Source organism: Nipponia nippon, unplaced genomic scaffold, assembly GCF_047370975.1.
Source record: "Nipponia nippon isolate SJK-2023a ecotype South Korea unplaced genomic scaffold, ASM4737097v1 scaffold_94, whole genome shotgun sequence".
Classification (NCBI taxonomy): Eukaryota; Metazoa; Chordata; class Aves; order Pelecaniformes; family Threskiornithidae; genus Nipponia; species Nipponia nippon.
This window is the reverse complement of record NW_028262418.1, coordinates 2,890-71,941: the sequence shown is the minus strand read 5'-3', so window position 1 is coordinate 71,941 and position 69,052 is coordinate 2,890. Positions and strand designations below refer to the sequence as shown.

Here is a 69,052-nt window from a genome sequence, read left to right as displayed (position 1 = left end):
GCACCGCCCCAGCACCAGCATCACTGCCGGCCAGCTGGATCCGGCCCTGGCAAGGAGCCGCGGCCGCCCCAGGGGGCCAGGCAGAGACAGCCTGAGCGCGCAAAACGCAGCTCGCCCCGTGGCCGGCCAGCGGCCGTCGCCTGCCAAGGCTCGCGTGCCGAGATCCCGCAGCTGCCGCTGCAACGCCTGCACGGCTCGCTCGGACCCCCTCTATGGCCTCGTCCGGCGCTGCCCGGACCTCATCCACCAAAAACCCCTGCCCACACGCCAGCCCTCAGCCGCTCTCACCAGCAACTCGCAAACGGCCCGTGCTGACCGAGGCCAGAGGCTAGGACGCAAAGGGTCCAAATACAGGGGCCAAGATTCTTTCACGCACGTGCCGGGTCCCAGCCCAACTGGGGCAGCCCCAGTGTGCCTTTACACAGGGTTCTTGGACCCTTCAGTCGGTCAGGGACCAGACCACTTGACTGATCACTCCCACCCACGCTACCCACTCCTCATCACAGGCCAACTTTGCAAAGCAGCTCTAGTTTTGCAGCATTCTTGCTGCTTGTCTACCGAGCCGCATCTCCCCGTACTCCGTCTCGCTACAGTTCCTCATCTCTGAGGCCGGACGACGCCGGCAGGGTTTCAAAGACGTGGCAGAGGGGCTAGGATGCTGCCGTTATCTTGCTGGGCCCGGGGGATCCTTTCTCCGTCACGGACAGCTCTAAGCTTCCCGGAAGCAACGTCCTTCTTTCCAGGGCCGGGCTCTGCTGTCCTTTCTTTTCCTTCAGCGTGAGCAATACCACAGCCTCCAGGAAAACTCCACTACCTCATCACATTGCAGGGGATCACGTGAACTCCGCGTCTCTCTCTCTCTCTCTCTCTCTCCCCCCCCCTCTCTCCACAAACCAACCTAATACACTTTCATCCTCTAAAGGCTGGTTGATGAAATGGTTAAGGACGGGACTCTTGGTAACGTGCCCTGAGGGTCCCAGCAGCCAGGGCCCCAAAAAGCCAGGGACAGGCTGACGGAGAGCCAGCAACCGCTGGGCTAGGACACCATCCCGGGGCTGGGAAAGCACCCTTGGGATGGGAAGCCATCATGCGGATGGCAAACCACCGTTGGGATGAAAAACCCTTGTGGGGGTGGGAACCCATCCTTCGGGACAGGAAAGCATGGGCAGGATGGGCAATCCTTGAGATGGGCAGCTGTTGCAGTAGGAAAAATCAACCCAGCGCAAGGCTGGCTGCAGCAGGTGCTGGCGGAATGAGCGCCGTGGAGACGAGGGCTGCTTGCCCCCAACAAACCCCACCCGGACCAAGCGCCATGGCAGGTACAGCAGCAGGCTCCCGCTCCTCCCGCTGCTCCTGCCCTCCAGGTAGCCCCCCAGCCGCCTCTGCCCGCCAAGCTCTCACCCCATTGCTCCTCTCTGCTTCCCCCAACAGACAGGTTCCCTCTCCGGCTGCCGACGGCATCGCAGGTGCCCAGCGGGAGCTCCAGCGCCCTGGCCATGCCGCCACCGGGCACTGCCAGCGTGCTGCCCTCCTCTGGCCCAGGGCTGCCGCTGTCCCGCGCGCCTGCTCGGCTGCACGCTGTCACCTCCCAGCCGGCCCAGGCCACTGTCTGGCAGGGGGTGCCGGGGCCCCTGGGGGCCCCGGGCCAGCTGGTGCAGCTCCCTGGCGTGGTGCCGCTTCCCCCCGTGGTGCAGCTCCTCCCGATGGCGCCGCTCCCCCGTCTCGTGCAGCTCCCCCACCAGGTGCAGCTCCCTCCCGTGGTGCAGCTCCCCCACGGGGCGCAGCTCCCCACCAGGCCTGCTCCCTGTCCCCCTGCCTATGGCTGGGGACAGCAGGTGCTGACGGGGACGCTGCTGCCCCACCAGCCCATGGGCCTGGGGCCGTGGGCCGTGCTCCAGGGGGAGCCCCTCTACCCCACAGGCTCCTGCCTGCTGCATGTCCCCGCCCGCCCCGGCCCCCGCCACCGCGCCGCCCCGCGCCTCAGCACTGCCTGCAGGGCCCCCCTGTGCTCCACACCCTGCCCCGCACTGCCCACAAGCCGCCAGGGGCCTTCAAGAAGGATGCGGTGGCCAGCCAGGACAGCCACCCTGCTGCCAGCCCCCACCAGCCTGCCCTGGCTCCGCCGACCGGCACAACCACCACCAAGCCCAAAGGTGAGCAGCTGCGGGTGGCAGAGCCCGCGGGCGCGCGGCCCGCGCCCAGGAAACCTTGCATCGCCACGGGCTTGGCTTGGCTTGGTTTGCTTTTTCAGCAGCGGTGACCACCCTGGCGGCCCTGCAGAAGCCCGCGCACCTGTCCCAGCAGGGGCCACACACCTTCGCCGAGGCCTTTCCTCAGCAGCCAGGTGACACCAACATCAACGAGACGCTCGCCTGCCTCCAAACCGCGCACGGCACCGAGGCCGTCCCTGACATCTCCGACAGCCCCAGCTTCACCGCCTTGCTCCACCAGCTCCCTGACCTCTCCCAGTACGTGCCGAAGGGCGGCTGCCCCAAGGAGCGAGCGGTGGTGGCGGGGATGGGGGACAGCGAGGACACCGTCCCCGATGGCCCCGACGGCCCCGACTTGACCACCTCCCTCATCAACCTCCCTCACCTCTCCGAGTACAGGGCAGGCGGCGGCGGCACCAAGGAGCCAGCGGCAGCGCCCATGCTGGGGGACTGCGAGGCCACCGCCCCCGATGTCCCCGACGACCCCCATGTCCCCGGCGGCCCCGACAGCACCGCCTTCCTCAACCGGCTCCCCAGCTTCCCGCAGGACAGGGCGCAGGGCGACTGCCCCCAGCACCAAGCGGCGGCAGCCATGCTAGGGGACGCCGACCCCTCCTGGGCGGGGCTGCCGACATCCCCCTCGCTGGACCCCAAGAGGAAGCCCCACCAAGAGGTGCAGGAGGCGCTGCGGAGGCAGCCCCGCGTGCTTTTGACCTGCTTGCCGCTGCCGCCGGGCGTCACCTCCTGCCGGGTGGTGCCCAGATCGGGCAAGGCGGGCGGCAAGCAGGCCAAGCGCCCCGCGCCGGCCGGCACCCCCAAGACGCAAGACACCTCCCCGCGGGACAACATGCCGCCCAAGAAGAAGAAGGTGGTGGTGTGCCGGGTGGCAAAACACTCCAAAACCCCGCGGGAGGGGAAGCCGGACAGGGACGGCGAGGCGGCGGGTGGCAGCGGGCAGCAGGTGGGCAGCGGCGCGCACCAAGCGGGCGGCACCAAGCGCAGGGCATCTGAGGACACCAATGGGCCCGCCTCGGTGCTCCAGCCACCCAGAAGCCCTGGGGACGCCGGGGAGCAAAGCGCCCCGCCCCCGCCGCCCACCCGCCCACCCCGCCCGCTGCTGCTCGAGAAGGCGCGCAGCACGCATCCCCGCGCCATGCGACCCCACGACAGGCTGCTGCGCAAAAGCTCCAGGCCAAAACACTGCGGGGGCCGAGGACGCCCCGCTCCGACCTGAGGGCCCACCTGCTGGCCTCCATCCAAAGCTTCCACCCGCTGGGGCAAAGGGTGAAGGCGGTGGGGCCCGTGCGCCAACCGCCCCAGCCGGAGCCCCAGGCCGGCCCCAGCGTGCCCCCCAAGGTCCCCAGGCCCCTGCCCCCTGCCCCGACAGCCGGCGAGGGGCCCGCTGCCTCCGAGGCCCCAGCTGACGGCCAGAAGGAGACGGCACCGGCGGCGCCATCGAGCAGCAAGGCGCGCACCGGGGCTGCCGCCAAACCCAAGCGGCCCAGCTGGCTGCGCCTGTCGCCCACGGGGGGCCAAACCCCGCGGGAGGGGCTGCCGCAGCAGCTGCACATGCCGCCGCGCCTGCCGCGCCCTCCCGCCGACTCCGCGCTGCCGCCTGACTCCCGCTGGCCCCGGGCTAGGCCCACCCCGCTGGAGGAGCAGGAGGAGTCCGTGCCCATCACGCCTGAGCAGCGGCCCGAGCGGGAGCGCCTCAAGAAGCTGGCCCAGGAGGAGCGGCAGCGGGCGGCCCTGCAGATGACACTGGGGCAGCTGCAGTTTTTTGTGCAGAGGGAGATCGACATGCAGATAGCCGACGCCTACGGCTACCCATAAGCCACCGCTCCAGCACCGTCCCCCGTACCACCCACGCACAGAGCAGATGCGCAGGCAGGGACCTGCACCCACCCGCTCCATCCCCAGCCCTCTCCCACATCCCCCCGCTTCTTCTTTCCGTCATTAAAAGGCTTGCCTGTTCGCTTTGCAGCGCCTCTCTCTGCCTGCGGCCATTTGCTCAGCGGGGGTGGGGTGGGGTTTAACGCAGCCTCTGCCCACCCCGCGGGTGGCTGAGCTGGGCTGGGGATGGCCACCCAGACGATGGGTAGACGGGGCATCGCTCCGGGTGGCAGGCGCCCGTGGGAGAAACCACACTGATTCGCACCAACGCCGGGAGGACGCAGGCCTCCAGCACTGCCCCACTACCGGCATCACCGCCCCGGTACCGCCATCACCAGCACCGCCCCAGCACCAGCATCACTGCCGGCCAGCTGGATCCGGCCCTGGCAAGGAGCCGCGGCCGCCCCAGGGGGCCAGGCAGAGACAGCCTGAGCGCGCAAAACGCAGCTCGCCCCGTGGCCGGCCAGCGGCCGTCGCCTGCCAAGGCTCGCGTGCCGAGATCCCGCAGCTGCCGCTGCAACGGCTGCACGGCTCGCTCGGACCCCCTCTATGGCCTCGTCCGGCGCTGCCCGCACCTCATCCACCAAAAACCCCTGCCCACACGCCAGCCCTCAGCCGCTCTCACCAGCAACTCGCAAACGGCCCGTGCCGACCGAGGCCAGAGGCTAGGACGCAAAGGGTCCAAATACAGGGGCCAAGATTCTTTCACGCACGTGCCGGGTCCCAGCCCAACTGGGGCAGCCCCAGTGTGCCTTTACACAGGGTTCTTGGACCCTTCAGTCGGTCAGGGACCAGACCACTTGACTGATCACTCCCACCCACGCTACCCACTCCTCATCACAGGCCAACTTTGCAAAGCAGCTCTAGTTTTGCAGCATTCTTGCTGCTTGTCTACCGAGCCGCATCTCCCCGTACTCCGTCTCGCTACAGTTCCTCATCTCTGAGGCCGGACGACGCCGGCAGGGTTTCAAAGACGTGGCAGAGGGGCTAGGATGCTGCCGTTATCTTGCTGGGCCCGGGGGATCCTTTCTCCGTCACGGACAGCTCTAAGCTTCCCGGAAGCAACGTCCTTCTTTCCAGGGCCGGGCTGTGCTGTCCTTTCTTTTCCTTCAGCGTGAGCAATACCACAGCCTCCAGGAAAACTCCACTACCTCATCACATTGCAGGGGATCACGTGAACTCCGCGTCTCTCTCTCTCTCTCTCTCCCCCCTGCCCCCTCTCTCCACAAACCAACCTAATACACTTTCATCCTCTAAAGGCTGGTTGATGAAATGGTTAAGGACGGGACTCTTGGTAACGTGCCCTGAGGGTCCCAGCAGCCAGGGCCCCAAAAAGCCAGGGACAGGCTGACGGAGAGCCAGCAACCGCTGGGCTAGGACACCATCCCGGGGCTGGGAAAGCACCCTTGGGATGGGAAGCCATCATGCGGATGGCAAACCACCGTTGGGATGAAAAACCCTTGTGGGGGTGGGAACCCATCCTTCGGGACAGGAAAGCCTGGGCAGGATGGGCAATCCTTGAGATGGGCAGCTGTTGCAGTAGGAAAAATCAACCCAGCGCAAGGCTGGCTGCAGCAGGTGCTGGCGGAATGAGCGCCGTGGAGACGAGGGCTGCTTGCCCCCAACAAACCCCACCCGGACCAAGCGCCATGGCAGGTACAGCAGCAGGCTCCCGCTCCTCCCGCTGCTCCTGCCCTCCAGGTAGCCCCCCAGCCGCCTCTGCCCGCCAAGCTCTCACCCCATTGCTCCTCTCTGCTTCCCCCAACAGACAGGTTCCCTCTCCGGCTGCCGACGGCATCGCAGGTGCCTAGCGTGAGCTCCAGCGCCCCGGCCATGCCGCCACCGGTCACTGCCAGCGTGCTGCCCTCCTCTGGCCCAGGGCTGCCGCTGTCCCGCGCGCCTGCTCGGGTGCACGCTGTCACCTCCCAGCCGGCCCAGGCCACTGTCTGGCAGGGGGTGCCGGGGCCCCTGGGGGCCCCGGGCCAGCTCGTGCAGCTCCCTGGCGTGGTGCCGCTTCCCCCCGTGGTGCAGCTCCTCCCGATGGCGCCGCTCCCCCGTCTCCTGCAGCTCCCCCACCAGGTGCAGCTCCCTCCCGTGGTGCAGCTCCCCCACGGGGCGCAGCTCCCCACCAGGCCTGCTCCCTGTCCCCCTGCCTATGGCTGGGGACAGCAGGTGCTGACGGGGACGCTGCTGCCCCACCAGCCCATGGGCCTGGGGCCGTGGGCCGTGCTCCAGGGGGAGCCCCTCTACCCCACAGGCTCCTGCCTGCTGCATGTCCCCGCCCGCCCCGGCCCCCCGCCACCGCGCCGCCCCGCGCCTCAGCACTGCCTGCAGGGCCCCCCTGTGCTCCACACCCTGCCCCGCACTGCCCACAAGCCGCCAGGGGCCTTCAAGAAGGATGCGGTGGCCAGCCAGGACAGCCACCCTGCTGCCAGCCCCCACCAGCCTGCCCTGCCTCCGCCGACCGGCACAACCACCACCAAGCCCAAAGGTGAGCAGCTGCGGGTGGCAGAGCCCGCGGGCGCGCAGCCCGCGCCCAGGAAACCTTGCATCGCCACGGGCTTGCCTTGGCTTGGTTTGCTTTTTCAGCAGCGGTGACCACCCTGGCGGCCCTGCAGAAGCCCGTGCACCTGTCCCAGCAGGGGCCACACACCTTCGCCGAGGCCTTTCCTCAGCAGCCAGGTGACACCAACATCAACGAGACGCTCGCCTGCCTCCAAACCGCGCACGGCACCGAGGCCGTCCCTGACATCTCCGACAGCCCCAGCTTCACCGCCTTGCTCCACCAGCTCCCTGACCTCTCCCAGTACGTGCCGAAGGGCGGCTGCCCCAAGGAGCGAGCGGTGGTGGCGCGGATGGGGGACAGCGAGGACACCGTCCCCGATGGCCCCGACGGCCCCGACTTGACCACCTCCCTCATCAACCTCCCTCACCTCTCCGAGTACAGGGCAGGGGGCGGCGGCACCAAGGAGCCAGCGGCAGCGCCCATGCTGGGGGACAGCGAGGCCACCGCCCCCGATGTCCCCGACGACCCCCATGTCCCCGGCGGCCCCGACAGCACCGCCTTCCTCAACCGGCTCCCCAGCTTCCCGCAGGACAGGGCGCAGGGCGACTGCCCCCAGCACCAAGCGGCGGCAGCCATGCTAGGGGACGCCGACCCCTCCTGGGCGGGGCTGCCGACATCCCCCTCGCTGGACCCCAAGAGGAAGCCCCACCAAGAGGTGCAGGAGGCGCTGCGGAGGCAGCCCCGCGTGCTTTTGACCTGCTTGCCGCTGCCGCCGGGCGTCACCTCCTGCCGGGTGGTGCCCAGATCGGGCAAGGCGGGCGGCAAGCAGGCCAAGCGCCCCGCGCCGGCCGGCACCCCCAAGACGCAAGACACCTCCCCGCGGGACAACATGCCGCCCAAGAAGAAGAAGGTGGTGGTGTGCCGCGTGGCAAAACACTCCAAAACCCCGCGGGAGGGGAAGCCGGACAGGGACGGCGAGGCGGCGGGTGGCAGCGGGCAGCAGGTGGGCAGCGGCGCGCACCAAGCGGGCGGCACCAAGCGCAGGGCATCTGAGGACACCAATGGGCCCGCCTCGGTGCTCCAGCCACCCAGAAGCCCTGGGGACGCCGGGGAGCAAAGCGCCCCGCCCCCGCCGCCCACCCGCCCACCCCGCCCGCTGCTGGTCGAGAAGGCGCGCAGCACGCATCCCCGCGCCATGTGACCCCACGACAGGCTGCTGCGCAAAAAGGTCCAGGCCAAAACACTGCGGGGGCCGAGGACGCCCCGCTCCGACCTGAGGGCCCACCTGCTGGCCTCCATCCAAAGCTTCCACCCGCTGGGGCAAAGGGTGAAGGCGGTGGGGCCCGTGCGCCAACCGCCCCAGCCGGAGCCCCAGGCCGGCCCCAGCGTGCCCCCCAAGGTCCCCAGGCCCCTGCCCCCTGCCCCGACAGCCGGCGAGGGGCCCGCTGCCTCCGAGGCCCCAGCTGACGGCCAGAAGGAGACGGCACCGGCGGCGCCATCGAGCAGCAAGGCGCGCACCGGGGCTGCCGCCAAACCCAAGCGGCCCAGCTGGCTGCGCCTCTCGCCCACGGGGGGCCAAACCCCGCGGGAGGGGCTGCCGCAGCAGCTGCACATGCCGCCGCGCCTGCCGCGCCCTCCCGCCGACTCCGCGCTGCCGCCTGACTCCCGCTGGCCCCGGGCTAGGCCCACCCCGCTGGAGGAGCAGGAGGAGTCCGTGCCCATCACGCCTGAGCAGCGGCCCGAGCGGGAGCGCCTCAAGAAGCTGGCCCAGGAGGAGCGGCAGCGGGCGGCCCTGCAGATGACACTGGGGCAGCTGCAGTTTTTTGTGCAGAGGGAGATCGACATGCAGATAGCCGACGCCTACGGCTACCCATAAGCCACCGCTCCAGCACCGTCCCCCCTACCACCCACGCACAGAGCAGATGCGCAGGCAGGGACCTGCACCCACCCGCTCCATCCCCAGCCCTCTCCCACATCCCCCCGGTTCTTCTTTCCGTCATTAAAAGGCTTGCCTGTTCGCTTTGCAGCGCCTCTCTCTGCCTGCGGCCATTTGCTCAGCGGGGGTGGGGGGGGTTTAACGCAGCCTCTGCCCACCCCGCGGGTGGCTGAGCTGGGCTGGGGATGGCCACCCAGACGATGGGTAGACGGGGCATCGCTCCGGGTGGCAGGCGCCCGTGGGAGAAACCACACTGATTCGCACCAACGCCGGGAGGACGCAGGCCTCCAGCACTGCCCCACTACCGGCATCACCGCCCCGGTACCGCCATCACCAGCACCGCCCCAGCACCAGCATCACTGCCGGCCAGCTGGATCCGGCCCTGGCAAGGAGCCGCGGCCGCCCCAGGGGGCCAGGCAGAGACAGCCTGAGCGCGCAAAACGCAGCTCGCCCCGTGGCCGGCCAGCGGCCGTCGCCTGCCAAGGCTCGCGTGCCGAGATCCCGCAGCTGCCGCTGCAACGGCTGCACGGCTCGCTCGGACCCCCTCTATGGCCTCGTCCGGCGCTGCCCGGACGTCATCCACCAAAAACCCCTGCCCACACGCCAGCCCTCAGCCGCTCTCACCAGCAACTCGCAAACGGCCCGTGCCGACCGAGGCCAGAGGCTAGGACGCAAAGGGTCCAAATACAGGGGCCAAGATTCTTTCACGCACGTGCCGGGTCCCAGCCCAACTGGGGCAGCCCCAGTGTGCCTTTACACAGGGTTCTTGGACCCTTCAGTCGGTCAGGGACCAGACCACTTGACTGATCACTCCCACCCACGCTACCCACTCCTCATCACAGGCCAACTTTGCAAAGCAGCTCTAGTTTTGCAGCAGTCTTGCTGCTTGTCTACCGAGCCGCATCTCCCCGTACTCCGTCTCGCTACAGTTCCTCATCTCTGAGGCCGGACGACGCCGGCAGGGTTTCAAAGACGTGGCAGAGGGGCTAGGATGCTGCCGTTATCTTGCTGGGCCCGGGGGATCCTTTCTCCGTCATGGACAGCTCTAAGCTTCCCGGAAGCAACGTCCTTCTTTCCAGGGCCGGGCTGTGCTGTCCTTTCTTTTCCTTCAGCGTGAGCAATACCACAGCCTCCAGGAAAACTCCACTACCTCATCACGTTGCAGGGGATCACGTGAACTCCGCGTCTCTCTCTCTCTCTCTCTCTCTCCCCCGCCCCCTCTCTCCACAAACCAACCTAATACACTTTCATCCTCTAAAGGCTGGTTGATGAAATGGTTAAGGACGGGACTCTTGGTAACGTGCCCTGAGGGTCCCAGCAGCCAGGGCCCCATAAAGCCAGGGACAGGCTGACGGAGAGCCAGCAACCGCTGGGCTAGGACACCATCCCGGGGCTGGGAAAGCACCCTTGGGATGGGAAGCCATCATGCGGATGGCAAACCACCGTTGGGATGAAAAACCCTTGTGGGGGTGGGAACCCATCCTTCGGGACAGGAAAGCATGGGCAGGATGGGCAATCCTTGAGATGGGCAGCTGTTGCAGTAGGAAAAATCAACCCAGCGCAAGGCTGGCTGCAGCAGGTGCTGGCGGAATGAGCGCCCTGGAGACGAGGGCTGCTTGCCCCCAACAAACCCCACCCGGACCAAGCGCCATGGCAGGTACAGCAGCAGGCTCCCACTCCTCCCGCTGCTCCTGCCCTCCAGGTAGCCCCCCAGCCGCCTCTGCCCGCCAAGCTCTCACCCCATTGCTCCTCTCTGCTTCCCCCAACAGACAGGTTCCCTCTCCGGCTGCCGACGGCATCGGAGGTGCCCAGCGTGAGCTCCAGCGCCCCGGCCATGCCGCCACCGGGCACTGCCAGCGTGCTGCCCTCCTCTGGCCCAGGGCTGCCGCTGTCCCGCGGGCCTGCTCGGGTGCACGCTGTCACCTCCCAGCCGGCCCGGGCCACTGTCTGGCAGGGGGTGCCGGGGCCCCTGGGGGCCCCGGGCCAGCTGGTGCAGCTCCCTGGCGTGGTGCCGCTTCCCCCGTGGTGCAGCTCCTCCCGATGGCGCCGCTCCCCCGTCTCGTGCAGCTCCCCCACCAGGTGCAGCTCCCTCCCGTGGTGCAGCTCCCCCACGGGGCGCAGCTCCCCACCAGGCCTGCTCCCTGTCCCCCTGCCTATGGCTGGGGACAGCAGGTGCTGACGGGGACGCTGCTGCCCCACCAGCCCATGGGCCTGGGGCCGTGGGCCGTGCTCCAGGGGGAGCCCCTCTACCCCACAGGCTCCCGCCTGCTGCATGTCCCCGCCCGCCCCGGCCCCCGCCACCGCGCCGCCCCGCGCCTCAGCACTGCCTGCAGGGCCCCCCTGTGCTCCACACCCTGCCCCGCACTGCCCACAAGCCGCCAGGGGCCTTCAAGAAGGATGCGGTGGCCAGCCAGGACAGCCACCCTGCTGCCAGCCCCCACCAGCCTGCCCTTGGCTCCGCCGACCGGCACAACCACCACCAAGCCCAAAGGTGAGCAGCTGCGGGTGGCAGAGCCCGCGGGCGCGCGGCCCGCGCCCAGGGAACCTTGCATCGCCACGGGCTTGGCTTGGCTTGGTTTGCTTTTTCAGCAGCGGTGACCACCCTGGCGGCCCTGCAGCAGCCCGCGCACCTGTCCCAGCAGGGGCCACACACCTTCGCCGAGGCCTTTCCTCAGCAGCCAGGTGACACCAACGTCAACGAGACGCTCGCCTGCCTCCAAACCGCGCACGGCACCGAGGCCGTCCCTGACATCTCCGACAGCCCCAGCTTCACCGCCTTGCTCCACCAGCTCCCCGACCTCTCCCAGTACGTGCCGAAGGGCGGCTGCCCCAAGGAGCGAGCGGTGGTGGCGGGGATGGGGGACAGCGAGGACACCGTCCCCGATGGCCCCGACGGCCCCGACTTGACCACCTCCCTCATCAACCTCCCTCACCTCTCCGAGTACAGGGCAGGGGGCGGCGGCACCAAGGAGCCAGCGGCAGCGCCCATGCTGGGGGACAGCGAGGCCACCGCCCCCGATGTCCCCGACGACCCCCATGTCCCCGGCGGCCCCGACAGCACCGCCTTCCTCAACCGGCTCCCCAGCTTCCCGCAGGACAGGGCGCAGGGCGACTGCCCCCAGCACCAAGCGGCGGCAGCCATGCTAGGGGACGCCGACCCCTCCTGGGCGGGGCTGCCGACATCCCCCTCGCTGGACCCCAAGAGGAAGCCCCACCAAGAGGTGCAGGAGGCGCTGCGGAGGCAGCCCCGCGTGCTTTTGACCTGCTTGCCGCTGCCGCCGGGCGTCACCTCCTGCCGGGTGGTGCCCAGATCGGGCAAGGCGGGCGGCAAGCAGGCCAAGCGCCCCGCGCCGGCCGGCACCCCCAAGACGCAAGACACCTCCCCGCGGGACAACATGCCGCCCAAGAAGAAGGTGGTGGTGTGCCGCGTGGCAAAACACTCCAAAACCCCGCGGGAGGGGAAGCCGGACAGGGACGGCGAGGCGGCGGGTGGCAGCGGGCAGCAGGTGGGCAGCGGCGCGCACCAAGCGGGCGGCACCAAGCGCAGGGCATCTGAGGACACCAATGGGCCCGCCTCGGTGCTCCAGCCACCCAGAAGCCCTGGGGACGCCGGGGGGCAAAGCGCCCCGCCCCCGCCGCCCACCCGCCCACCCCGCCCGCTGCTGCTCGAGATGGCGCGCAGCACGCATCCCCGCGCCATGCGACCCCACGACAGGCTGCTGCGCAAAAGGTCCAGGCCAAAACACTGCGGGGGCCGAGGACGCCCCGCTCCGACCTGAGGGCCCACCTGCTGGCCTCCATCCAAAGCTTCCACCCGCTGGGGCAAAGGGTGAAGGCGGTGGGGCCCGTGCGCCAACCGCCCCAGCCGGAGCCCCAGGCCGGCCCCAGCGTGCCCCCCAAGGTCCCCAGGCCCCTGCCCCCTGCCCCAACAGCCGCCGAGGGGCCCGCTGCCTCCGAGGCCCCAGCTGACGGCCAGAAGGAGACGGCACCGGCGGCGCCATCGAGCAGCAAGGCGCGCACCGGGGCTGCCGCCAAACCCAAGCGGCCCAGCTGGCTGCGCCTCTCGCCCACGGGGGGCCAAACCCCGCGGGAGGGGCTGCCGCAGCAGCTGCACATGCCGCCGCGCCTGCCGCGCCCTCCCGCCGACTCCGCGCTGCCGCCTGACTCCCGCTGGCCCCGGGCTAGGCCCACCCCGCTGGAGGAGCAGGAGGAGTCCGTGCCCATCACGCCTGAGCAGCGGCCCGAGCGGGAGCGCCTCAAGAAGCTGGCCCAGGAGGAGCGGCAGCGGGCGGCCCTGCAGATGACACTGGGGCAGCTGCAGTTTTTTGTGCAGAGGGAGATCGACATGCAGATAGCCGACGCCTACGGCTACCCATAAGCCACCGCTCCAGCACCGTCCCCCCTACCACCCACGCACAGAGCAGATGCGCAGGCAGGGACCTGCACCCACCCGCTCCATCCCCAGCCCTCTCCCTCATCCCCCGCTTCTTCTTTCCGTCATTAAAAGGCTTGCCTGTTCGCTTTGCAGCCCCTCTCTCTGCCTGCGGCCATTTGCTCAGCGGGGGTGGGGGGGGGTGGGGGGGTTTAACGCAGCCTCTGCCCACCCCGCGGGTGGCTGAGCTGGGCTGGGGATGGCCACCCAGACGATGGGTAGACGGGGCATCGCTCCGGGTGGCAGGCGCCCGTGGGAGAAACCACACTGAATCGCACCAACGCCGGGAGGACGCAGGCCTCCAGCACTGCCCCACTACCGGCATCACCGCCCCGGTACCGCCATCACCAGCACCGCCCCAGCACCAGCATCACTGCCGGCCAGCTGGATCCGGCCCTGGCAAGGAGCCGCGGCCGCCCCAGGGGGCCAGGCAGAGACAGCCTGAGCGCGCAAAACGCAGCTCGCCCCGTGGCCGGCCAGCGGCCGTCGCCTGCCAAGGCTCGCGTGCCGAGATCCCGCAGCTGCCGCTGCAACGCCTGCACGGCTCGCTCGGCCCCCCTCTATGGCCTCGTCCGGCGCTGCCCGGACCTCATCCACCAAAAACCCCTGCCCACACGCCAGCCCTCAGCCGCTCTCACCAGCAACTCGCAAACGGCCCGTGCCGACCGAGGCCAGAGGCTAGGACGCAAAGGGTCCAAATACAGGGGCCAAGATTCTTTCACGCACGTGCCGGGTCCCAGCCCAACTGGGGCAGCCCCAGTGTGCCTTTACACAGGGTTCTTGTACCCTTCAGTCGGTCAGGGACCAGACCACTTGACTGATCACTCCCACCCACGCTACCCACTCCTCATCACAGGCCAACTTTGCAAAGCAGCTCTAGTTTTGCAGCATTCTTGCTGCTTGTCTACCGAGCCGCATCTCCCCGTACTCCGTCTCGCTACAGTTCCTCATCTCTGAGGCCGGACGACGCCGGCAGGGTTTCAAAGACGTGGCAGAGGGGCTAGGATGCTGCCGTTATCTTGCTGGGCCCGGGGGATCCTTTCTCCGTCACGGACAGCTCTAAGCTTCCCGGAAGCAACGTCCTTCTTTCCAGGGCCGGGCTCTGCTGTCCTTTCTTTTCCTTCAGCGTGAGCAATACCACAGCCTCCAGGAAAACTCCACTACCTCCTCACATTGCAGGGGATCACGTGAACTCCGCGTCTCTCTCTCTCTCTCTCTCTCCCCCCCCCCTCTCTCCACAAACCAACCTAATACACTTTTATCCTCTAAAGGCTGGTTGATGAAATGGTTAAGGACGGGACTCTTGGTAACGTGCCCTGAGGGTCCCAGCAGCCAGGGCCCCAAAAAGCCAGGGACAGGCTGACGGAGAGCCAGCAACCGCTGGGCTAGGACACCATCCCGGGGCTGGGAAAGCACCCTTGGGATGGGAAGCCATCATGCGGATGGCAAACCACCGTTGGGATGAAAAACCCTTGTGGGGGTGGGAACCCATCCTTCGGGACAGGAAAGCATGGGCAGGATGGGCAATCCTTGAGATGGGCAGCTGTTGCAGTAGGAAAAATCAACCCAGCGCAAGGCTGGCTGCAGCAGGTGCTGGCGGAATGAGCGCCGTGGAGACGAGGGCTGCTTGCCCCCAACAAACCCCACCCGGACCAAGCGCCATGGCAGGTACAGCAGCAGGCTCCCGCTCCTCCCGCTGCTCCTGCCCTCCAGGTAGCCCCCCAGCCGCCTCTGCCCGCCAAGCTCTCACCCCATTGCTCCTCTGTGCTTCCCCCAACAGACAGGTTCCCTCTCCGGCTGCCGACGGCATCGGAGGTGCCCAGCGTGAGCTCCAGCGCCCCGGCCATGCCGCCACCGGGCACTGCCAGCGTGCTGCCCTCCTCTGGCCCAGGGCTGCCGCTGTCCCGCGCGCCTGCTCGGGTGCACGCTGTCACCTCCCAGCCGGCCCGGGCCACTGTCTGGCAGGGGGTGCCGGGGCCCCTGGGGGCCCCGGGCCAGCTCGTGCAGCTCCCTGGCGTGGTGCCGCTTCCCCCCGTGGTGCAGCTCCTCCCGATGGCGCCGCTCCCCCGTGTCGTGCAGCTCCCCCACCAGGTGCAGCTCCCTCCCGTGGTGCAGCTCCCCCACGGGGCGCAGCTCCCCACCAGGCCTGCTCCCTGTCCCCCTGCCTATGGCTGGGGACAGCAGGTGCTGACGGGGACGCTGCTGCCCCACCAGCCCATGGGCCTGGGGCCGTGGGCCGTGCTCCAGGGGGAGCCCCTCTACCCCACAGGCTCCCGCCTGCTGCATGTCCCCGCCCGCCCCGGCCCCCCGCCACCGCGCCGCCCCGCGCCTCAGCACTGCCTGCAGGGCCCCCCTGTGCTCCACACCCTGCCCCGCACTGCCCACAAGCCGCCAGGGGCCTTCAAGAAGGATGCGGTGGCCAGCCAGGACAGCCACCCTGCTGCCAGCCCCCACCAGCCTGCCCTGGCTCCGCCGACCGGCACAACCACCACCAAGCCCAAAGGTGAGCAGCTGCGGGTGGCAGAGCCCGCGGGCGCGCGGCCCGCGCCCAGGAAACCTTGCATCGCCACGGGCTTGGCTTGGCTTGGTTTGCTTTTTCAGCAGCGGTGACCACCCTGGCGGCCCTGCAGAAGCCCGCGCACCTGTCCGAGCAGGGGCCACACACCTTCGCCGAGGCCTTTCCTCAGCAGCCAGGTGACACCAACGTCAACGAGACGCTCGCCTGCCTCCAAACCGCGCACGGCACCGAGGCCGTCCCTGACATCTCCGACAGCCCCAGCTTCACCGCCTTGCTCCACCAGCTCCCCGACCTCTCCCAGTACGTGCCGAAGGGCGGCTGCCCCAAGGAGCGAGCGGTGGTGGCGGGGATGGGGGACAGCGAGGACACCGTCCCCGATGGCCCCGACGGCCCCGACTTGACCACCTCCCTCATCAACCTCCCTCACCTCTCCGAGTACAGGGCAGGGGGCGGCGGCACCAAGGAGACAGCGGCAGCGCCCATGCTGGGGGACAGCGAGGCCACCGCCCCCGATGTCCCCGACGACCCCCATGGCCCCGGCGGCCCCGACAGCACCGCCTTCCTCAACCGGCTCCCCAGCTTCCCGCAGGACAGGGCGCAGGGCGACTGCCCCCAGCACCAAGCGGCGGCAGCCATGCTAGGGGACGCCGACCCCTCCTGGGCGGGGCTGCCGACATCCCCCTCGCTGGACCCCAAGAGGAAGCCCCACCAAGAGGTGCAGGAGGCGCTGCGGAGGCAGCCCCGCGTGCTTTTGACCTGCTTGCCGCTGCCGCCGGGCGTCACCTCCTGCCGGGTGGTGCCCAGATCGGGCAAGGCGGGCGGCAAGCAGGCCAAGCGCCCCGCGCCGGCCGGCACCCCCAAGACGCAAGACACCTCCCCGCGGGACAACATGCCGCCCAAGAAGAAGAAGGTGGTGGTGTGCCGGGTGGCAAAACACTCCAAAACCCCGCGGGAGGGGAAGCCGGACAGGGACGGCGAGGCGGCGGGTGGCAGCGGGCAGCAGGTGGGCAGCGGCGCGCACCAAGCGGGCGGCACCAAGCGCAGGGCATCTGAGGACACCAATGGGCCCGCCTCGGTGCTCCAGCCACCCAGAAGCCCTGGGGACGCCGGGGGGCAAAGCGCCCCGCCCCCGCCGCCCACCCGCCCACCCCGCCCGCTGCTGCTCGAGAAGGCGCGCAGCACGCATCCCCGCGCCATGCGACCCCACGACAGGCTGCTGCGCAAAAAGCTCCAGGCCAAAACACTGCGGGGGCCGAGGACGCCCCGCTCCGACCTGAGGGCCCACCTGCTGGCCTCCATCCAAAGCTTCCACCCGCTGGGGCAAAGGGTGAAGGCGGTGGGGCCCGTGCGCCAACCGCCCCAGCCGGAGCCCCAGGCCGGCCCCAGCGTGCCCCCCAAGGTCCCCAGGCCCCTGCCCCCTGCCCCGACAGCCGGCGAGGGGCCCGCTGCCTCCGAGGCCCCAGCTGACGGCCAGAAGGAGACGGCACCGGCGGCGCCATCGAGCAGCAAGGCGCGCACCGGGGCTGCCGCCAAACCCAAGCGGCCCAGCTGGCTGCGCCTGTCGCCCACGGGGGGCCAAACCCCGCGGGAGGGGCTGCCGCAGCAGCTGCACATGCCGCCGCGCCTGCCGCGCCCTCCCGCCGACTCCGCGCTGCCGCCTGACTCCCGCTGGCCCCGGGCTAGGCCCACCCCGCTGGAGGAGCAGGAGGAGTCCGTGCCCATCACGCCTGAGCAGCGGCCCGAGCGGGAGCGCCTCAAGAAGCTGGCCCAGGAGGAGCGGCAGCGGGCGGCCCTGCAGATGACACTGGGGCAGCTGCAGTTTTTTGTGCAGAGGGAGATCGACATGCAGATAGCCGACGCCTACGGCTACCCATAAGCCACCGCTCCAGCACCGTCCCCCCTACCACCCACGCACAGAGCAGATGCGCAGGCAGGGACCTGCACCCACCCGCTCCATCCCCAGCCCTCTCCCACATCCCCCCGGTTCTTCTTTCCGTCATTAAAAGGCTTGCCTGTTCGCTTTGCAGCGCCTCTCTCTGCCTGCGGCCATTTGCTCAGCGGGGGTGGGGGGGGTGGGGGGGTTTAACGCAGCCTCTGCCCACCCCGCGGGTGGCTGAGCTGGGCTGGGGATGGCCACCCAGACGATGGGTAGACGGGGCATCGCTCCGGGTGGCAGGCGCCCGTGGGAGAAACCACACTGATTCGCACCAACGCCGGGAGGACGCAGGCCTCCAGCACTGCCCCACTACCGGCATCACCGCCCCGGTACCGCCATCACCAGCACCGCCCCAGCACCAGCATCACTGCCGGCCAGCTGGATCCGGCCCTGGCAAGGAGCCGCGGCCGCCCCAGGGGGCCAGGCAGAGACAGCCTGAGCGCGCAAAACGCAGCTCGCCCCGTGGCCGGCCAGCGGCCGTCGCCTGCCAAGGCTCGCGTGCCGAGATCCCGCAGCTGCCGCTGCAACGCCTGCACGGCTCGCTCGGCCCCCCTCTATGGCCTCGTCCGGCGCTGCCCGGACCTCATCCACCAAAAACCCCTGCCCACACGCCAGCCCTCAGCCGCTCTCACCAGCAACTCGCAAACGGCCCGTGCCGACCGAGGCCAGAGGCTAGGACGCAAAGGGTCCAAATACAGGGGCCAAGATTCTTTCACGCACGTGCCGGGTCCCAGCCCAACTGGGGCAGCCCCAGTGTGCCTTTACACAGGGTTCTTGGACCCTTCAGTCGGTCAGGGACCAGACCACTTGACTGATCACTCCCACCCACGCTACCCACTCCTCATCACAGGCCAACTTTGCAAAGCAGCTCTAGTTTTGCAGCATTCTTGCTGCTTGTCTACTGATCTGCATGTTCCTGGAGTCAGTCTCGCTACAGTTCCTGATCTCTGATGCTGGATGACGCCGGCAGGGTTTCAAAGACTTTCGAACATGGCTACATTGCAGTCCTATGCCCCAGGAACTAAGATTTCTGACCAGCATCTTGAGTGCCTCAGGACTACAGTTCTCAGCTTTTCCCTGAAACAACATGGCCACCTTGCAGCTCTGTGCTCCAGGACTACACCTCCCAGCATGCTGCGGGGTGCTCCTTTCTTCGGTCTCACCCTGCTGGGACATTGCCTCACCGTCCTGGCTGGGCCCGATCCTCCTGCAGGCCCCGGGGTTTCCTCCCTCGGTCTGCCTGTGTCCCAGACCCCGGTGGGGCAGGGAGGAGGAGGAGAGAGGGACAGAGTGGCAGACAGGGGTGGGATAGGGTGTTGGGGTGCCCGGAGAGGGAAAGAAGCAGGACAGAGGGACAGGAGAGAGACAGAGAGAGGAGGAGAATGGGGCAGGGAGCTGGGCAGCGGGTGGAGAAAGGAAACCCCTGGTGAGGAGTGGGCACAGGGACAGGGAGTAGGGCATGGAGGGGAAGGGGGCAGGGGGTGTCCCGGATCATGGTGACGAGCAGCGGGACAGAGAGAGCAGAGGAGGGCAGGAGGGAGGACAGAGGTATGGAGCAACACAGGCAGGCTGAGGGAGAGGAACAGAGGGAAAAGGAGGAGAGGAAAAAGGAAGGGGAGAGAGAAAGGGAGAGGCAGGGACAGAGAGCAGGGCACAGAGAAGCAGAAGATCTGCAAAACAGTCAGTACTGTAAACTGCCTCTTGTCTGAAAAGATGTGAAAACTGGAGTTATCGACCACAGAAGCAGCTGCACAAGCCAGGGGCCTGCTCTCGCCCTATCACCTGCTCAGCAATCAGTGACATCAGAAGAAGTGTCACAAGCAAGGGGACTTCTCATACCCAGAAAGCTACTGAGCAACACGGGACACCACAAGCACCTGCACAAGCCCAGGACGTGCTGTGACGCTAACAGCTACTCAGAGACCGGTGACCTCACAAGCACCCGCGCAGCAGAAGCATCCTCACTTCCAACATCCCAGCTTTTTCCCCTCCATCACCATCCCTGTCTCCCATCTCCCCGTGCTCTCCTCTCTCCCAGGCGCCTTTCTCACCCACTCCACCACCTCCCAGTGGCTGTCTCTGGCTCTCTGTGGCAGATCTTACCTCGGCGGCAGCAGTGTCCCAGCCGGGTCACCTGCATCTCCTTCTCTTCCTCCTCTGCTGTCATCGCAACTGCGCCAGGTGCCTGATGCACTTTTTGACCTCAAAGGGCATTTCGTCCTGCCTCCCTTCTGCTGTGAAATCCTGCTCCTGCAAGAGAAGTGACAGTCAGTCACGGTCACCTCTGTCGCATCTTACCTGCATCTTCCTGAGCTGGACAGCTGCTGGGACCTGTCACCATCAGCCCCGGCTCTGCTTGAAGTCTTCTCCTGGCACAGGCGTAGCTCTGGCTGAGCTTGGGGCGGGCCATGCTTCCTGAAGGAGGACAGCAACACTCACAGTTACTCCTGGGCAGTTTCCAGCTGGGAAAAGCTGATTAGAGGCAGGTTTGCCACAGGTCCGGGTGTGCTCCTTGTCCCCCAGCTCGGCCACAGGTCCCACATTTGGCTCCCTCCAGCAGGAGCTTGGAAAGCCCCTTCCCAGCTGGGAGCGCCAGGCCCAGGGCACGGGGCAGAAACAGCCCCCTCCCCTGAGCACCCCAGCCCCCAGCTGGCCTCTGCCCCCACACTCCTAAAATTCCAAACAGGCTCGCCCCCTAACTTAATTATCTTCAGTTTTAAGAAAAGAAACTGTGTACTGCCAGATTCAGTAGTCCGACTAAGACTGTTAGAGGGCGATTTGGGCTTCAGCTCCAGAACAAAAGGATTTCCAGTACAGAATCTCAGCTGCCAACTCCATGACCATCTTGGCACTGACACACAAACACGCTGTTGTACAAGAACTTACGGCAAATTAAAATTATCCTCCCCTCCCCAAATCTTTGTTCTTCTCATACCCTCAGACTGCCACAGGTAGTATTTAATGTAATAGAATATAATAATATAATCATGTCATTATTCTGCAATTACCACCGATCAGAAACCCCTCCAAAGCATTACTCCCTGACGGGACTGACAGTACTGCTGATAAGGGAGAACCATCACTACCCATGCACCTGCCTGTTAGGCCTTTTGCCTCTGCGACCAAGCACTTCTACATGGACATCTCTGCCTGACAGGAGAAGACCAGGCCCCCCAAAAATATCTTACATTGCCTTGGCTCTAGAGTAAGCCAGGGATCTATGAGAGTGATACAAACAAGTTTAAGAGAAAGCAGGATAGCGGAAAAAGCAGAAAATGTAAGATATCTCACCCCCTCTCATTTCAGAAGAAAGTTTCAAGGGCGTTTTTTTTCTGTTTGGTTTGGTTTTTTTAACCACTGCAGAGCACAAGTTGAAAACACATGCCTATGTTTTAAGGAGAACTGTAAACTACAAGAGTAAAACTATCCAGTCTATGTAATGACACTTCTTTCCAGGATACATCAGTCATTTTTCTTACATTTCACTGGAGAGGTTTATGCTAAAATCACTGAATTCTGATGTGGAAATAGCAAAATGTCATCTGTAAATCTTGGAAAAGAACACCACATTGGAGGAAAACTGTTCATAGAAACTGTAAATGACATGTTTCTGCTGCCAAAGGTTATAATGCTTTTGAGTATCTTTGCCGCCTTCATCTTCTTTGCCTTCACTTTCTTCTGATGACATTATAACTACTGTACCTCAACATAACATTAAACTGTTCAAGCACTCTTGCAAATTACATGAAATCCAAAATGCCTTACTGTACTGGCTTTGGCTGGGAGAGTTAAATTTCTTCAAAGCAGTTTTTATGGGGCTGTGGTTTGGATTTCTGCTGAAAATACTGTCGAGAATGCACCAATGTGTTAGTTACTGCTGAGCTGTACGTACACAGCATCAAGGCCTTTTCTGCTCCTCACGCTGCCCCGCCAGCGAGCAGGGTGGAGGTGCACAGCGAGTTGGGAGGGGCACAGCTGGGACAGCTGACCCCCGCTGACCCAAGGGATATTCCATACCCTATGACGTCGTGCTCGGCAATAAAACTGAGGGGGAGAGTGGCAGTGGGAACCCTGCTCAGGTACCGACTGACTGTCGGTCGGTTGGTGCTGAGCAATTGCTTTCATTTGCATCGCTTGTTTTTCTTGGGCTTTATTTTCCTCTCTCTGTTTGTTTTTTTTTTCTCTTTTCCCTACAATATTTTTTAAAAATTTCTTTTCAATTATTAAACTGGTTTTATCTCAGCCCACGAGTTTCTTTCTCACTTTTACCTTTCTGATTCTCAACCCCATCCAACTGGGTTTTGTTATTACCATCACATCCATGACACACTAGATCCTGCCAAACCTACAACCTGCAAAACCAAAAGACCAACTTATGCAAGACACGTTCCAGAAATTACCATCAGCACAGAGAAGCATACGTATCTATCTTGTTCTGTCCTTGCCGGAACTGCTGGCTGACCTGTCTTCAGCCTCGGTGACTAACAGCAGGCAAGACGCTCTCATCTGCCTTAGCTCAGATGCAGCTCCTAGGAAAACAGCTATTTCAGAAAGTCATGCCTTGTTATTTTGGGAAAGTGTTTCAAGGAAATGTTTTTAACACTCCAGAATGGTAAGACTAAGCACGGTCATCTCACTCCAAGTTCAAGCTCTGCTACAGATTACCTTTTTTTCTTTTCCCCCTCTTTTCCCCAAAAGGGTGGCACTTCTTCCTGAACACAAGATGAGTTACATGGGGTATACAGATAGCCCACGGAAAACTGAGAAATGAGCCTGTGATCCCTTCCATCCCCATTCCTTGGCACTCCAGCACTCCTTTCACACTCCTTTCCTCGCCAGCAGTCAGGCCTTACGCAGGCTGTGCCACACGTACAAGACGCCAACTTCGCCAGATATTGCCCAAATCATTTCCTACTTGAGATCTGATGGGCTCAGCTACTGCCACAACCTTTTCTGTCCTTACATGCAGTCTTGCCCCCTTCTGACCCATCCAGAAAGCTCCTCAAAGGATCACCTCACTCACTGCCTTCATTGCAACTAACAGTCTCCTTAACACCCCAAAGTTGTTTCCCTCCCTTCACACATCGAGTTAATATGGCCTTTCATGACTTAGCTCCCTCCCTCGTTATCTCCCACCAAGTACCACGACGACAGCTCCGAATTACAGGCCCTGAGAGCAGCTTCCACCAACTGCCACCTGCGACACACCAACAGGAACGGCACTGTCTTCTCCCATGCCCGTCTCCATGCTGGGGAGGAGCTGCTCACACACCCCTGGCAGCCGGCCTTGGTGCCTGAAAATCCTTGCTGTCAACCAGAACCCCCAGATCCCTCTCCATGGGGCTGCCCTCCAGCCTCTCCTTCCCCAGGCTGTAGGTACATCCAGGGTTGCCATGTCCCAGGTGCAAAATCCGGCACTTGCCCTTGTTAAACCTCATACGGTTGGTGATTGCCCAGCTCTCTGATTTGTCCAGATCCCTCTGCAGGGCCTCTCTGCCCTCAAGAGTCTCAACGGCTCCTCCCAGTTTTGTGTCATCGGCAAACTTTGATAACAAACCTTCAAGTCCTCCATCCAAGTCATTTATGAAGATATTGAAGAGTGCTGGCCCCAAGATGGAGCCCTGTGGAACCCCGCTAGTGACTGGTCGCCAGCCCCATGTAACCCCATTTACTAGAACCCTTTGAGCCCGACCCATCAGCCAATTGCACACCCACCAGAACTAACCTACACTCCCTCCTTGATTGGCACCTCTTTCTTCATCAGGTCCTTGCATTTCTGCAGTTCCTGGGGAGTACCTATCAAGATTTTCCTGTTCAAAAGAAGCAAGAAACATCAGTCACAACTATGCAGAAAACCTGCCCTTCACATACACGCTGCCCACCCAGGAGCATTATCAAGGCCCTGCATATATGCAAAAGATTACATTAATGCACCGGGGAGGAGAGAGCAGGAACAGCACTCCGGCGCCCATGATGAGCAACAAGAATTTCTGCTCTGAACTGGGGCTTAGTAAATGTGCAAGTACACTACTGATCCAGACACGAAACTAAGCCTGTCACTTCACCCCAGGTGCCACCCACACTGCCCGTTCTTCCATCGCCTCCTGCCGATGAACTGTTTTCCAGGCTCTTCCATCTCATCGCAGCTTCCATACCTGCACTCTGGCTCCGGGCTGACTGGGGGAACTTCTCAGCGCTTTAACTTTGCTTCGGGCTTGCTACGAGCACGAGGCTTCATCCCTTTGGCTTCGCCCCCAGCAGAAGCTGGGCAAGTGGCAGGTTTGCAAGTGCCTTGATGGAACGGAGCTTGGACACCTACCAGGCATTAAAAACCAACCAAAGAAAAAGCCAGAGAAACTGCGTTAGAGAGCAGCAGAAAGAAACAACGGGGCTCAGCACTCTTTCACACACGGGGTTTGGAATTTGGGAGACTGGAGCTCCCAACAGACTCGCCTCTTGCAATGGAAACATCCTGTAGCTTTTGAGCCTGACAGAAATATGACAGACTGCCCCCATCCCTACGCTGCAGCTGCCCCAAGCGTTTGCTTGTCCATGTCCAGCTCTCTTCCATGCTGACAAGGGATGTTTAATCTGCAAAAGAGGCAGTCCTACAAACCGTCAGCCAAATGCCTCTTCTCTCTCAGATGTGAAAACTGCAGTGAAAGACAACACAGGTACAGGACAAGGCTTCTGCTCTGGCTTACGTTTTCAAAAGCAAGGTCTTCCCAATCTCTCTTTTCCAGCTGCTGCCAACACCTGCAGAAAGGGTCTGCTTTTGATCAGCTGGATGATGAGTGCTAACTACCAAATCCCAGCACAGGACGTTACACCGCAGGCTGCAGATTTCCAGCCCAACCCCAAGGACTGAATAACCTCCCTCCTGCCATTGGGCTGACGGCAGTATTGTACATCCCCTGGCTTCTCCAGCTCCTCCTTCTGCAGACCTCTCGGCTGTTAACACGCCAAACTTCCCAGCCCCCTGCGTTTTGAGAAGGCTGCTTTTGGCTTGGACTAGAGTAGCAGTTAACACCTGCACTGCTGAACCCTCGTAGACCTGAGCGTGCTCCTCACAGCTCCGTACCGCTCTGCCCTGGGGGAAGTGAGGCTCAGGGGGAGCCGTGCTGCACAGATATGTGCTGGAAGGCAGCGCAATGGGAATACAGATACGAGACTGGTGGGGGAAAGGTCGAGTATCGACCCTGGGAAGCGTGATGCCAGATCAGTGTCTGCAGCAGGATCCAGGCAGCCACAGAGCTGAGCAGCGACTCTCTTTGGAGACCATGACGCAACGGGTACCCTCACTCCCACAACCCGCTCTAGATGACATCCCACCTCTTGCATCCTTACCCTCCCTTTCCCCTCCAGCTTTCCAGACTGTGGCACTCGTCCTCTGAGGGTACGACAAGAGAAAGTGCCCCTTGCTGAACCACCACCATTGCCTCCACTGGAACCAGCCTGGCTCTGCACGCAAGGACATACGGCAGTGGCAGCAGGTCACTCCCGTTCTGCTCCCTACAGACCCCTTTGGTGACTTGAAGGAAGGCTGCTCCCGGCATCTTCCTCGTGCCCACACCAGCCTCCCTCAACAAGTCGACTGCAGGCCACTTCTGCTTGCGCAGGAGCTTAGGCAGCGTGACAAGATCCTGGGGTGCACAAAGAAGGGGGTGCTGCCCTTCCCCCAGGGCCATTGGCTCTCTGCTGGTGAGCACTGGGAAAGCTGGGAAAACACCCTGAGAGCACCCTTACCCAGTCGCCGTGCCAGGAGGTGTGACACTATCAGGGGTCAAGCAGCGCAGCTCTACGGATCTGTTCTCATCTCTCCAGCCTTCCTTTTCTCCTGACGGTTTCCGTCAGCAGGGTTTGCTCCTGAGTTCTTGCAGATGCCAACAGAAACCCTGCCGTTATGGCTGAGGAACTAACTCACCCAGGAGCTATTTTTCCAGAAAGGGCTACGGTTACTTGTCCGACAGAAGCCACGCCCAAACAGAGTTTCTGAGGCACCTCCTGAGCACAGGCGTGCAAACAAGGGATTGCTAAGACTCAGAGTAACTCGCATCATTTAAGAACCCACAACAGGCAACTGAATGTGAAAAGGAGCACAAAGAAAGGGGTCTTTTCAGAATCGCTATCTCTTTCTTTTTCATGCCCGTATTTTCCTCACCACGGGGAGCAAACACAGACTCTGCAGCCCCTGCAGGCACAGACGGTTCTGTGGGACAGAGGGGAGAAGAAAGTAGAGAGACCTGCACACGGAATTTTCAAACCTGGGAAGAACCAAGTCGAAACACCTGCAAAGTGTACTTACAGAAATTTAAACCCGATGCAGCCGACTCGTAGAAGCGAGGATTACAGAGAACTAGAGGGGAGCACTGCAATCCAAGGGGGAAGCAACACAGGCAGCTCTAACCGCACATTTTCCCCTGATTGCCTTACACACAACAGGCCTGGGATCCCCACTGCTCACCTCACCCTGGAATAGTCCCATTCCTCCTCTGAAAGCTGCTGTGTGCCTGGCTGAGGACAGGCACAGGCCACACAGAGAGCAACCAGAGCTAAACGCTGCGCTTTCCTGGGTGAAGTTTCCTCAGAAAAAATACATTGACAAAAACAAATAACCTGCTACTGCAAGCACCAGGAAAAAAAAAGTCCCTGACAGGTTACCGGACCTTCCCGGCTGTGGTAAAACCATCCGCCCTCGGTACCCCCGTTTCCCAGAAGCCCGCAGCACAGCTTGGGTGGGGGGACAGGCAGGTATCCCACCTTGGGGCCCAGAGAGGGGCACAAGCGTTACCTGTGGGATTCAGAAAAGGAGTTCATTACCAAGGCCTGCTTCAAAACGTTCATCATCAAGGCCTGCTTAGAAGAAGCTGGTCACCAACAACTGACAGCTCCCAAGGACAGAGTAGAGCTAGGAAGGAAGTGAATCAGCATGCCCGCAGAAAGCAAGGACAGAGGAGAGGCCTGTAAGGTAAGAAGGAATCTCTGAATCAAAGAGTGAGCTCAGCACAAAGATCATGGGCAGTCTGAACAGAAACCAAGAAACTCCCTGAACACTGGCGAGTGTCAGCTGTCTTCTTAACAAAAGGAAACCGCCAAATCAGCATGCTGAGGTGGAAAAAACCAACGAGGTCAAAAAGCGGACAGCTGGAACTTGAGGAGAACGACCACCAAGGGCCCCCAAAAGAAGCCCCAGAATCAAACAGCGCATGCTCCGGTGGGAGGGGAAATATGGTCATGATTTCTGGGAAATAACTGCAATATCAGTGACTTTCCTTGGAAAATTAAGGAATCTGTACGTTTTAAGTGTGTCACACTTTGCTGGCGTGACCTACGGCATGCACACTGGGCTGAGGTATCCCCCGTGCACCCAGCGCTGTGTGTCACACTTTGCTGTGTGTCACACTTTGCTGGCGTGACCTACGGCATGCACACTGGGCTGAGGTATCCCCCGTGCACCCAGCGCTGCAATAAAGAAGGCCTGCTTTCTGAATGCCAATTTGGCGTTAGAAAGTTTTTGGGCCGGTTGGCGGTTGCCCAAGCATCTGCCAAGGGAGCTGCCTCCAACCAGGAGCGCTCCCCACCGGCTGCTCTGCCAACAACGCCCCGGCGCGTGCTCCCACCAGGAGGCAGAAACAGCTCCGTGTCTGGAAATCCCCATTTCTCAAAGGCTGTCGGCAGAGGCGGGGCTGTCCATCAGCACCAGACCCACAGGAGGGGACAGCAAAGGCCCCTGGCCTGTCCCCACCACAGCATGCCTGCCCCAAAGCCCGGAGCCGCCTGCAGAGAGGAGGCCACTCTGCCTTCCCCTGCCCTGCGGACATCCAACACCCACCTCCAGCTGGCAGGGCTGGGGCTGGCGACCCTGGGGGCAGCAGCAGGAACCGCTCCCACCCTGCTGCTGGGGCTGGCCCTGGGGCTGAGCCCTCGGGCCCAGGGCTGGGGACTGGGCCGTGGCGGGGCCCGTGGGCGGTGAGGCCTCCAGGCCCCTGCCCCAGGCCCATCCCCACTGGCACATACCTGCTCCTGCAGCTCCCCTGGCCCTGTGGCCTGGCCCTGGCCCTGGCCCTGGCCCTGGCCCTGGCCTGGCCCTGCTCCCCCCGGGCCCCGGCTGCCCCCGGCCCGGCTCCCGCCCCTTTCTCCTCAGGCCCCTGGGCCTCGGCCCCCTCCGGCCCCGCCCCACCCGGCTCTGACTGACAGCCCGCCTCCGGCTCCGCCGATTGGCTCCGCCGTGGCCAATGGCGCGGCTGGGGGGGCTGGGCCTGCGCAGGGCGGGAGGGGAGGGAAGGGCGAGGGGCAGGGCCGGGGGCAGGGCCGGGGGGGAGCTGCCCGGGCTTTGCTGGGCACCGGCACGGCTTTCCCAAAGGGTGGCTCTGGCTGTGCTCCAGCCACCGCCCTGGGCAGGAGGAGCTGCGTGCCGGGAGCCGCTGGCAGCGGCCAGGCTGAGCCCGGCACCCAGGGCCTCCCTCAGGCCTCGCTGCCCCCGGGCGCTGAGGAGGAGAGACGGCCTGTGCTGGCGCGGCCCAGGGCGTCCTCCTGCGGCCAGAAGGGGGGACAGAGCCCTGTCCCTCTCCCCACGGGGGCTGACCGCTGTCCTTGGCTTCTGTCCCCGGGGGTCCCCGGTGCTGGCAGGCCCCGCGGGGCCTCGGGGCCAAGCAAATGCCGGGGCGCCAGGGGCTGCTGGGGCCCAGGGCGGCTTTGGGCCTCTCCGAAGCCGAGGCACGGCCGCCCCTTTGCTTCTGCAGGTGCAGTTGTTTGCTACCCCCTGGGAGTCTGGGAGGCCTTCGGGGAAACGAGGAGGTCCCAGCACGCACGCAGGGAGGAGGACAGTGAAAAGGAGCCCTGTCAGGGTTTTTCTGCTGGTTCCCATCTGAACGCAGACACCTGCGGGCATCAAAGAGCGAGGGGGGCTGCGCTGGTCTTCGCGATAACTGCGCTCCTTTCTTTTTCAGTTGTGTGCCCACCCTTTTCCTTTTCTCCACCTTTTCTTTCTTTTCCTTCCCCCCCCCCCCCGTTGCATTCTCTCTTAAAGGTAATGAGGATTTGGCTTTCTGGACACATCATCGAGTAAGCAGATACAGGAAATATAGGCTGGTCTGTGCGTCCAGAGCTGTAGGCTATAGACTAGATAGATATGGGCTACGGGTAGAATTACTATTTGCTAATTGTAATTTCTTTTCCATATTCTACACCAGGTAAGCGTGGGGACAGCAGTGTAGTCCTCCTGCTGAGAAGCTGGGCTCAGTGTAGAAGGACAAGAAGCACTGGTGAGGGGGATGTGTCGGGGCAGAGGCCAAAGGGCTGGGAGCCCGGCCTCAGCAGCCCAGAGGAGGTGGGGCAGGGTGCCCCTGAGGGCACAGCTGCTCCCTCTCCACAGGGAAACTTCTCCCCCGGCTCCCAAACAAGGATGTGCAAGCCCAGAGCATGCCAGAGGTGGCCGCGTCTGAACAGCAGGATGAAACCTCCAGGTGTGGCAGTCCAGCAGGGCAGCTGGGGCTTTGCGGCAAGGACGCCCTGCGTCAGCGTGTGCTGTGCTGCCGTGGGCACGCTCAGGGTGCTTCCTGTGTGAAGGACACCATGGCCTCGGACTTGTGCTTCCAGCTTTAATCCAAGAGAGCCATTTTCTTGGAGAGCGCTTCACTTCTGCCCAGCTTTGCAGGGCCAGCAGCAGAGCGCCCACAGGGCCCATCCCCGTTTTGGCTGCTTCCTGGGAGATCTCAGGAGGAGCACGGTCTGAATTGCCAGGGACGAGACCGAGAGTTCGTCATCTTTCTCCAAAAGCTGTAGGGCTGCAAGAGGAGGAAAGAGAACAGAGCTGAAGCCCACCGATCTGCAGAGACCCCCAGGCATCCCCTCCGGACCATGCCAGCCCCACCCATCCCTTTCCCTGGCCAGGAGGAGCAGGTGGGACAAAGGCATCAGCTGGAAGCTGCTGCTCAGGAATGCCCCAAATGCCCCTGAGATGTTCCCCTGCCCTTGAAGCATTTCCCTGCAGCAGGGCAAGGCATGGCAGCACCCTGCCCAGGCTGGGGCCCCTGCCCCACCAGCCCCGCCACACACAGCACTGCCCCTGCTCACCGCTGCAGAGCTCAGCCAGCTCCTCCTCGCTTTGGTCCCTCCGGTGCCGCGCGGCAAGCCCTAGGCACAGAGCTGCGTCAGACCTCCCGCTCCCCAGCGTGCTCCCAGCAGCACAGCTCCCGGCTCTGCCGGTTTGGCTGCACACCCTCCTCCCCCTCAGCAGGGTGACCCCAGGGAAGGACGGGACCCGAGGCGGGGTGGGACTGAGCAGGGCGGCCACCAAGCCCACCTGCGTGGGCAGGGCTGGGAGAGGGAGGCCCAGAGCCCCTGGCTGCCCAGGCCCTGCCCGGGGCAGCCAGGGCTCTGGCAGCCACAGGGCTGCCCCTTGCTGCCAGTGCAGCGGCTGGCACTGGGGCCAGGCTGCCAAAGGAGGGTCTCCAGGGGCTGTGGCTCACCAATGAACCTCACGGCCGCCTCTCGCAAGGGGACCTGAGCATCCTTCAAGTACGGCAGGCTCTGACTCAGATAGTCTTCAAGTCTGCTCCTGTCCTGCACCAGCTGGAGAGAGCACAAGGGCATGGGGCTGGCACAGGCCCTCCCCACTCTCGGCCGGACCGGTCCCTCCTCCCAGCACCCCCAGTCCCCCTCCCACCTCAGGCCCTTCCCATCTCCCAGCCAGGAGCCCTGTGGGGCTGAGGTTCAGAGAGAGCCCCAGGCAGAGGCAGATCTGGAGGTCCTGAGAGCCCTCTGTCCCACTGCCAGGGCCCGGGTGGGCTAGGGTCTCGTTCGACATCTTGAGGGTGGGGAGGGGAGAGGGGCCTGGAGAAGAGCCCTTGGGGGGCTCTGTGCCTGGGGGCAGGGAAGGAGGATGCAGCTCCAGGCTGCGGGCTCTGGGCTGGAGCAGGGCAGGCCAGGCACAGCTGCACAGGGGCACCCCTTGTCCAGCCCGGGCCCTGGGCCTGGGGGTTGTCCTCACCAAGCACTCCCCAATTCTCCAGGTCTGCTGTGTCTGGGCCAGGTGCTTGAGCTGCCTCCACTTCAGCAGCTTTGCAGCGACGAGGAGGGCTTCCTGAGAGGCCTGCAGAGGGGGACAGGGATTGGGGCTCAAAGCCCTGGCCTCCAACACCTGCCAGGGACAGGACTGTGGGGAGCAGGGATGGGAGGGGACCCCACATCTCCATCCTCTGCAGCAGTGGTGGGACTGGGGCAGGGAAGGAGGGCAGCTCTGCCCTGTCCTCAGTGACTCGGGCAGTTGGAGCCTGGGGTGAGACAGACGCCAAGAGGCCAACTGCCAGCAGCCCTTGCCCCTCCCTGATGCCCAGCCCACCCCTGTGCTGGCAGCACGCCCTTCCCCGCATCACTGGTCACGTTTGAAATCTCTACCTTGGCCACGCTCTCGCTCTCGTCACTCATGCGGAAGAAGAGTCGGAGCAGGCTTCTCCGCACGTTCTCCTTCACCTGCCGCTTGTCGTTCCCCACCACCATCTGTAGCACCTCTTTGAAGAGGCAGATGGAGAGCTCTCGCAGCTGGCTGGACTCCTGGCAGGGAGGAGAACAGGAGGACGTCAGCAACAGCCTCTCCCTGAGCAAGGGCGTTAGCGGGGCTGATGTGAGGGGAGATGCTCTGCAGTCAGGTTCTGTACACAGGAGCCGTGGGCCAGATCTGCAGCTGTGGCTGAATGGGCCCAGGCCCACGAAAGGCCACGCATGAGGTTTCCATCAGGCGGTGCCTGTGCAAGCCCCCAGCATTCACCACCAGCCACACCAGCTGCACCAGCGCAGAGCTCCCCAGGGACCAGGCTGGCCCTCGGCAATGCCTCCAGGGCACACATCGCCGCCTCAGCCCCCTGCCACGGCGCCTGGGGACAACGTCTGGTCCTGCCTGGCAGCACAGCTGCGGGCAGCCTCAGGGATCTGTGAGCAGCTCTTGGCCTGCAGGTGCTTTGCACAGGGGCTGGGCTGGGCCCCAGCACAGGGGGCTCAGGTCACCCGGAGGCATCAGCCTGTCAGGGAGAAGCCGTGCTGGGCTGCAGAGCCCAGAAGCCATCCCCACGAGAGCCCAGGGGCGCGAGGAGGGGAACAGCCCTGCCTAAGTGCTGCCACTGGGCTGGGCTGACGGGCAGTTGTCCTTGCTGAGGGCCCAGCAGTGGGGCTCAGGCTCCCACAGCAGCCTTACATCATCAAAGAGCGGCAGGAGCTTCTCCACCAGCTGCAGAGCGGTCAGGCTGGCCTCCTCCCTCGTCATATGACCCATCACATTTCTGAAGACAAGCAGGGCCTTCATCTTGTTGTCAGTGTTGGCATTCTGCTGCGTCTCCATGATGTCCGGCAGCAGGACCAGCATTTTTCTTGCCTGTAGGAAGCACAGAATTTTCTTCTTGTGAAGCGGTGAAAGGCCACCCTGGCAAAAATGCTCTGGCCACTAAGCACCAGCCTCCTCTCCGCCTTCCTGGCAGGTGGCACAGGAATCCCAAACCAAAGGGGCAGAAGGCTTGGTAACCCTCCGGGCCTGGAAAGCTCCCCAGGCAGCCACCACCAGGCCCCTCCATGGCAGCACTCTGCGGACCCCCATGGCTCGTGCACCGCAGGGTGCGGGGAAGGGCAGCCATCTCCAAGCTGGCAATGAGCAGGCGGTGACCCCGTCATGACAGAGGCCCACTGCCCCAGCCCCAGAGTCAGCCCCTAGCATCAGCTGTACCCTGGGCTCTGGCTCATCCCCCTCTCTCAGCAGAACGCTTCTTCTGGGGACAGGGCTCCCTCGACTGAGGCACCTTGGCGCTGGCTGCCTCGGTGCGGAGCAGAAATTCCTGCCTGGCACCACAGGGATGAGCCAGGAGCGAGAGCTGCTGGTGAGGGAGCTTTTCTCCTTGCGCTGCAGCGGCAAGGTCCAAGCCTGAAGGAGCCTGGGGCCCGTAAAGGGGACAGCAGGGGCATTTGGAGCTGTCACCCCACCTCCTGACTCCCAGGGCAGGCCAAGCCACCGCGTTACCCACTTCCCCAGCCCCAGGCTGCCAACATGGCTTCACTTGACCAGGCCCTGCTCACCGTCTCGGGTCTCTGCGACAGCGTGATGAGGCCTCTGAGCACCAGCGAGAGCAGCACCAGGCTTGGACGCCTCAGGTACCTCTGGACTTTGTAGAGGCTAGCAAACTCCTCCGATTCAATGTCGCTGGAGGCCAGCAGCTGAAACAAAGGCGGCAGTGAGAGACTGGCAGAGCCCACTGGGCTCCCTGCTCCGTGTGGCTCCTGCTTCCCACTGGCACCTCAGGGCAAGGGCACCGGGGCCAGACAGCCCGACCCAGGGGCAGCTCTGCCCGTGGAGGGCCGCTTGGCTTCCCCGCGCCCTGCGCCTCGCCGCACACCACATGGTTGCCTGTGCCGGCTCCTCCTGTCCTCTGAGCATCGGCAGCCTCTTGCTCTCACACCTCTGAGGAGCGATGCAACAGCAAGAGCGGGCACAAAGGAGGCACGACACGCGAGTGGTGACGAGTGTCTCCTGCCCCCAACCTTGCAGCCTGCTCAGCCTGTGCAAAGGCCACATCTCTGCCCCTGACCCAGCCCTTGCCCTGCCCCAGGCTTCCAGTCTGCAGAGCAGGGCAGGGGGGTGCAGGCAGGGGAGAAGCAGAGAGCTGCCTGGGCAGGCAGGGGCTGCCTGGGCTTCGTGTTTGTGCACCGGGGCCCAAGCAGCGTGGGGTGGCCCTGCATGGCTGGCGCAGGGGAACCTGCTGCTGGGCGGGTCCCTGCTGGCCCTAAGGGGCTGTGTCCCTATGTCCTGGAGAAGGCGACTGTTTGGGGCAGATGGGAGGGGAGAGGGCCGTGCCTGTTTGCCTGAAGAGGCAGGCACAGCCCCGAGGGTGAGCAAGGACTGCTCTGGTCACTCACAGCCAAGTGATGGATGCAGGCGTCCTCTGTGCTGGAGCTGAACACCCTGCGCAGCCGCTGGTCCTGGAGCTGGCTGAGCAGCTCCCTCAAGACCTTCTTCAGGGTGTGGGGCTGGGAAAGCATCACGTCCCACATGGCCAGAGCAGCACTGCAGGCCCAGAGCGCTCTGTCAGCAGGGCTGCCTCGGCCACCACACTGTGCCCGCGCCAGCCCCACAGGACCCAGGCTGTCCTGGCCCTTCCCGACCCCTCGCTTGGAGTGCCCAGGTCCCTGCCTGGGCAAGGAGGAGGGGGCTGAGATAGTCTTCCCCGTGGGGCCCGGAGGAACCTCGTGGCAGGGCTCTGGGCTGCCTTGGCCAGCTTTGGCTACTGCGGGCCTGGCACATCCACCAGGGCTGGAAAGTGGCGTGGGCTGGAGGGCCCTGCTCCTTGGGGGTGTCCTGCGCTTTCCCGTGGCTCCGGCAGCCAGAAAGTCTCCAGGCCCCTCTCCCCACACGGCACAAGCCCCCGGGGGCTGCTGGGGTCAGTACCTGTCACACGATGGAGAGAGCTTCAGCAGGCTCGCGACCACTCCCCTGGGGCACTGCTCCGTCATCAGGAGAAGCAGCAAGTCCAGTCTGTGCCGGGCGGATGCCGTGCGGATGCATGCCGTGTTTTCATAGATGCACCTCACGATGCTTGGCACCTGGAGGGCACACAGGTGAGGATGGTGCTGCCACTGGAATGCAGCCATTTCCTCAGCTGCCTCTCAAACTGCTGCTCTTCCCATCCTGCTCTGCTGGCTTCAGATGGCTTCAAGGTGCCTGAGGCACCTGCATCAGGGAGGGAGGGAGGGAGGGAGGAACAGTGCCTGAAAGGGCTTCAGGGCAGGGCAGCCACAGGCCGCTTACCTCTGTCAGCCAGGAGGCAGGCTCTCTCCCAGCCACATCCAGGATGCTGCTCGCCTCCTCCTTGTCATAGACGCTGGAGTCTCTCATGGCCTCAATGGCCACGAGGACGACGTCTCTCTTCTCAGAAGGCTGCAGGTATTTTCCAAACGCCTATGGGAGGAAGGAAGGCGGGGAAGACATGGCACACCGAGCGCCCTGATGGTGCTGCTTAGCTGAGCAGTGAGAGCAGCTCTGGCAAGACATGGCCCAGCAGTGCTGGCAGCGGTGCCCGCAGGAAAGCTGGAAGCAGGGGCTGCAGTACTGCGTGGTGGAGGAGGAGAAGAGAGGGCCCTCAGGGTGAGGGAGGAGGGTTGGGGTCGTGAGCCCAGCGTGCCGGCCCTACAGAGAACCAGGGGTTGCTGGTGGCCAGGCGGGCTGGAGCTGATGCTGGGACACTTGGGAGTGCAGCCCCTTCTAGTCCCTGCTCGGGGACAGCAGCAACCCTCTCACCAGGGACAGTGAGGCCATGCCGGCCCCACTGATTCTGGATCTCTGGGCACAAGAGGCCCAGCAAGGGAGGAGCTCATTACCATTGTTATGTTGCTGGTGCTGGGCGAAGAAAGCCAGGTGGTGTTCTCAGCTTTCCATTCCCTTTGACGCCGCGGATGCTCTGGATTATCCTCTGGCAGCATCGTGCCTAAAGAGGAGGGGATCACAGACAAGTGATCAATTAGGTCAAAGCATCTTTGCCAACAAGATTAGCAAATGGTGAAAAGAGCTTTGAACTAGGAATGGCTGAGGAGGGGGGTTCCGACCCACAGTCAGGGGAGGAGGTGGTGGGCAGGGGTATAAAGCAAAGGGTGACGACAGGCGAAGGGAACAAGAGGGACCTCAGGGACGATGGAGAAGGATGAGAGACACCTGCCTCAAGCATATGTGTGCAAACGCTCACGGCCTGGGAAGCTCAAAGGAACTAGAACTCTGCACGCAGTCACACAACTCACACGTTGTTGGAATAACTGAGATGCGAGGGACAGAGAAGCTGGCAGGCTTTCCTGGACAGCCTCCAGCAGGCACAAGAACGGTCCGTTGCAACACTCAGGGAAACAAGCACGCATCTGAGGAGATGCCTGTGTGTGGAGGGACACAGCCCACCACAGCTTCACTTACGTTTTTGCCACAGGATGAACCTGAAGAGGCGATGAAGAGCATCCAAAGCCCCCCAGCTGATCTCCCAGTTCGTGCAAGTGCGGCAAAGGATGAGACGCCCCAGCAGCTGTCCCAGGATGGGGATACGGATCTCTGTCTGGCAGGCACGGCTGTCATCGTCTCCTACAAAGGTGCTCCGGACCTGGGCGAGGGAGGCAGGACAGGTAGAAGGGCTGAGGGGCAGCAGCTGCGACCCAAGAGTCTGCACGGGGAAGGATCCCCGGGGAGTCAGAGCTTTGGAGGGCCCTCCCAAAGCAGCCAGCTGGGGAGAGAAGAGCATGGGAAAAAGAAAGAAAGCAAGACGCTGGCTCCAGGGCAGAGCCTTGCTGAATGCCTCAGTCGCTGCCCAGGCTTGCCTCGCAGGCATCTCTGAGCTGCAGGCTGCTCTGGTGTGCAGGCAAGGGGAGACAGCCTGGCTGGAGGCTGCCTGGCTCCTTACCTCCACTGAGGAAGAGCTGGCCAGCAAATCGCTCAGCCTCCCAATCCTCCCCACAGCCCTCTCACACGCAGCTGCGTTCTGGCAGTTGACGAAGGTCAGCAGCATCTGGGAGGAGAGAAAGTGCTCACGTGCCCTGGGAGCTGGTGCCCGCGCCAGCAGAAGCAGCACTGCTGAAGCCCTGGCTGGACTCACGCAGCCCTTGTGGCCAGGCAGGTGGGCAGATGCCACCCCCAGGGCAGTGCCTGCTCCCTTCCGTGCCCTCCCCCACAACACAGCCCTGTGTCCCCTCTCCAGTGAAGGCTGGGCTCTTGGGCAGGAGCCTGCCTGCAGGGTCTGCAGTGGGGCAATGGGGATACGGCCCCCTGGGAAGCCAGGAGTACAGAGCTTCAGGGCTGGGCTGCCTGTGCAGGACAGGCAGGTCTCAGTGGCTCTCTGCCCCAGTCAGATCTGGGGAGGAAAGCACGAGGGACGGTGAGGCAGGGGAAGAGCAGCACCAGCTGCCACCGCTGAGGTGCCTAAGGAGAGGGGTCAAATGTCTGCCACCGCTTTGGTGCAAGGAAAGCTCTGGGGACGGAGCTGGCCCAGAAGTGCCATGGGCAAGGCTTTGCCGTGACACAGGAGGAGGCTGCAGAGGGGAAGCGACATTGAGTGCAGCCAGGGGACACGGGGCTGCCAGAAGAGCATGGTGGGCCAGCCCTGGCTCCCCCAGGCAGCTGGGCACCCTCCCTGCAATGTGCTCTGTGCGTGGCACTGGGGTGGGGACCATCCACTCGAGAGTGGACACTCCCGTCCCTCCAGCGTCAGGAACAGCCCCTGCGCACCCCACTCTTTGCCAATGCCACACCTGTAAGATTGTCTGCAGCTGCGTGAAGCCAGAGGCAGGAGAGCTGAGCACCAGCGTCCACAGCATGGTATCCATGGTATCCAGGGTCTGCAAGAAGGACAAAGGGTTGTGGCAGTCTTTCTGCAGTCCCTCTCACCCTGGAGATGGATCTGAACTCCCCACGCCAAGGACTGCGGGTGAAGGGAGGAGGGTGGGAAAGCAAAGCCGAGCCCCTGCCCTGCCTTGGATCTCCGGGTGTCTCTCAGCACACGGCGGCCAGGGAGCAGCCCAGAGGGACTAGGGACTCCTGCCGCTCAGCCAGCACTTACGTTAAAGTAGAGAGCAGTGTCCAGGTCCTGCATGTCCGTTTTTGGAGGAAGCAAGAAGACACTCCTGAAGCAGGCCTGTAAGAGGCTTTTCTTTTTGCCCTCCAGCACCATCTCCACTTTGCTGCAAAGAGAGAGAGGGGCCTGTTGGACACTGGTGCTGGGCGCCTCGATGCCTTGGGCAGGTGGCCACGCGCCTCTGGAGCAGGGGTCCCCGAGAGGGATGGAGGGTGTGCAGGGAGCCCTGCCAGGAGGCACCTCCTCCCTCCCCAACATGGCCTCGGCCAAAGGACAGTCCTGGCAGGCAAGCCTCCCGCCTCCTGCCTCCCGCCTCCCGCTTTGGGGAAGAGCCGAGGCATGGCAGGCAGCTGCACGATCCCTCTGGCCTCCCCTACGCCCTCCCAACAAGCCGCGAGCAGGGCAGAGCAGAGTCCCTCTGACGGCACTACTGGACTCTGCCTGGATGGGGGACGGGGAGAGGTGCCAGCCAAACCAGGGGCTGGGCAGCTACCTCAAGGCGGCGATGGCAAGCATGGCTTGCTGCCGCACCGCTGTGTGCAGGTGGTCCCTGGGCTCCTCTTCCAGCAGCACCTGCAAAGCGCAACCGGCATGGCACCTGGCAGCCACCAGCAGCCAGTGCCAGCAGACCCAGCACCAGGCGGTGGGGCTGGTGGAGACCCTCTGCCCCCGCCCCAGCACCAACCCCAGCGTGCCCCCTGCCACTCCCGGTGATGGGGTCTCTGCTGGCAGGGCTTCTCAGCGGCACCCGAGTCCCCTCAGGGCAGCTCCGCGTCCACTCACACTTGTCCCTGCCCTACCCCTGCCCGTGCACTGCCCGCACACTGCCCGCACACTGTGCCGGTGCCCGGGGACCTTGCCCCCGTCCCCAGACCTGCCAGGTGTCCCCTCACCTTGATATTCTCTGCCAACTCAAAGCTGTGGCAGAACGCATTCAGGCCCTGTGACAAGCCCTTGCACCTGGCAGCTTCGCACAGGGTGCAGATGGTCTCTAGGAACTGTATCTTCTGGGCCTCCTCCTGGCAGCCAGGGGACAGAGAGACAAACGGGGAGCGTGAGAAGGCAGACACATGGCCAGCAGCACTGGAGCCCTGGGGCTGCAGTGCTGTGCAGGAGACCTGGGAGGAGCAGCTCTGCCCAGCCACCAGCCCCCCAGCAGCCCCGGCAGCAGGCAGCAGAGCCGGTGCCACCGTCAGGAGACGCAGGCACAGCTACCATGGAAATAGCCACGCTTACCTTTTCTGAGCTCTTCAGAAAAGCCTGGATGAGCTCTACGGCTTCTTTTTCCTCTCGGTACAGAGATTGCCAGCTGGATGCACCAGCGGGGGCACCTAGTAAAGGAGGAGAGCAGGGAGGGCTGTAGAGAGGGGCTGAAGGCAAATGCAAGGAGACGGAGGAGCTCTGCCCTCCATCCGGCCCCGTGCCCACTCCCCTGGCGCAGTCTCCCCATGGGTGTCTGGCCCGGAGGGTGCCCGGCAGATGGGCTGCGATGTTGGAGCACAGCGCGGCACAGAAAGGCACAAGTGCACTGGGCTCAGAAACTCGCTTGCAGACAGACTGGAAAGGTCCCCGTCCCCCACCACCGCTGCCTCCCTCCAGGCCAGCTGCCTCTTGCTGCCCCATAGCCTGGAGCAGGAGCCCCGTCCCGCCCTGGGGGAGGCTGTGCTGGGGCCAGCTCCCAGCCCCGAGCAGCATTCCACCAGTGCCGTGCTCCCCGCCCGTGGGACCCCCACTGCCACTGTGCCCGGGAAACAGGACCCTGGTGTCGATCAGGGTGCCGGCCCCAGCCCTGCCCAGCCCGGCGGGGCCCCTCACTTACTTCTCTGCAGCGGCTGGGGCACGCACACCTCGTAGGGCTGCGGTGGAGAGCTGCTCTCCTGGGGAGCCCTCTTCTCCTCCCAGGCCACCCTGGGGCGGCTGGGGTCTCTCCGCCATCCTGCGCGACGCAGGAAAGGGCTAGGGGTGGGGAAGGGGGAAGCTTTGGCAAAATGCCTTGGCACCGCGGGGCTGCCGGGGAAAGACGTGGGCTGTGCTCAGGGGCTGCTCGCCAGCTCCAGGCTCCCGCCCTGTCCCGTCGCCGTCCTGCCGGACACTGCAGGCTGGGGGCTGTGACCGCGTTGACCATATGCAGTGCCACAGGGTGTCACAGAGGCGGGTCACAAAGGGCACCACTGTGACCCGCCACCCAGGCCGGGAGGGGCAGGGTGTCCTCTGGGGGCGTCACGAGGCCCACTGACCCCTGGGCACTTGGGTCCTCTTGGCGTGCCCCAAGCCCCACATTTGCCCTCATGTTCCCTGCAGACCTCCCTGTTGCTCTCCAACTGGCCCAGAGCCCCGTGTTCACGCGTCCCAGCGTGCCCCCAGGACCTTCCCTTCCCTTCTGTGCACTCCAGAGCGCTGCTTCTCTCCCTTGGCGATGTTAGATTTAGTCAAGCTGAACACAAGTCCTAGTTTTTGTCACTTCCTCTCTTCCTCCTATCAAACAGGAAGAGCTTATGCAGAAAAGAGGGAAAAGAAAAGGAAGCATCTTTCACGGAGTTTGCCCTTTTAGGAGTTGGGAACCTTTCACAAATGGAGATTGCTCTCTTGCTGCTTTTCTCTTGGCCTGGTTTTGGACCGCGAGCGAGAAGCCCTCCTCATTGTGCTGGTGCTGGCTGAGCGCCATCTCCAGCGCTCCATGGGCATCTTGTGGGCCACTTCTCCTGCCTGATGGCCTGCTCCCCCTCCCAGCTTTCAGAACGGTGGGAAGCCCATTGCTGCGCGGGCTGCACAGAAGTTTTATAATTGGAGTCTTTTGGCCTGTGGGCAATGGTAGCTCCAGGCAGGGCTGTCTTATGCTGGGTTTTTAGCAATGTGGAAACTTCTCCCCTGCAGCACAGCAGGAAATACCACTGTCTGCTTTCAGCTCGGAGCTGCATAAGAAAGTGCAAGGCTAGGATCCTAACCGAGTGTTTCTATCCCAACTGACTTTTGATGTTGCTAATGACATTTACCAGTTCTTTTGGAATCTCATGCTAATCTTTAATCATTCCCGTGAGGATACGACACTGGCCACAGTGCGGAGTTCACCACAGATGGGACGAGATGCTCTCTCCACATTTCTACAATTTCTGGCATCTTACAATTCACAGCCTTTCCTCCGTTCTGAGAATCTCTTTCAGCAAAAAGCCGTTTACACCTGCTCCTCTCTCTGATCCTTGTTTGGTGTTACAACTGTCGACGGAACGTTAACATGCTGTATTGCTGACCAGATGCTATCAGAAGAGGAAACCGGAACAAAATATGCTCTCTTTCCTAAAGTGTCTTAACATTTTCCATCAGTCCCCTCCCCTACAGGCCGACAGACAGAGAGCTTGAAGGGCGGTTCAGCAATTCTTCTTCTTTAAACATACGGATCTCGTTGGGATCCAAAGGAAAGGTGGCTGATTTGAACAGCATCCAAGCCGCTCCTTATTTGTGCCTTTAGCGATTTCTAGAGACTTCTAAGGTGGGCAGCAGAGAGGACAAACGCTATTTGATGATGTCTGCAGTCACAGATCACAGAATCACAGAATGGTTGAGGTTGGAAGGGCTCAGCCACCCACGCAGTAAAAAAGTGCGTTCTGATGTTCAGAGGGAACCTCCTGTGTTTCGGGCTGTGCCCATCGCCTCTGGTCCTGCACTGGAAAGAGCCTGTCTCCATCCTCTTTGCACCCTCCTTTTGGGTATCAAGACACATTGATGCCGTCCCCCTGAGCCTCCTCTTCTCCAGGCTGAGCAGTCCCAGCTCTCAGCCTGTCCTCATAGGACAGATGAGTCCCTTCAGCATCTTCCTGGCCCTTTGATGGACTCTCAAGCCTGCCTAACCAAGGGTTTTGTTGGTCTCTGCCTCTTCAATAATTCAGACCTTACTATCTGTCAGGAAAAGCAGGGTCCCACTGACTTTTGATTTCTGTTACCTTGCAGATATGAAAAATGCCAAAAGGACCAATAAATCAGTTCATTAGAAGAAATAAGTCACGTGAATGTCTCCCTGGTTTACATCCCTTTGTCTTCAAAACCATGTCAAAGCACACTGAAGTTGTCAAGGGAAGGTCTGCATTCGTCCTCTTTGTACTGATGGGCCAAGACCGCCCCTGCTAAGACCGCAGATGGAAACTGGCTGTGCCTGTACTCCCGTACGGGCTCTCCTTTACTGTCTGCTGACGAGCAGGTGTCAGCTTGCTGTCGACTTATGAAATGGTCCTCTGTTCAGAGCACAGGCCTAAGCACAGGACACACCAAGTTTGTTTTCCGTGTCTTCTTCTTCTGGTTCTTTTTCTTCTGAACGTCCTTGCCAAGATCTACACAGAAATCTGAGCATGACATCACTTTGCCATGCCCATGCAGAAGGATGCTTGCATTTGCAAACACACTCCTCTGTCTCCCTCCAAGTGTGGACAGCTTGAGTTGGACTTTCAGAAGATACCAGTTCTTCTCTGGATTCCATTTTGTTCTTTGCGCATGAAACACGTTAATATTTTTTCAGATATTCCTTAGGGAGACCTATTTCTACCTAACATTCCCAGGATAATGAGAGGGATGACTCATAGCTCACCCTATTGCTAGTTTGATAGCATGATCGTACTCCGGGGGAAGGCTCTAGAAAAGGGCCCTCGGGGCTCTGTGCAGGGCTTTCCGTTGTCCCTGCCTCGCAGGACAGCAAGAGCAGGAGAACCCCGCTGCCAGCGCCAGGCGGGTCCCCAGAAATGGCGGCTGTCCCTGAGCCTGCACAGCGTCCAGAAGGAGTGGCATACAGGAAGGGTAAGGCTATTGCCACTTCTACCACAGGAGCCACCAGAGCTGTGCATTGACTTCAGGTGCTGTAGACTGGCCTCTTCTGCTACGTCAACACGCACAGCTTTCACTACTCCACAGCTACGTGCAGTGCAAATCCGTTTTGTTGCAGGAAGATGCAAAGAGAGCAAGTCTTCATGGCTACAGTGCAGTATCAACCACCAAGAAAGCACAATTTAGCCTGAAGACAGTAAAGCTCAATTTTAAAATGCCACCTTAGTCCCTTCAACTTCACTGCTTCTTTGGCAACTTGTCCAGGATGCAAAAGACTTGCACTGCAATCCGACATACAGGACTATTTAACCAACACTTCTAGCCAGATGGCCTAGCAAAATTTTGCACATACCTCTAGCTCTAAGCAAGGATAGTGACCGCATGTCAGGAAAAATCATACCTAAAAGCTGCTCAACTCAGCCTCTAGGAATTGGACTCAATGCCATTACTCCAGGAAAGATACCAACAGCATTACTAACAGAGAGCTCTTCAGACTCCTGCCCGAGTGATTTTGGGGGATAGAAAACATCAGCTACCCTGACTGTTTTCTTCACAAGTTTTTCTTTTATTGTTTTTTAAAGAACCATTTCACATTATTCCGCAGGTGTCCATTAGCATCATTCCTCCTCTCAAGGTCCTTCACCAATTTAATTGTCAAATACTCACAGCTGCTTAAACGTCAAAGGGATAAGGAAGCTGTCAAGTTTCAGCTTAAGAGGACTTAAAAAAACCCTGGAGTTTATTTGAGAAGGAAGCATCACTACAGGAAACTTCTTTTCAGTGGAGTTTGTCAATGAATCAGCTAGTGTCTCATCAGGCATGCATGCACATGGTTATGCTTTTACGAACACAGCATAGTTGCCTGGCAAAATAAGTCTTTCCTTGGGTTACTTATTTATATTTTACCAGCAGCAGGACAGTGTTTTCAAACCTGAAGAAAAACGCTGCCCCTTTTCCAAAGGTACATTCAAAGCGGTGGTAGACTGAAGAAAGGCTTCGCCTTTGGGAAAGTAAAGCAGCAGGCGAGCCTGAGGTCGCCGAGCTCCAAACATGTACTGCAGGCAGAAGGTAAGAAAGATGACAGGCATTTTACCCACAAATGCACCAGGCTCTAACCTTGTGCCAAAGCATGTACGCTGGGTTTCAGGTATTTTCATTTGCAGACAAACTGTTCAACTGTTCAACTGCTTCATCGGGTAAAGCGGAAAGATCAAATGCAGAGCTCTAGAATACCACTTTGCGTAGCAACGCTACTGACATTCACGGCAAGGGATTCAAAACATTTACGTACCCAGGGCGGCCCAAACAATAGCACTTCAATTTCACAGCTGTAGGAACAAATACCCAGGTATTTAAGGACACGAAAAGGAATCATTCAGCTGCACAGAACTGTCCTCCAAACACAAGGGATATGTTAGTTTTGGTATTTGTTTGAACGCCCAAGGCAAAAGTAAGAAACAGTCCCAACTTTAACAATCATGGTTTCTCAGGGGGTTTTGATAACATTTTCAAAAACCAGGAGGCCAAAACGGATTTAAAACCAAAAGCTAAGTGATACAAGGTGAAAATGGCAAAAAATACGCTCCAAACCATTTTTATTGCAAGAAACAAAAAGCACACGACACCCTATACAAACATCCATATTGCTAGCTAGAGACAGACAGATGTAGAACAGGGCACCACGTTCAGTTGGGCAAACCTCGCACCTACGTGATCTCAAAATGATCATACATTATCTGTACAACTCAAAGTCATTCAGGAAATGTTCCAGCAGATTCAAGATGAAACACAATGCACTCCTAGGCACAAATACCAGTATTCCCATTAGAACTGTGCGAACGATGGCATTACTCAGTTTTTACTATGCTGAATCAAATCCCTTCTATTCACAACATATGCTGTCTTTTACTGGGAAATACATAAAGGTAATGTTTGGAAAAGTAATACAAGGTTACATTGTTTAGAATGAAGTGCAGTGTCTAGCAAAAAGTCTGCGTTTTTACATACTGCGTTTGATGCTCGGCTCACTGGCTCAGTTGGACTTCTGGAAGAAGAAATACAGGGGATCAGAACTTAAAACAGAGCACTTGTACCCAGCATAAAGCGGTGAAAACAGATTCTAAAACCTGAACATCCAAACATGATGTTCTGATAGTCTAGTGAATGTGGACATTTATTCGTACACAGAAACTGTTCTCTCTTGGTACATGCAGTGCAGCTAAAAAGAAGCCCAACAATCACATTTCTACTTTGTCACAAATCACTCTAGGACTTACAGAGACAGAACACAACAGTGCAAGAGGAAGCCCTCAGGTATTTTGTCTCTGCTACATCAGTATCAAAAAGATGAAGTCTGTCCTACAGTTTTGTGTTCTTCAATCATCAGCCATCAAAACACAAAGGTCACTTTAGCCAATCTCTACACCCCTAGTACTGCAAATAGGTACCCGATAGAGTACTTGAGTGTCTGAGAAAGAACAGTCATAGCCTAGACACGTCCAAGTGCAAGTCTACTTCAGTGAAAAAAATCAAGAAATAACAGAAATGTCAGCAGCAGAGTCTTTAGGACAGTGGTTCTTTGTGGGAGCCCAAGCCCTGTGTTCAGATATCTACCACACTTGGCCAGGAAAGGGCCAAAATACTACATGTGTTCCATATGCTGTATTGACTAAAAATAGCAGTAGATATCTCACCTGACAGCAGTTCCGATGAGTTTGTGCGATTTAGGAGCCCCGTGACAAACTAAAAAAAAAAAAAAGTCTTAATTGCCAGAACTTGCTTGAAGATAATCTTGAAAATGCTACAATATTCTAGGCAACATTTATTACGTTTGAAAACTTGCTGAGATTCCACACGCTCATTCATATGTCCCTGCATGCTGCTCATCCTGACTCAGACATGCAAGCATTGACGTAGTTAGCAACCAATTCATACATCACCCAAAGTGTCCCATGAGCAGAGGCAATTCAAAGGCTGCTCTGGAATTTCTGTACAAATAGAAAGGCACGTGCTCCCTGCCACTGCTAGAACACCACCGGGCTGGCAATTACAGCCACGCACCTCCGGCAGATGAGGAAGTACAAGGAAATACTTTAGATTACCACACAAGGATTGCTTCATCCATTTCCCTTGAAGAACATGCTACAAGGCGAGTAACGCATTGCTGAAGGCCTCTCCACCCTGACAGCATACATTCATCATTCCCAAACAGGAACCACTCTACCAGTTCTTTCTGCAACGTTTCCCGCTGAAGGGATAGAAAGCTAAGCTGCCCGGTTCATTTTCTACGGGAGAACAGCAGTGCCATTCTTTCCTTATCCCCACACACGGGTATTGCCTTGAGCTTTGATGCCAGCAGCATCTCTCCTCTCCTTTCAGGGCAGCATTACAATACCAGGAGAGGGTGCCATCCAGCCAGAAACGCAGGATGCATTGACAAGACAGCGCTAAGCATACGCATTGAAATTAGCCCCCAAAACAAGGCCGTGTTTATAAGCACAACGCTGAGACATCCAGAATTCCTAGAAGAAGGCTGGAAAACATGACCAGTCAAACAATGCCAATGTAGCTGAGAGAGAACTGGACTGCATGGATACCTAACTGACAGCATTAATCCTCCAGTCAGGACTGCATTTGAATAGCTGTCATTCTAATCAGGACACCCAATTCCCTGTCCTCCATAAATCTCAGCAATACAGAATACAGAGTTAAAACCTGGAGCACAGAGATCAGCTTAGGGTAAAAACAGACTTAGAAAGGGAACTAGCAACATTTGGTAACATGTGAAACCGCTTCCTGACTTTCAAGTTTGGAAAGGATTAACTCTTCCTTCATCGTACTGACACAAAAGGAAACACGCTTTAGGATAGTGTTGGTTTTATCTTGCCTGAAATGGACATTGTCTTTAGGAAACTAGCAGGAATCCCTGAGGAGTGGAACTTCTTGTTTGCATGGTTCGCCAGCTGGCAACCCTTGGTCTCTCCTCTAGAGCTAGCATGCAAAAGACCCCGATTTGGGGCGTAGGAATACCTGCCATATCCCGCCCCCACTTCCCCAAATGCAAGAAAGAGTCAAACGGATACATTAAAATCTACACCAGGACAACGACAATTAACAGCAGCTTTAACAAGAAAGATACAATCGGAATGCCTCTGTAAACTAACAGCCGTTAAAACAGTTAACACATGGAAACCCCTGACAAAGAATACAATGCTTGTTGGAGCCTTACACAACCTATGTTTTGCTGGGAGCTTTAACTCCTCCAACAGGGATTCTTCTAACAACGACCGATGAGTGCTTAGGAATCAGGGCATTATCAGCGGTGTATTCTGAAAACAACATAAATACAGAAAAAACATTAGTCAATTCGTAAGAACGTATATTGATATCTAATTACACAGCACTTCAGAGAACCCCTTTGAGCTAAAAAAGCCAAATTTGATATCGAACATCGCGCTTCTATCGTACAGTTCAAGAAACCTGCAGGTGTGATATCAAACACAAGCAGCAAGAACGGTTTCATTTTCAACGGCTCCTTTTCCGTCTTGCCTCCCACCGTATCACTCAGGGTGGGCTTCTTGTCATTCTACACTGAGCCCAGCTTCTCAGCAGGAGGACTACACTGCTGTCCCCACGCTTACCTAGTGTAGGATATGGAAAAGAAATTAGAATGAGCAAACAGGAACTCCAACGCCAGCCTACAGCTCTGAAGGTAGAGACCAGCCCACACTTCCATCCTGGATCTACCTTCTCTAGGATGTGCCCAGGAAGCCAAATCATCATTACCTCTAAGAGAGATTGGAACTGGGGGGAAGCAGGGAGAAAGAAAAGTTCCCGAGAGTCCCTCTCCCTGGCCCGCTGATTACAGCCAGAGCCCAGCCTGGAAACGGCGAACGTCCAGGGATTCCTCCCACACCAAAGGGGCCAGGACCAAAAGCTCTTGCTGCGCTTCAAGTATCCAGGCAACCCCATTCACAGCCCCACAAACGCTGGCGCTCTCTCTTTCTGGCGCCTCCGCACGAATGGATTAGCCCTAGAGCACCTTTCAGCAGCACAGGACAGAGAATGTGCATTGTCGAATAACAGCTGCTGGGGTTTTATGTCAGTCAAGACCAGAAAAATGAAACGGATAGAAACAAGAGAAAGACTCATTTAAAAATACTACATGAAGTAAGGCAGGGATCTCTCCTGAATCTGTTTGGGTGGCTAACCTCTTGGCTCCCAGACTTAGGGAGAGGCCTGTGAACTAGAAGGATTTGGGTTGTTGTAGTCACTCTCTTGTTTGGCTTTGTAATTATCTATCTGTGCGTTTCCAGTGTTCTACTACCTTATATGCTCCACATACGACTTAAAGAAGGAAGGGTATAGTGTGACCCTGATGGTCAAAAGAAAAGGAGGGACTGCTAGGAACATCTCATTGCTAGGAAAAACTATCATAGCAATTAGTCTTGAGAGTAGGAAATTGTATGACATTTCTTAAGATCCATCCAGATTACGTTGGATACTGCTCAGTCATGGTTCAGTCAGCATGACTGAAGGACCCCAGCTCATTGCAAGGAGGAGAAGGACAGCCCCCACCCTGAAGAAGCAAGGATACCTCTGGACTACCCAGATCATGCCAGCATCCCAGCCCCTCCGACACCTCTGGGGACCCCTCCCCTTATCTGCCATCGGAGATACGGAACTGCAGCAAGACCGACGGCAGGGACGTCTGGATCAAGAGCAGCGGTTGCCCCCCTGCCACGGCAGAGAGGGGGAGGACAAAAACGACCTAAAAGCGCCCCAATCCCCCCATCCCCACCACCGGGCTGGAATGGGGCAGCACACACGTGTCGGCATTGCAGGGACACCAGTGCCAGCCCCATCCCTTCCCCTTGCACAGGAAATTCACCTCCCCCCAAAAATCATGCTTGGGATGGGAAATCGTGGGGATGGGAGACCCTCGGGTTAGGAAACCATGACGGGGCTGAGAAATCCTCATTGGCTTGGGAAACCATCATGCGGTTTAAAAGCCATTGTGAGGGTGGGAACCCATCATTGAGGACAGGAAACCTCAGCAGGATGGGCAATCCTTGAGATGGGCAGCTGTTGTGGTAGGAAAAATCAACCCAGCGCAAGGCTGGCTGCAGCAGGTGCTGGCGGAATGAGCGCCGTGGAGACGAGGGCTGCTTGCCCCCAACAAACCCCACCCGGACCAAGCGCCATGGCAGGTACAGCAGCAGGCTCCCGCTCCTCCCGGTGCTCCACCCCATTGCTCCTCTGCACTTCCCCCAACAGAGAGGTTCCCTCTCCGGCTGCCGATGGCATTGGAGGTGCCCAGCGTGAGCATCACCACCCCGGCCATGCCGCCACCGGTCACTGCCGGCGTGCTGCCCTCCTCTGGCCCGGGGCTGCCGGTGTCCCGCAGGCCTGCTCAGGTGCCCACCGTCACCTCCCAGCCGGCCCAGGCCACTGTCTGGCAGGGGGTGCCGGGGCCCCTGGGGGCCCCAGGCCAGGTGGTGCAGCTCCCCGGCGTGGTGCTGCTTCCCCCCGTGGTGCAGCTCCCCCCCCATGGCGCGGCTCCCCCTGTCGTGCAGCTCCCTTCTGGGGTGCAGCTCCCTCCTGGGGTGCAGCTCCCCCAAGGGGGGCAGCTCCCCCAAGGGGGGCAGCTTCACCCTGTGGTGCAGCTCCCCCCGATGCTGCAGCTCATTCCTGTTGTGCAGCTTCCCCGTGTCATGCAGCTCCCCTGCGGTGTGCAGCTCCCCACCGTGGCCGCTCCTTGTCCCCCTGCTTATGGCTGGGGACAGCAGGTGGTGATGGGGACACTGGTGCCCCACCACCCGATGGGCCTGGGGCTGGGGGCCAGGGGCCAGGGGGAGACCCTGAACCCCACAGGCCCCCCTGTGCTCCTCACCCTGCCGGCAGCGCCCAGAAGCCATCGGAGGCCTCCAGCAAGGACGGGGCGGCCATCGAGGACAGTGTCCCTGCTGCCAGCCCCCGCCAGACCACCCTGCCTCTGCCGACTGGCAGAACCACAACGAAGCCCAAAGGTGAGGTTTGGGGGGTGGCAGAGCCCATGGTCGGGTGGCCAAGCTTAGCAAAGCTGGCATCGCCCCGGGGTTCGATTGCTTTTGTTTCCTTTTTCAGCAGCGGTGACCACCCTGGGGGCCCCGGGGAAGCCCGCGGATCTGCCCCAGCAGGGGCCAGATGCCTTCGTCGAGGCCTTTCCTGAGCAGGCAGAGGACACCACCGCCAGCCGTGTGCTCGCCTGGCTTGACATCACGGACAGCGAGGACACCGTCCCCAATGTCCCCGACTTGAGCACCTACCTCAACAAGTTCCCTGATTTCTTGGCGTACAGGGCATACGGCGGCAGCCCCAAAGAGAGAGCGGCAGTGGCGGGGCTGGGGGATGGTGATGTCATTGTCGACAATGTCCCCGACGCTACCAACTTCCTCAGCCACCTCCCTGACTTCTCCGAGTACGTGGCAGAGGGCAGCTGCCCCAGTGAACGAGTGGCGGTGGCGGGGCTGGGGGACAGTGAGGACACTGTCCCTGATGGCCTTGATTTCCCCAACAGCCTCGCCAGCACTGCTTCCCTCAGTGAGCTCCACAACTCCTCAGACCACGTGGCAGACGGCGACTGCCCCCAGGACCAAACCGTGGCGGCGCGGCTAGGGGACAGCGAGGACACCATCTTGACCACCAACGTCCCCAACTTGACCGCCGACGTCCTCAATGAGCTCCCTGACCTCTCCGAGTACGTGGCAGAGGGTGGCTGCCCCAATGAACGAGCGGTGGCGGCGGGGCTGGGGGATGGTGAGGACACCGTCCCCAATGTCCCCGTCATCCCCAGCTTCACCACCTCCCTCAACAAGCTGCCCCACCTCTTGGAGTACAGGGCAGAGGGCGGCTGCAACAAGGAGCAAGTGGCAGCGGTGATGCTGGGGGAAGGCGAAAACACCTTCCCTGATGTCCCCGACAGCCTTGCCAGCACCGCCTCCTTCAGCGAAGTCCCCGACTTCTGGCACAGCGGGCTGGAGTGCGGCTGCCCCAAGGACCACCTGGCAGCGGCAATGCTGGGGGACGCCGACCCCTTCTGGGGGGGCCGGCCTCCCCTTGCAGGACCCCGAGGGGAAGCAGGGCACGGTGGCGGCAGACCTCCCCACCTGGCTGCCACTCAGCCCCTCGGAGACTTCTGAGGAGAGCTCTCCGGAGACTTCAGAGGACAGTCCTGTGGAGAGTCCCCGCAAGGATCCCCTGAAGGCTCTTGCGGAGACTCCCCTGCTGAGCCCCCTGCAGATCCCACTGCTGAGTCCCCTGGCCAGCCCCCGGCTGTCCCCCGGCGTCACCCGCCCCGCACGGCCCAACTGGTGCAGGAGGCGCTGCGGAGGCAGCCCCGGGTGCTTTTGACCCGCTTGCTGCTGCCGCCGGGTGCCGCCTCCTGCCAGATGGTGCCCAGATCGGGAGAGATGGGCGGCAAGAAGGCCAAGCGGCCCGCACCAGCCAGCGCCCCCAAGACACAAGAGACCTCCCTGCGCAACAGCATCCCACCAAAGAAAAAGAAGAAGAGGGTGGTTGTGCTAGGTGCCCAAAAACTCAAAAACACTGTCGAAGGGGAAGGTGGGTGGGCACGGCACGGTGTGTGTGGCAGCGGGCAGCAGGCAGGACGCAGCAAGCGGAGAGCATCCAACAGCAACAACGTGCCTGCCAAGCCATCTAGAAGCCAGAGGGATGCCAGGGGTAAAGGCCCTTCGCGCACCAGAGGGGACAGTTTTCATGCAGCCCGTCTACTGAAACCCCGCAGCACGGAGGCCTTAAACTTCTGGCCTGGGGCTCTGGCCCCGAGCCCTGCCCCGGCCCGGGGACCCTTGCCTGCCCCAGTCCCCCGGCCCCATGCTCTTCAAGCTACGGCTCCCCGCTGCCCGGGGGCTGCGATACGTTCAATGGAACGGGTGACACAGTGCTGCCAGCTGCTGGCGCCACTGGTGTCATGGCCAGGCCGCGCCCCACAGCTCCCGGCAGCAGTGGGCCGCACGCCGCTGCAGCCCCCCGGGGCAGCCCCCAGGAGCCCCTGGGCCGGGAGGAAGCTGCAGAGCGGTGGGGGCAGGGGCAAGACAGGGCAGACGCCCTCACCGCTCTGGTATGTGGGAGCCCTCTCTGCCCACCATCACGCTGCTGGCCCCGGGCCCACCCAGCGCCACTTCCACTTCTGCTGCCTTCACACCAAGCCCCTGCCTGGCACAGGCTGCAGCCGCGGCGCCACCTCGCCGTTCCTAAAGGAACAACCGCCCCCAAACCAGCATCCCCACCCCGGCCTGGTACCCACACCCCTGCTACCGCCAGCTCTGCCCCGGCCTGCTGCTGACAGCCCTACCGCCGGCATCCCCACCGTGGGCTGCAACCAGCGTCCCCAGGAACAGCATCCCCACTGCGGGCTGCAACCAGCGTCCCCAGGATCAGCATCCCCACCGTGGGCTGCAACCGGCGTCCCCAGGAACAGCATCCCCACCGCGGGCTGCAACCAGCATCCCCAGGATCAGCATCCCCATCGCAGGCTGCAACCGGCGTCCCCAGGAACAGCATCCCCACCGCGGTGTTGAGGAAGCCCCGCTACGACTTGAGGGAGCACGTGCTGACCTCCATCCCGCGTTTCCACCTGCTGGGGCAAGGACTGAAGGTGGTCATCTGAAAGCTACTGAAATACCCAGTAGTTCAGCTCATTGCAATTGTTTCAGACAAGGCTTTTGGCTAGAACACAGTCAAGAAAATTGAAAACCAGAACTAACCTGAACTCCCTCCTTGACTGGCACCTCTTTCTTCATCACTCCTTTGCATTTCTATAGTTCCTGCGCAGTACATATCAAGAGTTTCCTCATGAAAAGAAGCAAGAAAGATCAGTCACAACTATGCAGAAAACCTGCCATTCACATACACAGTGCCCACACAGGAGCATTATCAAGGCCCTGCCTAGACACAAAAGATTAAATTAAGGCACCGGGGAGGAGAGAGCAGGAACAGCACTCTGGCACCCACGAGGAGTGACAACAATTTCTGCTCTGAACTGGGGCTTAGTCAAAGGGCAAGCACAGTACTGGTCCAGACATGAAACTGAGCGTATCGCTTAATCCCAGGTGCCACATGCACCATACCTTCTTCCATCGCCTCCTGCTGACGAATGGTTTCCCAGGCTCTTCCATCTCATAGCAGCTGCACGCTGGCTCCGGGCTGACTGGGGGAACGTCTCAGCAGTTTAACTTTGCTTCAGGCTTGCTACGAGCACGAGGCTTCATCCCTTTGGCTTGGCCCCCAGCAGAAGCTGGGCAAGTGGCAGGTTTGCAAGTGCCTTGATGGAACGGAGCTTGGACACCTACCAGGCATTAAAAACCAACCAAAGAAAAAGCCAGAGAAACTGCGTTAGAGAGCAGCAGAAAGAAACAACGGGGCTCAGCACTCTTTCACACACGGGGTTTGGAATTTGGGAGACTGGAGCTCCCAACAGACTCGCCTCTTGCAATGGAAACATCCTGTAGCTTTTGAGCCTGACAGAAATATGACAGACTGCCCCCATCCCTACGCTGCAGTTGCCCCAAGCTTTTGCTTGTCCATGCCCCGTTCTCTTCCATGCTGACAAGGGATGTTTAATCTGCAAAAGAGGCAGTCCTACAAACCGCCAGCCAAATGCCTCTTCTCTCTCAGATGTGAAAACTGCAGTGAAAGACAACACAGGTACAGGACAAGGCTTCTGCTCTGGCTTACGTTTTCAAAAGCAAGGTCTTCCCAACCTCTCTTTTCCAGCTGCCGCCAACACCTGCAGAAAGGGTCTGCTTTTGATCAGCTGGATGATCAGTGCTAACTACCAAATCCCAGTACAGGACGTTACACCGCAGGCTGCAGATTTCCAGCCCAACCCCAAGGACTGAATAACCTCCCTCCTGCCATTGGGCTGACGGCAGTATTGTACATCCCCTGGCTTCTCCAGCTTCTCCTTCTGCAGACCTCTCGGCTGTTAACACGCCAAACTTCCCAGCCCCCTGCATTTTGAGAAGGCTGCTTTTGGCTTGGACTAGAGTACCAGTTAACACCTGCACTGCTGAACCCTCATAGACCTGAGCGTGCTCCTCACAGCTCTGTACCGCTCTGCCCTGGGGGAAGTGAGGCTCAGGGGGAGCCGTGCTGCACAGATATGTGCTGGAAGGCAGCGCAATGAGAATACGGATACGAGACTGGTGGGGGAAAGGTCGAGTATCGACCCTGGGAAGTGTGATGCCAGATCAGTGTCTGCAGCAGGATCCAGGCAGCCACAGAGCTGAGCAGCGACTCTCTTTGGAGACCATGACGCAACGGGTACCCTCACTCCCACAACCCGCTCTAGATGACATCCCACCTCTTGCATCCTTGCCCTCCCTTTCCCCTCCAGCTTGCCAGACATACGGCAGTGGCAGCAGGTCACTCCCGTTCTGCTCCCTACATCCCCCCTTGATGACTTGAAGGAAGGCTGCTCCCGCCATCTTCCTCGTGCCCACACCAGCCTCCCTCAACAAGTCGACTGCAGGCCACTTCTGCTGGCGCAGGAGCTTAGGCAGCGTGACAAGATCCTGGGGTGCACAAAGAAGGGGGTGCTGCCCTTCCCCCAGGGCCGTTGGCTCTCTGCTGGTGAGCACTGGGAAAGCTGGGAAAACACCCTGAGAGCACCCTTACCCAGTCGCCGTGCCAGGAGGTGTGACACCATCGGGGGAAAGCAGCGCAGCTCTACGGATCTGTTCTCATCTCTCCAGCCTTCCTTTTCTCCTGACGGTTTCCGTCAGCAGGGTTTGCTCCTGAGTTCTTGCAGACGCCAACAGAAACCCTGCCGTTATGGCTGAGGAACTAACTCACCCAGGAGCTATTTTTCAGAAAGGGCTACGGTTACTTGTCTGGCATAAGCAATGCCCAAACAGAGTTTCTGAGGCACCTCCTGAGCACAGGCATGCAAACAAGGGATCGCTAAGACTCAGAGTAACTCGCATCATTTAAGAACCCACAACAGGCAACTGAATGTGAAAAGGAGCACAAAGAAAGGGGTCTTTTCAGAATCGCTATCTCTTTCTTTTTCATGCCCGTATTTTCCTCACCACGGGGAGCAAACACAGACTCTGCAGCCCCTGCAGGCACATACGGTTCTGTGGGACAGAGGGGAGAAGAAAGTAGAGAGACCTGCACACGGAATTTTCAAACCTGGGAAGAACCAAGTCGAAACACCTGCAAAGTGTACTTACAGAAATTTAAACCCGATGCAGCCGACTCGTAGAAGCGAGGATTACAGAGAACTAGAGGGGAGCACTGCAATCCAAGGGGGAAGCAACACAGGCAGCTCTAACCGCACATTTTCCCCTGATTGCCTTACACACAACAGGCCTGGGATCCCCACTGCTCACCTCACCCTGGAATAGTCCCATTCCTCCTCTGAAAGTTGCTGTGTGCCTGGCTGAGGACAGGCACAATCCACACAGAGAGCAACCAGAGCTAAACGCTGCACTTTCCTGGGTGAAGTTTCCTCAGAAAAAATACATTGACAAAAACAAATAACCTGCTACTGCAAGCACCAGGAAGAACAAAGTCCCTGACCGGTTACCGGACCTTCCCGGCTGTGGTAAAACCATCCGCCCTCGGTACCCCCGTTTCCCAGAAGCCCGCAGCACAGCTTGGGTGGGGGGACAGGCAGGTATCCCACCTTGGGGCCCAGAGAGGGGCACAAGCGTTACCTGTGGGATTCAGAAAAGGAGTTCATTACCAAGGCCTGCTTCAAAACGTTCATCATCAAGGCCTGCTTAGAAGAAGCTGGTCACCAACAACTGACAGCTCCCAAGGACAGAGTAGAGCTAGGAAGGAAGTGAATCAGCATGCCCGCAGAAAGCAAGGACAGAGGAGAGGCCTGTAAGGTAAGAAGGAATCTCTGAATCAAAGAGTGAGCTCAGCACAAAGATCATGGGCAGTCTGAACAGAAACCAAGAAACTCCCTGAACACTGGCGAGTGTCAGCTGTCTTCTTAACAAAAGGAAACAGCCAAATCAGCATGCTGAGGTGGAAAAAAACAACGAGGTCAACAAGCGGACAGCTGGAATTTGAGGAGAACGACCACCAAGGGCCCCCAAAAGAAGCCCCAGAATCAAACAGCGCATGCTCCGGTGGGAGGGGAAATATGGTCATGATTTCTGGGAAATAATTGCAATATCAGTGACTTTCCTCGGAAAATTAGGGAGTAGGTGCGTTTTAAGTTTGATAAACACTTTGCTGGCGTGACCTACGGCATGCACACTGGGCTGAGGTATCCCCCGTGCACCCAGCGCTGCAATAAAGAAGGCCTGCTTTCTGAATGCCAATTTGGCGTTAGAAAGGTTTTGGGCCGGTTGGCGGTCACACAAGCATCTGCCAAGGGAGCTGCCTCCAACCAGGAGCGCTCCCCACCGGCTGCTCTGCCAACAACGCCCCGGCGCGTGCTCCCACCAGGAGGCAGAAACAGCTCCGTGTCTGGAAATCCCCATTTCTCAAAGGCTGTCGGCAGAGGCGGGGCTGTCCATCAGCACCAGACCCACAGGAGGGGACAGCAAAGGCCCCTGGCCTGTCCCCACCACAGCATGCCTGCCCCAAAGCCCGGAGCTGCCTGCAGAGAGGAGGCCACTCTGCCTTCCCCTGCCCTGCGGACATCCAACACCCACCTCCAGCTGGCAGGGCTGGGGCTGGCGACCCTGGGGGCAGCAGCAGGAACCGCTCCCACCCAGCTGCTGGGGCTGGCCCTGGGGCTGAGCCCTCGGGCCCAGGGCTGGGGACTGGGCCGTGGCGGGGCCCGTGGGCGGTGAGGCCTCCAGGCCCCTGCCCCAGGCCCATCCCCACTGGCACATAACTGCTCCTGCAGCTCCCCTGGCCCTGTGGCCTGGCCCTGGCCCTGTGTCCTGGCCCTGGCCCTGGCCCTGGCCCTGGTCCTGGTCCTGGTCCTGGCCCTGGCCCTGGCCCTGGCCCTGGCCCTGGCCTGGCCCTGCTCCCCCCGGGCCCCGGCTGCCCCCGGCCCGGCTCCCGCCCCTTTCTCCTCAGGCCCCTGGGCCTCGGCCCCCTCCGGCCCCGCCCCACCCGGCTCTGACTGACAGCCCGCCTCCGGCTCCGCCGATTGGCTCCGCCGTGGCCAATGGCGCGGCTGGGGGGGCTGGGCCTGCGCAGGGCGGGAGGGGAGGGAAGGGCGAGGGGCAGGGCCGGGGGCAGGGCCGGGGGGGAGCTGCCCGGGCTTTGCTGGGCACCGGCACGGCTTTCCCAAAGGGTGGCTCTGGCTGTGCTCCAGCCACCGCCCTGGGCAGGAGGAGCTGCGTGCCGGGAGCCGCTGGCAGCGGCCAGGCTGAGCCCGGCACCCAGGGCCTCCCTCAGGCCTCGCTGCCCCCGGGCGCTGAGGAGGAGAGACGGCCTGTGCTGGCGCGGCCCAGGGCGTCCTCCTGCGGCCAGAAGGGGGGACAGAGCCCTGTCCCTCTCCCCACGGGGGCTGACCGCTGTCCTTGGCTTCTGTCCCCGGGGGTCCCCGGTGCTGGCAGGCCCCGCGGGGCCTCGGGGCCAAGCAAATGCCGGGCGCCAGGGGCTGCTGGGGCCCAGGGCGGCTTTGGGCCTCTCCGAAGCCGAGGCACGGCCGCCCCTTTGCTTCTGCAGGTGCAGTTCTTTGCTACCCCCTGGGAGTCTGGGAGGCCTTCGGGGAAACGAGGAGGTCCCAGCACGCACGCAGGGAGGAGGACAGTGAAAAGGAGCCCTGTCAGGGTTTTTCTGCTGGTTCCCATCTGAACGCAGGCATCTGCAGGCATCAAAGAGCGAGGGGGGCTGCGCTGGTCTTCGCGATAACTGCGCTCCTTTCTTTTTCAGTTGTGTGCCCACCCTTTTCCTTTTCTCCACCTTTTCTTCCTTCCCCTTTCCCCCCCAGTTGCATTCTCTGTTAAAGGTAATGAGGATTTGGCTTTCTGGACACATCATCCGGACACTTTCTAAGTCTGTTTTTACCCTAAGCTGGTCTCTGTGCTCCCAGTTTTAACTCTGTATTGCTGAGATTTATGGAGGACCGGGAACTGGGTGTACTGACTAAAACGACAGCTATTCAAATGCAATCCTGCCTAGAGGATTAATGCTGTCATTTAGGTATTCACGCAGTCCAGTTCTCTCTCAGCTACATTGGCATTGTTTGCCTGCTCCTGTTTTCCAGCCGCCTTAAAGATACGCCTCTCCACCACAATTAGTAGATGTCATCAGCTTGTGGTTTTGCCATGTCTTTCTGATGTTGGTTCTCAAGAAATAAAGTAGACGGATGAGTTACAGGGAGTCTCAGAAAGACAGTACAGCAGCATCCTGGTACCCATGAAGCATTTGCAAGCAAAACCCCCTGAATTTATGTGGCTCTGCATGTAGACTTTGGGCAGATTGCTGCAGGAGTTGCTGCAGTGCTTTCAGGCACTACCTAGTAATTCTGGACGCCACAGCGTTGTGCTTATAAACATGGCCTTGTTTTGGGGGTTAATTTCAATGCGTATGCTTAGTGCTGTCTTGTCAAGGCATCCTGCGTTTCTGGCTGGATGGCACCCTCTCCTGGTATTGTAATGCTGCCCTGAAAGGAGAGGAGAGATGCTGCTGGCATCAAAGCTCAAAGCAATACCCGTGTGTGGGGATAAGGTAGACATGGTAGATATCTGAACACAGGGCTTGGGCTCCCACAAAGAAACACTGTTCTAAAGACTCTGCTGCTGACATTTCTGTTATTTCCTTGTCAGATGAGTGATTTTTTTCACTGAAGGAGACTTGCACTTGGACGTGTCTAGGCTATGACTGTTCTTTCTCCGACACTCAAGTACTCTACCTGGTAGCTATTTGTAATACTAGGGGTAGAGACATTGGCTGAAGTGGCCTTTGTGTTTTGATGGCTGATTCATTCTAAACAATGTAGCCTTGTAGTAATTTTCCAAACATTACCTTTATGTATTTTGCAGTACAAGACAGCATATGTTGTGAATAGAATGGATTTGATTCAGCGTAGTAAAAACTGAGCAATGCCATCGTTCGCACAGTTCTAATGGGAATACTGGGATCAGGCCGTGGGCATTTTGCCCCTCTGGGAAGGCCCTGAGGTGGCAGCAGGTGGAGGGAGAATCGGGCTTGAGCATCCTCCTTCTTCAAGTTCTTCTGCACTGTTGAGAAACGAGGGACTGCTTGGCCCGTATTCCTGCTGCTCCTTTCTGCGGCTTTCCTTTGCCACACTGCAGGGCAGGATTTTTCCAACTAAACTGAAGAACACATCAGCCTGCTCCTGGCTACACAGGCGCATTGTGTTAATGCTTGTGAGCATCGGCTCTGAAAGAGATTCAGCAAAATAGCCTCAGATAAAATCAGGTAAAATGAAGTAATAGGAAAAGAAAACAACAAAATAAAATAAAAACGCATAAAGCAAGGTAAAGTAAAGTAAGATTAACCAACATAAAATAAAATAATAAAAATTAAACCCAAAGAAAATGTAATAAAATCAAATACAATAACATCACATGAAAGAAACTAAACTAAAATAACATAAACCAACATAAGAAGACAGAAAATAAAATAAAGTAAAATCAAGTAAGCTAAAATAAAATCCTGTGTCTACTTGTATCTTTTTTGATTTGTGTCCTCGAAAGTGTTTCTGGAGCTGTAAACCCCCTGGCATTTCAGGCAAAGAGTGGTCTCCTTGCTATGCGCCTCATCGTGAGTGCAGGGAAGAGAAGAGAAGAGAAGAAGAAGAAGAAGAGAAGAGAAGAGAAGAGAAGAGAAGAGAAGAGAAGAGAAGAGAAGAGAAGAGAAGAGAAGAGAAGAGAAGAGAAGAGAAGAGAAGAGAAGAGAAGAAGAGAAGAGAAGAGAAGAGAAGAGAAGAGAAGAGAAGAGAAGAGAAGAGAAGAGAGAGAAGAGAAGAGAAGAGAAGAGAAGAGAAGAGAAGAGAAGAGAAGAGAAGAGAAGAGAAGAGAAGAGAAGAGAAGAGAAGAGAAGAGAAGAGAAGAGAAGAGAAGAGAAGAGAAGAGAAGAGAAGAGAAGAGAAGAGAAGAGAAGGGTTGAGTTGGCAGGGACCTCCAGGGATCCTTCAGGACTCTCTAGCTGAGGTGAAGACGACTAGCAGGAGCAAGACAAAGGCTGAGAGGGCTGCCGTCACTTTCAGGAAAGGTCTTGAGGGTGAAGGCCAAAGGAGGAGAAAAGCTCTTGAGTGCAAGGAAAAAGAGGGTCAAGAAGAGAAAACAATTTGGGACTTCTTTCCCAGAAGAAGACCTCACCATAAGCAGGGGAGTAGCAAATGTCCCTTGGTGCATCGGTCAGGAGCGGCGAGGCCATCCTGCACGTGCTCTACGGCTCTGCACAGTTCACGCAGAGGGAACCCAAAGCCTTGCTTTCACCTCTGGCATCCCCACAACCAAATGAATGGCTATGGTACAAAGAGCCTTCACGACGCAGTCTGAATGTCCAGCTGTATTTAGCGGGACGCCCAGCAGCTGTGCCCGGTGCATGGCCAGCAAGGGCAGGGACAGCCCCCTGAGCCTCCTGGGCCCAGGGACTGCCTCGGGGCCAGCAGCCCTGAAAGGGTTAAAGCCAAGGTAGACAAAACTACTGCATGAAAATGCTTCCTGAAAGAATGAAAGCCTAGGGGCAAGGAAGATATTTTACATATCTTAATCACTTAACTAAACAAAAGAAAGGCCTATGTGATTTAGAGTGTAGTGAGAATGGTTGTAAGATAAGGGGGCTCCGGGATAATCCCATCTCAGACAACTGGGCCTTGGAAGAAGAAATGCATGGAAGATAGGAATCACAAAAGAATGACAACAGCCTTGAAGGACACCGTTTAGGTGATCCTAGGACTGAGTTTGCAGAGAAGCAAGGGTCGGTCAGCGAACACAGTGAAGAAGACTACGAGCCTTCATCTGAAGACTCCCAAAGAGCACTTGAAGACCACCATGGGAGACGACTGTGCCTGCAGATCGGACATTTGCATATGTTAATGAGCTCCAGGAATTCTCATGTTTATGTAAATGATTTCTTGGAATTTCTGTGAATATGTAGGACTTTATAGTATATAATCTCTGAAGGTCTACCAAATCGTTGGAGCGCTTCTGGTGGAGAATCCCCAGTGCTGCCCAGCGCTGCAATAAAGAATACCTGCTTAATAGTGACTTCATTGCTATTGAGTTTCATTTCAGGGACTCTCTGAATCCTCGGTTTCTCCCTTGGGGAGATTCAGACTGTGAGGAGAAGCACCCGTGAATATTTGTATCAGTTTTGGCGACCCAGGTGGGACCCTCTCTGTTTGGCTGCAGGACCCGTTGAGAACGGGATTCCCTAGGGTACCCCCGGAAAATTTCCGGAGGGACTCCTTCTCTGAATCGGATCACTGCGGGAGCAGATAAGGACCGTCTTCAGAAAAAGGTATTCTTTCTGAAATTTGGTTTGGGACTAGGCATTTGTTGGAAACCCCTCTAAGCCGTGAGTGGTTCACACTTGGTGGAGTATACCGGGCTGCTAGCGCCTTAAAGGTATACACTTGGGAGCACTTCGGTGCTCATTTGGAACACTTGCATTTGGATACATTGGATCTTGGCTTTGGAACTCGGTTATTTGGTTTTGGGATTGTGTTTGGCATGTTATAAGGACAAGTAGTTGCTCTGTGTTTGCTTTTAGGATTTTTGTTCATTGTATTGGTATGTGAGCGTTTTTGTTGTCAAAAGTGTCTATACCGTCCTGTGCGTGCGTGAATGAGACGTACTCTTAGTACAAAGTGAGTGCGGAGTCCTGATCCGTGGTTTCCTTGTCCCGCAAGGGAAACGGCCGGAGATGGACGAAGCGAAAGAAAAAGATGGTATGGATGTAAAACAGTAATTCTGTAACCCTCTAAGTGGTAAAGTGTGGACGGTGGAACTAACTGTTAAAATACTGCGGGAATAGAGGAGAGAACTGGGACCAATAAAATGGGAGGGTCACAACAAAGTAAAGAGATACCAAAGAAATCTCCGTTAGGTTGCATTTTATATCACTGGAAGGGCATAGGGGGTCCTCCTGCAGGAAATGTGAATAAGAAAACTCTAATTAAGTATTGTAATCAGTGATGGCCATTGTATAAATTAGATGATGAAGAAAAGTGGCCTTTGAATGGGACTCTGAAGTCTAATGCCTTGCTGCAACTCCTCTGTTATTTTGAAGGAGGGAGGGAAAATGGGACGAAGCTCTGTATGTGGATACGTTTTCACCCTTCGAAATCACCCCGAGTGGCAGAAAGATTGTGGTTTTAATTTTGCTCCCCAAGATCCCATGGTGTTAGCTTTGGAAAAGGAAAATCAGAAAGAGTTCGGGAAGTTGAAGCGATGTTGTTCAGCATGTAGTATTGGACAGAGGTGTTGGAAGGTGAAAGAGAAACCCAGAAAGGCGGAAGAAAAGTGCCTTTCCGGATGGATGATGTGGATAAGTGGAAGGATGCAGTGAAGAGGTACAGGGAGGACCCAAGTGGGGCTGCGAAAAGGTTTGAGTGGATTACTAAGAACTTGGACCCGGATTGGAAAGATGTGGATCTTATGCTAGATGCTAGGACTGAACCTGAGAAGCAGCTTGTATTAAAGGCAGCCCGAGCTCCTGTAGAAACACAGACTGAGGGACGAGTTTTACAGGGCACAGCTGAAGATCATGCGCCCTCCAGGGACCCAGGTTGGGACCCTAATGATCCAGCTCCGTACTGTTTGATTGCAATGATACTGAACCTGGATCAAATTTGGAATAGAACATGCGATCCCAAAGGCAGGTAACTGGTCGGCTCTGTATGCTGTCAAGCAGGGGCAGAGCTTTTTAAATGCCCACGGAGCTTTTAGATCGCTTATGGGCTGCTGTGAGAAGATTTACTACTAGTCAGAAGCTGCCACACAGCAGCTGGTATCTCTGTTTCTGGGACAATCCACTAATGGTATCAGAAAGAAACTTGAGAAACGTAGGGAACCAGACATAGGGAATTTAGAAAAGTTGCTGGAGGAAGCGTGGAGAGTATATCGGAATGGGGAGGGGAGGACAGAAGGAAAGTGGGAAAGGAGATAGTGGCTCCGTTAGCCACATTCTCTGCATTGAATCAAACCTTGTTACCTCTAAGTACACAAAATGTTCATGTTGTGGGAGCAACTGGGCAGGTTGAAAAGGTTTTTTTCTTGAGACCATTAAAATTTAGAATTGGGAAGAGTGTGGGGATTCACAAATTTCTCCACCTGCCTGAGGCTCCTAGACCATTGCTGGGGAGAGACCTATTAGAACAACTAAATGCCGAAATAAAATTTAGAAACGGGGAAACTGAATTTAAAATACCAGATGAAAATCAGACTGAAATTTTAAGTTTGGTTCTTACTGACCCCAAATTAAAGAAGAAGAAATTACACAAGAAATAAAAGACCAGGTATACCCAGGAGCGTGGGCCTCAGGAATGCCTGGAAAGGCTAAAAATGCTGAATTGGTTGTTGTTAAACTCAAAGGAGGGGCACGACCTGTTAAGATAAAGCAATACCCCTTGAAATTGGAAGATAGGCGAGGGGTACAAAGTATTATAGAAGAGTTTATAAAATTTGGACTATTAACTGAATGCTCTTCAGAATATAACACTCCCATGCTGCCTGTCAAAAAGCCTGACGGCAAAACTTATCCATTGGGGCAAGATTTGCGGGCAATAAATCAAATAGGTGAAGATTTGTATCCAGTAGTGGCAAACCCCTGTACTCTCAGTGGTTTACTGTATTAGATTTAAAGGATGCATTCTTTTGCCTTACCTTGGCTCCAGAAAGCTGCAATTTATTTGCCTTTGAATGGGAAAACCCTGATACAGGACGAAAAACCCAACTGACCTGGACAGTGTTACCCCAAGGATTTAAAAACAGCCCTACCATTTTTGGAAATCAATTAGCTAAGGAATTAGAGACCTGGGAGAGGCCCCCAGGAAACGGGATTCTTTTGCCGTATGTGGATGATACATTAATAGGCACAGAAAAGGATGAAGAGTGTAAGGAATGGACTGTGAGCTTGTTGAACTTTCTGGGATTAAGCGGTTATCGAGTCTCATTACAGAAAGCCCAAATCTTGAAGAAGGAAGTGATATACCTGGGATTCGTGATTTCTAAGGGACAAAGACAGCTCGGGAATGACCGAAAGGAAGCTATCTGCAGAACTCCAGAACCCAACACGGTAAAAGAGCTTCGAACCCTTTTGGGAATGACAGGTTGGTGCCGGTTATGGATCTCTAATTATGGACTTTTGGTTAAACCTCTGTATGAACTGTTGAAAATAGCCAGACACAATTACTGTGGACTGATGAAGCTGAGAGGGCATTGAAGGAACTGAAATTGGAGGTAATGAAAGCTCCAGCTTTGGGCCTGCCAGATGGAACGAAACCTCTCTGGCTGTTCTCGTATGAAAGGCAAGGAGTGGCTCTGGGAATTCTGGCCCAGAAGCTGGGTCCTTATAAATGAGCTGTAGCGTACTTCTCTAAACAATTGGATGAAGTAAGCAAAGGATGGCTGGGATGCCTTTGGGCAGTGGCCGCCGTTGTTTTGATTGTCCAAGAAGCTCAAAAATTTCCTTTGGGACAAAAGATGATTGTGCACACTTCCCACACTGTAACCTCCGTTTTAGAACAAAAAGGGGGACCCTGGCTTTCACTATCAAGATTCTTGACATATCAAGCAGTTTGGATGGAACAGGATGATATGGAAATCGTTACATCTACAATTATCAACCCTGCTTCCATTTTAAGTGATGAACAGGAAATGGAGACCGTCGTGCATGATTGTATAGAAACTATAGAAACCGTATATGCAAGCAGAGCAGACCTGAAGGAGGAGCCACTGGAGGAAGCCGACCGAACGGGGTATACTGATGGGAGCAGTTTCGTAAAGAACGGAGTTCGAATGGCAGGATGTGCTGGAACCACCACAGAGCGACTGGTGGAAGCGAAGTCACTCCCTAAGGGCACATCTGCACAACGAGCTGAAATGAAATAGTTGCCCTAGGGAGAGCGTTGGAGCTGGCCGAAGGGCTGCGAGTAAATATCTGGACGGATTCAAAATATGCCTTGGGTGTAGTCCATGCCCATGGAGCAATTTGGAAGGAACGAGGACTCTTGACTGCTCAAGGGAAAGGTATAAAACGTGCTGATCGAATTTTGCGACTTTTAGATGCTGTACAACTTCTGTCAGCAGTGGCAATTATGCACTGCAAAGGACATCAGAAAGGTAACACTGACAGGGAAGTGGGAAATTGGCTGATTACAAGGGCAGGCGAGCTGCAGAACAAGGTGAGGTATTAAGCATAATTCCTGAAAAATCTTTGCCACCACCTGAAACAATTGAATGTGATGAAAAGGATCAAAAGCTGATGACTAACTTAGGAGCTGAAATCAGCCCATCAGGATGGGCACTGCTGAAAGATAACAGAATAATAGTTCCCTTTAGCATATTATGGGAACTTCTAAAAACAGAGCACGACAAAACTCATTGGGGAACTGAAACCTTAACCACCTCTCTTCTTAAGCAAATTGTAGCTAGAAATTTCTATCAGACTCTAAAGACTGTAGTTAATAGATGTGAAGTATGCTTAAAGAACAACCCAAAAGTAGAAAACCGTGTGAAATTTGGAAATATCAGCAAAGGAAATGTTCCAGGTCAAAACTGGCAGATAGATTTCTCGGAACTCCCCAGAAAAGGGGGATATAGGTATTTGCTAGTATTAACTGACCCTTTTTCTGGGTGGCCTGAAGCCTTCCCTTGCAGAACAAATAAAGCCCGAGAGGTAACAAGAATTCTGTTAAAGGAAGTTATTCCTAGATTTGGAGAACCAGAGGCAATGTCCTCTGACAAGGGACCACATTTCATATCACAAGTGGTCCAGCAAGTTAGTAAGTTTTTAGGAATCTGTTCCGATCCAATGTCGGGGGAGGTTTCAATACGATCCCAGGGACGAGATTAAGACGCTGGAATCGGTCAGATGTCGTACAACCTTTTACTTTAATTTGAGGGGAGAAGAGAATGGAGGGAGGAGGGAGGGCAAGGGAGGAGAGGAAAAGAATAGGGGAGAGAGAGAGAGAGAAGAAGGAGTTTATCACCACCACTCCGAGTCCGATGATCTTCCGCTGGGTCTTTGGTGGCCTCAGGCTTTGTTGGGGACGGAGGGGGGGGGGGCCTTGAGGGTGCAGGAACGGAAGGAGTGGTCGTGCACGCCGCCGCCGCCGCCCCCGCCGAGGGGCACGTGTGCTCCTTATATAGGGGCTCTCACGCATGCGCGGATCACAAATGCGTACGTGTGGTTTCTCACGGACGTGCTGCTCCCGCCTCTGCTCTTCCGCGCATTTAGTCCCTGTGCAGGGGCACGAGTTTGTTTTTCTCAAAACTGTGGAGAAGAGGGCTTTCTCGAAGCACAACGCTGGATAGTGCTACAGCAGCAATGTCGAGACAAAACCGCATTTCATAACGGTTCTATACAGGCGATGGGGGGGGGGGGGAGGTTAAACACAGCCTCTGCCCACAGGTGGGCAGCAGGTGGGCAGCGGCGCGCACCAAGCGGGCGGCACCAAGCGCAGGGCATCTGAGGACACCAATGGGCCCGCCTCGGTGCTCCAGCCACCCAGAAGCCCTGGGGACGCCGGGGGGCAAAGCGCCCCGCCCCCGCCGCCCACCCGCCCACCCCGCCCGCTGCTGCTCGAGAAGGCGCGCAGCACGCATCCCCGCGCCATGCGACCCCACAACAGGCTGCTGCGCAAAAAGGTCCAGGCCAAAACACTGCGGGGGCCGAGGACGCCCCGCTCCGACCTGAGGGCCCACCTGCTGGCCTCCATCCAAAGTTTCCACCCGCTGGGGCAAAGGGTGAAGGCGGTGGGGCCCGTGCGCCAACCGCCCCAGCCAGAGCCCCAGGCCGGCCCCAGCGTGCCCCCCAAGGTCCCCAGGCCCCTGCCCCCTGCCCCGACAGCCGGCGAGGGGCCCGCTGCCTCCGAGGCCCCAGCTGACGGCCAGAAGGAGACGGCACCGGCGGCGCCATCGAGCAGCAAGGCGCGCACCGGGGCTGCCGCCAAACCCAAGCGGCCCAGCTGGCTGCGCCTCTCGCCCACGGGGGGCCAAACCCCGCGGGAGGGGCTGCCGCAGCAGCTGCACATGCCGCCGCGCCTGCCGCGCCCTCCCGCCGACTCCGCGCTGCCGCCTGACTCCCGCTGGCCCCGGGCTAGGCCCACCCCGCTGGAGGAGCAGGAGGAGTCCGTGCCCATCACGCCTGAGCAGCGGCCCGAGCGGGAGCGCCTCAAGAAGCTGGCCCAGGAGGAGCGGCAGCGGGCGGCCCTGCAGATGACACTGGGGCAGCTGCAGTTTTTTGTGCAGAGGGAGATCAATATGCAGATAGCCGACGCCTATGGCTACCCATAAGCCACCGCTCCAGCACCGTCCCCCCTACCACCCACGCACAGAGCAGATGCGCAGGCAGGGACCTGCACCCACCCGCTCCATCCCCAGCCCTCTCCCACATCCCCCCGCTTCTTCTTTCCGTCATTAAAAGGCTTGCCTGTTCGCTTTGCAGCGCCTCTCTCTGCCTGCGGCCATTTGCTCAGTGGGGGTGGGGGGCGTGGGGGGGGTTTAACGCAGCCTCTGCCCACCCCGCGGGTGGCTGAGCTGGGCTGGGGATGGCCACCCAGACGATGAGTAGATGGGGCATCGCTCCGGGTGGCAGGCGCCTGTGGGAGAAACCACACTGATTCGCACCAACGCCGGGAGGACAGAGGCCTCCAGCACTGCCCCACTACCGGCATCACCGCCCCGGTACCGCCATCACCAGCACCGCCCCAGCACCAGCATCACTGCCGGCCAGCTGGATCCGGCCCTGGCAAGGAGCCGCGGCCGCCCCAGGGGGCCAGGCAGAGACAGCCTGAGCGCGCAAAACGCAGCTCGCCCCGTGGCCGGCCAGCGGGCGTCACCTGCCAAGGCTCACGTGCCGAGATCCCGCAGCTGCCGCTGCAACGCCTGCACGGCTCGCTCGGCCCCCCTCTATGGCCTCGTCCGGCGCTGCCCGGACCTCATCCACCAAAAACCCCTGCCCACACGCCAGCCCTCAGCCGCTCTCACCAGCAACTCGCAAACGGCCCGTGCCGACCGAGGCCAGAGGCTAGGACGCAAAGGGTCCAAATACAGGGGCCAAGATTCTTTCACGCACGTGCCGGGTCCCAGCCCAACTGGGGCAGCCCCAGTGTGCCTTTACACAGGGTTCTTGTACCCTTCAGTCGGTCAGGGACCAGACCACTTGACTGATCACTCCCACCCACGCTACCGACTCCTCATCACAGGCCAACTTTGCAAAGCAGCTCTAGTTTTGCAGCATTCTTGCTGCTTGTCTACCGAGCCGCATGTCCCTGGAGTCAGTCTCGCTACAGTTCCTGATCTCTGATGCTGGATGACGCCGGCAGGGTTTCAAAGACGTGGCAGAGGGGCCAGGATGCTGTCGTTATCTCTGCTGGGCCCGGGGGGATCCTTTCTCTGTCACGGACAGCTCTAAGCTTCCCGGAAGCAACGTCCTTTCTTTCCAGGGCCTGGCTCTGCTGTCCTTTCTTTTCCTTCAGCGTGAAGGGGTCACCACAGCCTCCAGGAAAAACTCCACTACCTCCCTCACATTGCAGGGGACTCACGTGAACTCCGCGTCTCCTTCTCTCTCTCTCTCTCCCCTGCCCTTTCCCCCACAAACCAACCCAATACACTTTACATCCTCTCTAAAGGCTGGTTGATGAAATGGTTAAGGACGGGACTCTTGGTAACGTGCCCTGAGGGTCCCAGCAGCCAGGGCCCCAAAAAAGCCAGGGACAGAAGCGGACGGGAGGCAGGAGCCAGCAGAACCGCTGGAGCTAGGACACCATCCCGGGGCTGGGAAAGCACCCTTGGGACAGCCATCATGCGGATGGCAAACCACCGTTGGGATGAAAAACCCTTGTGGGGGTGGGAAACCCATCCTTCGGGACAGGAAAGCCTGGGCAGTGATGGGCAATCCTTGAGATGGGCAGCTGCTGCAGTAGGAAAAATCAACCCAGCGCAAGGCTGGCTGCAGCAGGTGCTGGCGGAATGAGCGTGTGGAGACGAGGGCCGGCTTCGTCTCAACAAACCCCCACCCGGACCAAGCGCGTGCGAGACAGCAGCAAGCAGGCTCCCGCTCCTCCCGCTGCTCCTGCCCTCCAGGTAGCCCCCCAGCCGTCTCTGCCCGCCAAGCTCTCACCCCATTGCTCCTCCGGGCTTCCCCCAACAGACAGGTTCCCTCTCCGGCTGCCGACGGCATCGCAGGTGCCCAGCGCAGCTCCAGCGCCCCGGCCATGCCGCCACCGGGCACCGCTGGGTGCGTGCTGCCCCCCCCCTGGCCCAGGGCTGCCGCTGTCCCGCGCGCCTGCTCGGCTGCACGCTGTCACCTCCCAGCCGGCCCAGGCCACTGTCTGGCAGGGGGTGCCGGGGCCCCTGGGGGCCCCGGGCCAGCTCGTGCAGCCCCCTGGCGTGGTGCCGCTTCCCCCGTGGTGCAGCTCCTCCCGATGGCACCCAGCTCTCCCGTGTCGTGCAGCCTTCCCACCAGGTGCAGCGCCCCTCCCGTGGTGCAGCTCCCCCACGGGGCGCAGCTCCCCACCAGGCCTGCCCCCCGTCCCCCTGCCTATGGCTGGGGACAGCAGGTGCTGACGGGGACGCTGTTGCCCCACCAGCCCATGGGCCTGGGGGCCGTGGGCCGTGCTCCAGGGGGAGCCCTTCTACTCCACAGGCTCCCGCCTGCTGCATGGCCCCGCCCGCCCCGGCCCCCCGCCACCGCGCGCCGCCCCGCGCCTCAGCACCGCCTGCAGGGCCCCCCTGTGCTCCACACCCTGCCCTGCACTGCCCACAAGCCGCCAGGGGCCTTCAAGAAGGATGCGGTGGCCAGCCAGGACAGCCACCCTGCTGCCAGCCCCCACCAGCCTGCCCTGGCTCCGCCGACCGGCACAACCACCACCAAGCCCAAAGGTGAGCAGCTGCGGGTGGCAGAGCCCGCGGGCGCGCGGCCCGCGCCCAGGAAACCTTGCATCGCCACGGGCTTGGCTTGGCTTGGTTTGCTTTTTCAGGCAGCGGTGACCACCCTGGCGGCCTTGCAGAAGCCCGTGCACCTGTCCGAGCAGGGGCCACACACCTTCGCCGAGGCCTTTCCTCAGCAGCCAGGTGACACCAACGTCAACGAGACGCTCGTTGCCTCCAAA

At 59.4% G+C, this 69,052-nt stretch overlaps 2 protein-coding genes across 2 annotated transcripts; both read right to left on the bottom strand.

Annotated features, from left to right (window-relative positions):
• Positions 1–29,065: 29,065 nt before the first annotated feature.
• On the bottom strand, positions 29,066–34,887 carry LOC148050016 (maestro heat-like repeat-containing protein family member 7). The gene is made up of 11 exons (XM_087745553.1): positions 34,787–34,887; positions 34,218–34,367; positions 33,858–34,012; positions 33,329–33,476; positions 32,492–32,629; positions 31,623–31,799; positions 30,830–30,985; positions 30,423–30,524; positions 29,902–30,004; positions 29,507–29,566; positions 29,066–29,217 (listed from the first exon to the last, which is right to left on the bottom strand). The coding sequence occupies exons 1-11, from the start codon at positions 34,787–34,789 to the stop codon at positions 29,066–29,068; spliced, it is 1,344 nt and encodes a 447-aa protein (XP_087601679.1). The 5' UTR covers positions 34,790–34,887.
• A 471-nt stretch (positions 34,888–35,358) lies between these two features.
• Positions 35,359–48,163, bottom strand: LOC148050015 (maestro heat-like repeat-containing protein family member 7). Its single transcript, XM_087745552.1, has 9 exons — positions 48,085–48,163; positions 38,831–38,947; positions 38,248–38,342; positions 37,905–38,030; positions 37,505–37,584; positions 36,997–37,117; positions 36,689–36,775; positions 35,845–35,949; positions 35,359–35,547 (listed from the first exon to the last, which is right to left on the bottom strand). Exons 1-9 carry the CDS (start codon positions 48,161–48,163, stop codon positions 35,359–35,361), a joined length of 999 nt encoding a protein of 332 aa, XP_087601678.1.
• Positions 48,164–69,052: the final 20,889 nt, after the last annotated feature.

Excerpts from the sequence above, each read along its gene's own strand:
- LOC148050016 (XM_087745553.1), bottom strand. Across the intron at positions 33,477-33,857 it reads CTCTCTCCATCGTGTGACAG|TGCTGCTCTGGCCATGTGGG; the intron begins GTACTGACCCCA and ends CTGGGCCTGCAG. Across the intron at positions 30,525-30,829 it reads AGAGCGAGAGCGTGGCCAAG|GCCTCTCAGGAAGCCCTCCT; the intron begins GTAGAGATTTCA and ends CCCCCTCTGCAG.
- LOC148050015 (XM_087745552.1), bottom strand. The coding sequence starts at position 48,163 with ATGGCCGGGGTGGTGATGCTCACGCTGGGCACCTCCAATGCCATCGGC. Across the intron at positions 38,343-38,830 it reads GCCCCAGCCGCTGCAGAGAA|GTGCCCCCGCTGGTGCATCC; the intron begins GTAAGTGAGGGG and ends CTCCTTTACTAG. Across the intron at positions 36,776-36,996 it reads ACACTGCTCTCTACTTTAAC|ACCCTGGATACCATGGATAC; the intron begins GTAAGTGCTGGC and ends TCCTTCTTGCAG.